The sequence below is a fragment of the Eurosta solidaginis genome, chromosome 1 (assembly GCF_040869045.1).
Source record: "Eurosta solidaginis isolate ZX-2024a chromosome 1, ASM4086904v1, whole genome shotgun sequence".
Classification (NCBI taxonomy): Eukaryota; Metazoa; Arthropoda; class Insecta; order Diptera; family Tephritidae; genus Eurosta; species Eurosta solidaginis.
Genome location: NC_090319.1, coordinates 268695605 through 268767693, shown reverse-complemented (window position 1 = coordinate 268767693; position 72089 = coordinate 268695605). Strand labels below are relative to the sequence as shown.

The 72089-nt window shown below is 38.5% G+C and overlaps 1 pseudogene; it reads right to left on the bottom strand.

Annotated features, from left to right (window-relative positions):
* Positions 1-33454: 33454 nt before the first annotated feature.
* LOC137240478 (uncharacterized) lies at positions 33455-56330 on the bottom strand (annotated as a pseudogene).
* Positions 56331-72089: the final 15759 nt, after the last annotated feature.

Sequence of the window (72089 nt, the reverse complement as noted above, 5' to 3'; positions counted from 1 at the left end):
GATAACAAACTTATGACTCTTTTCTCAGATAGTACAGATATAATAAGAAGGTTCTTAAAATATTGCAAAATATTAGAAATGGACAAAACAAAACAAAAAATTATAATAAATGAATTCCGAAATGGTTACAAAATCAATAGCTAAAAATTTCTAAAGTAGTACCGAAATGGGTTAGAAATAATAACCACCAATGATCTCCAAATAACTACGAAAAAATACCAAAAGTTTTCTTAAGAGCAAAAGCTATTTTGGAGATTTGACAGAAATAACAACCACCAATGATGTCTAAATAACTCCGAAATAATACCAAAAGAGTTCTTAACACCAAAAGCTACTTTGGAGATTTGACAACTTTTGCTAATGCAATAAGGCTATGTAGATTATGCAATTTGGAACGGGGCTGTCGTCTTGTTCCGAAGGTTTTGGGTGGTGTTATCGATGTTAATAGTACTTTGCTGGATATATATATGGTACGTTCTAGTTACAATCTCGGGAATAATTTATATAGATAGCATTGAACTTTCTAAACGATCCCACCCACCACCACCTAGTTTCAAGAGGAACTTGTGTTAGACACAGCCTCGCCTGCTTAATATGTGTATGAAGAATGCATATTTGTAAGAGATTCCCCCTGGGGTAGGTGAGATATACAATTGGGTTGCGGAAGCTGCGAAGCTATAAAGCTTTGTATTCTGCTTATCAACTCCTGGAATCCCAATATGCGCTGTGAAAAGTTGATGTTTTTTCCTGAGTATCTCCATACGCAAGTGTTGCCAAATAAAATGCTGGTACTTCCAAAACATAGCTCGCGTTCGAGCACTTGTTTGTTTTCCATACTCTCACTAATTTCGCATTCCTTTTCAATGCATTGTCTTCCGCATCCCCCATTTAAGCCTCACTGCATAACTGTTAACATAAAACAGTTGAATGAAGAAATTAATGGAATTGTTTTTGTTTTTTGATTTCAGAGCTCACAGAGTATATTAAGTTTGATTGGATAACGGTTGGTTGTACATATATAAAGGAATCGAGATAGATATAGACTTCCATATATCAAAATAATCAGGATCGAAAAAAAATTTGATTGAGCCATGTCCGTCCGCCCGTTCGTCCGTTAAAAAGATAACTTGAGTAAATTTTGAGGTATCTTGATGAAATTTGGTATGTAGGTTCCTGAGCACTCATCTCAGATCGCTATTTAAAATGAACGATATCGGACTATAACCACGCCCACTTTTTCGATATCGAAAATTTCGAAAAACGGAAAAATTGCGATAATTCATTACAAAAGAGAGATAAAGCGACGAAACTTGGTAGATGAGTTGAATTTATGGCGTAGAATAGAAAATTAGTAAAATTGTGGACATTGGGCGTGGCACCGCCCACTTTTAAAAGAAGGTAATTTAAAACTTTTGCAAGCTGTAATTTGGCAGTCGTTGAAGATATCATGATGAAATTTCGCAGGAACGTTACTCCTATTACTATATGTACGCTTAATAAAAATTAGCAAAATCGGAGAAGGACCACGCCCACTTAAAAAAAAAAATTTTTTTTAAAGTAAAATTTTAACAAAAAATTTAATATCTTTACAGTATATAAGTAAATTATGTCAACATTAAACTCCAGTAATGATATAGTGCAACAAAATACAAAAATAAAAGAAAATTTCAAAACGGGCGTGGCTCCGCCCTTTTTCATTTAATTTGTCTAGGATACTTTTAACGCCATAAGTCGAACAAAAATTAACCAATCCTTTTGAAATTTGGTAGGGGCATAGATTTTATGACGTTACCTCTTTTCTGTGAAAATGGGCGAAATCGGTTGATGCCACGCCCAGTTTTTATACACAGTCGTCCGTCTGTCCTTCCGCATGGCAGTTAACACGATAAATTGAGCAAAAATCGACATATCTTTAATGAGCTTAGTTCACGTGCTTACTTGAACTCACTTTATCTTGGTATGAAAAATGAACGAAATCCGACTAAGACCACGCCCACTTTTTCGTTATCGAAAATTACGAAAAATGAAAAAAATGTCATAATTCTATACCAAATACGAAAAAAGGGATGAAACATGGTAAGGTGATTGGATTGTTTTATTGAAGCGAAATATAACTTTAGAAAAAACTTTATAAAATGGTTGTGACACCTACCATATTAAGTAGAAGAAAATAAAAAAGTTCTGCAGGGCGAAATAAAAAACCCTTAAAATCTTGGCAGGTATTACATATATAAATAAATTAGCGGTATCCAACAGATGATGTTCTGGGTCACCCTGGTCCACCTTTATGGCGATATTTCGAAAATGCGACCACCTAAACAACAACCACCACTCCCTTTTTAAACCCTCATTAGTACCTTTAATTTGATACCCATATCGTACAAACACATTCTAGAGTCACCCCTGGTCCACCTTTATGGCGATATTTCGAGACGGCGTCCACCTATGGAACTAAGGCCCACTCCTTTTAAAATACTCATTATCACCTTTCATTTGATACCCATATCGTACAAACATATTCTAAAGTCACCCCTGGTCCACCTTTATGGCGATATTTCGAAAATGCGACCACCTATACAACAACCACCACTCCCTTTTAAAACCCTCATTAATACCTTTACTTTGATACCCATATCGTACAAACACATTCTAGAGTCACCGCTGGTCCACCTTTATGGCGATATTTCGAAACGGCGAACACCTATACAACAACCACCACTCCCTTTTAAAACCCTCATTAATACCTTTACTTTGATACCCATATCGTACAAACACATTCTAGAGTCACCCCTGGTCCACCTTTATGGCGATATTTCGAAACGGCGAACACCTATAGAACAAAGGCCCACTCCCTTTTAAAAATACTCATTAACACCTTTAAGTTGATACCCATATCCTACAAACACATTCTAGAGTCACCCCTGGTCCACCTTTATGGCGATATTTCGAAACGGCGTCCACCTATAGAACTAAGGCTCCCTTTTAAAATACTCATTAACACCTTTCATTTGATACCCATATCGTACAAACATATTCTAAAGTCACCCCTGGTCCACCTTTATGGCGATATTTCGAAAATGCGACCACCTATACAACAAACACCACTCCCTTTTAAAACCCTCATTAATACCTTTAATTTGATACCCATATCGTACAAACACATTCTAGAGTCACCCCTGGTCCACGTTTATGGCGATATTTCGAAACGGCGTCCACCTATAGAACTAAGGCCCACTCCCTTTTAAAATACTCATTAACACCTTTCATTTGATACCCATATCGTACAAACATATTCTAAAGCACCCCTGGTCCACCTTTATGGCGATATTTCGAAAATGCGACCACCTATACAACAACCACCACTCCCTTTTAAAACCCTCATTAATACCTTTACTTTGATACCCATATCGTACAAACACATTCTAGAGTCACCCCTGGTCCACCTTTATGGCGATATTTCGAAACGGCGAACACCTATAGAACAAAGGCCCACTCCCTTTTAAAAATACTCATTAACACCTTTCATTTGATACCCATATCGTACAAACACATTCTAGAGTCACCCCTGGTCCACCTTTATGGCGATATTTCGAAACGGCGTCCACCTATAGAACTAAGGCCCACTCCCTTTTAAAATACTCATTAACACCTTTCATTTGATACCCATATCGTACAAACATATTCTAAAGTCACCCCTGGCCCACTTTTATGGCGATATCTCGAAACGGCGTCCACCTATGGAACTAAGGATTACTCCATCTTGAAATACCCATTAACACCTTTCTTTTGATACCCATATCGTACAAACACATTCGAGAGTCACCCCTGGTCCTGGTCCACCCTTTTGGCGATATTTCGAAACGGCGTCCACCTATAGAACAAAGGCCCACTCCCTTTTAAAATATTCATTAACACCTTTCGTTTGATTCCCATATTGTACAAACAAATTCTAGGGTCACCCCTGGTCCACCTTTATGGCGATACCTCGAAACGGCGTCCACCTATGGACTAAAGATTACTCCCTTTTAAAATACTTATTAACACCTTTCTTTTGATACCCATATTGAACAAACAAATTCTAGGGTCACCCCTGGTCCACCTTTATGGCGATATCTCGAAACGGCGTCCACCTATGGAACTAAGGATTACTCCCTTTTAAAATACTCATTAACACCTTTCATTTGATACCCATATCGTACAAACGCATTCTAGAGTCACCCCTGGTCCACCTTTATGGCGATATTTCGAAAATGCGACCACCTATACAATTACCACCACTCCCTTTTAAAACCCTCCTTAATACCTTTAATTTGATACCCATATCGTACAAAGACATTCTAGAGTCAACCCTGATCCACCTTTATGGCTATGTCCCTAAATAGCGCCCACCTATAGAACTATGGCCCACTCCCTCATAAAATACTCTTTAATGCCTTTCATTTGATACACATGTCATACAAACACATTCTAGGGTTTCCCTCGGTTCATTTTCCTACATGGTTATTTTCCCTTATGTTGTCACCATAGCTCTCAACTGAGTATGTAATGTTCGGTTACACCCGAACTTAACCTTCCTTACTTGTTCTTTTTGCAACGAACTGATCTAGCTTTAATTTTTTGTACTTTTGCCTTGCTATTTTCAAATTTGTCTATGTACTTAGTTGATTGTTGATGAAGAATCTTTTTCAAATTATTATGTTGCATGAGACAGCAACATCTGCATATACTTAACGGCGTTGGGCGGTAATTAGAAAATCAAGGCCAATCGTTGAACGGTTAACATGATGTTCTGCCACTGTACAACGTTTTATATAACAAGCGTATGCAAAAACTTTGCTGTTGTTAATGTAACGTCGTCGTAGTAAGTGCAAAACCGCATATTAACTTTTAGTAAAATTGTTGATAACATTTTTTAAATGGAAATCAGAAACAATAATATTTCAATATAAGTGCTTAAGTAACGGGAAATATATTAATAAGTGCCAACAAATTCGAATTTCTATATTCCATGGAATAAGTTCAATAGCAGATTTTAGTTATAAAATTAGTGAGCAGCAATAAATGACGAACTTCCATTGCACTCACATTCTTTGCTTCACAAAGGCGTGTACATGCCCTGGGATGTCAGAGATATCATACTTCCATGATACCGCTTTTCTGCGCGCAATCACATCAATCTAGTTTCTATTTTTTAAACGGTTTCTATTTTTAAAAAATACCAAAAGTTTTCTTAAGAGCAAAAGCTATTTTGGAGATTTGACAGAAATAACAACCACCAATGATGTCTAAATAACTCCGAAATAATACCAAAAGAGTTCTTAACACCAAAAGCTACTTTGGAGATTTGACAACTTTTGCTAATGCAGATTATGCTATGTAGATTATGCAATTTGGAACGGGGCTGTCGTCTTGTTCCGAAGGTTTTGGGGGGTGTTATCGATGTTAATAGTACTTTGCTGGATATATATATGGTACGTTCTAGTTACAATCTCGGGAATAATTTATATAGATAGCATTGAACTTTCTAAACGATCCCACCCACCACCACCTAGTTTCAAGAGGAACTTGTGTTAGACACAGCCTCGCCTGCTTAATATGTGTATGAAGAATGCATATTTGTAAGAGATTCCCCCTGGGGTAGGTGAGATATACAATTGGGTTGCGGAAGCTGCGAAGCTATAAAGCTTTGTATTCTGCTTATCAACTCCTGGAATCCCAATATGCGCTGTGAAAAGTTGATGTTTTTTCCTGAGTATCTCCATACGCAAGTGTTGCCAAATAAAATGCTGGTACTTCCAAAACATAGCTCGCGTTCGAGCACTTGCTTGTTTTCCATACTCTCACTAATTTCGCATTCCTTTTCAATGCATTGTCTTCCGCATCCCCCATTTAAGCCTCACTGCATAACTGTTAACATAAAACAGTTGAATGAAGAAATTAATGGAATTGTTTTTGTTTGTTGATTTCTTTTTATACTCAGTTGAGCAGAGCTCACAGAGTATATTAAGTTTGATTGGATAACGGTTGGTTGTACATATATAAAGGAATCGAGATAGATATAGACTTCCATATATCAAAATAATCAGGATCGAAAAAAAATTTGATTGAGCCATGTCCGTCCGCCCGTCCGTCCGTTAACAAGATAACTTGAGTAAATTTTGAGGTATCTTGATGAAATTTGGTATGTAGGTTCCTGAGCACTCATCTCAGATCGCTATTTAAAATGAACGATATCGGACTATAACCACGCCCACTTTTTCGATATCGAAAATTTCGAAAAACGGAAAAATTGCGATAATTCATTACAAAAGAGAGATAAAGCGACGAAACTTGGTAGATGAGTTGAATTTATGGCGTAGAATAGAAAATTAGTAAAATTGTGGACATTGGGCGTGGCACCGCCCACTTTTAAAAGAAGGTAATTTAAAACTTTTGCAAGCTGTAATTTGGCAGTCGTTGAAGATATCATGATGAAATTTCGCAGGAACGTTACTCCTATTACTATATGTACGCTTAATAAAAATTAGCAAAATCGGAGAAGGACCACGCCCACTTAAAAAAAAAAATTTTTTTTAAAGTAAAATTTTAACAAAAAATTTAATATCTTTACAGTATATAAGTAAATTATGTCAACATTAAACTCCAGTAATGATATAGTGCAACAAAATATAAAAATAAAAGAAAATTTCAAAACGGGCGTGGCTCCGCCCTTTTTCATTTAATTTGTCTAGGATACTTTTAACGCCATAAGTCGAACAAAAATTAACCAATCCTTTTGAAATTTGGTAGGGGCATAGATTTTATGACGTTACCTCTTTTCTGTGAAAATGGGCGAAATCGGTTGATGCCACGCCCAGTTTTTATACACAGTCGTCCGTCTGTCCTTCCGCATGGCAGTTAACACGATAAATTGAGCAAAAATCGACATATCTTTAATGAACTTAGTTCACGTGCTTACTTGAACTCACTTTATCTTGGTATGAAAAATGAACGAAATCCGACTAAGACCACGCCCACTTTTTCGTTATCGAAAATTACGAAAAATGAAAAAAATGTCATAATTCTATACCAAATACGAAAAAAGGGATGAAACATGGTAAGGTGATTGGATTGTTTTATTGAAGCGAAATATAACTTTAGAAAAAACTTTATAAAATGGTTGTGACACCTACCATATTAAGTAGAAGAAAATGAAAAAGTTCTGCAGGGCGAAATAAAAAACCCTTAAAATCTTGGCAGGTATTACATATATAAATAAATTAGCGGTATCCAACAGATGATGTTCTGGGTCACCCTGGTCCACCTTTATGGCGATATTTCGAAAATGCGACCACCTAAACAACAACCACCACTCCCTTTTTAAACCCTCATTAGTACCTTTAATTTGATACCCATATCGTACAAACACATTCTAGAGTCACCCCTGGTCCACCTTTATGGCGATATTTCGAGACGGCGTCCACCTATGGAACTAAGGCCCACTCCTTTTAAAATACTCATTATCACCTTTCATTTGATACCCATATCGTACAAACATATTCTAAAGTCACCCCTGGTCCACCTTTATGGCGATATTTCGAAAATGCGACCACCTATACAACAACCACCACTCCCTTTTAAAACCCTCATTAATACCTTTACTTTGATACCCATATCGTACAAACACATTCTAGAGTCACCCCTGGTCCACCTTTATGGCGATATTTCGAAACGGCGAACACCTATACAACAACCACCACTCCCTTTTAAAACCCTCATTAATACCTTTACTTTGATACCCATATCGTACAAACACATTCTAGAGTCACCCCTGGTCCACCTTTATGGCGATATTTCGAAACGGCGAACACCTATAGAACAAAGGCCCACTCCCTTTTAAAAATACTCATTAACACCTTTAATTTGATACCCATATCCTACAAACACATTCTAGAGTCACCCCTGGTCCACCTTTATGGCGATATTTCGAAACGGCGTCCACCTATAGAACTAAGGCCCACTCCCTTTTAAAATACTCATTAACACCTTTCATTTGATACCCATATCGTACAAACATATTCTAAAGTCACCCCTGGTCCACCTTTATGGCGATATTTCGAAAATGCGACCACCTATACAACAACCACCACTCCCTTTTAAAACCCTCATTAATACCTTTAATTTGATACCCATATCGTACAAACACATTCTAGAGTCACCCCTGGTCCACGTTTATGGCGATATTTCGAAACGGCGTCCACCTATAGAACTAAGGCCCACTCCCTTTTAAAATACTCATTAACACCTTTCATTTGATACCCATATCGTACAAACATATTCTAAAGTCACCCCTGGTCCACCTTTATGGCGATATTTCGAAAATGCGACCACCTATACAACAACCACCCCTCCCTTTTAAAACCCTCATTAATACCTTTACTTTGATACCCATATCGTACAAACACATTCTAGAGTCACCCCTGGTCCACCTTTATGGCGATATTTCGAAACGGCGAACACCTATAGAACAAAGGCCCACTCCCTTTTAAAAATACTCATTAACACCTTTCATTTGATACCCATATCGTACAAACACATTCTAGAGTCACCCCTGGTCCACCTTTATGGCGATATTTCGAAACGGCGTCCACCTATAGAACTAAGGCCCACTCCCTTTTAAAATACTCATTAACACCTTTCATTTGATACCCATATCGTACAAACATATTCTAAAGTCACCCCTGGCCCACCTTTATGGCGATATCTCGAAACGGCGTCCACCTATGGAACTAAGGATTACTCCCTCTTGAAATACCCATTAACACCTTTCTTTTGATACCCATATCGTACAAACACATTCGAGAGTCACCCCTGGTCCTGGTCCACCTTTTTGGCGATATTTCGAAACGGCGTCCACCTATAGAACTAAGGCCCACTCCCTTTTAAAATATTCATTAACACCTTTCGTTTGATTCCCATATTGTACAAACAAATTCTAGGGTCACCCCTGGTCCACCTTTATGGCGATACCTCGAAACGGCGTCCACCTATGGGACTAAAGATTACTCCCTTTTAAAATACTTATTAACACCTTTCTTTTGATACCCATATTGAACAAACAAATTCTAGGGTCACCCCTGATCCACCTTTATGGCGATATCTCGAAACGGCGTCCACCTATGGAACTAAGGATTACTCCCTTTTAAAATACTCATTAACACCTTTCATTTGATACCCATATCGTACAAACGCATTCTAGAGTCACCCCTGGTCCACCTTTATGGCGATATTTCGAAAATGCGACCACCTATACAATTACCACCACTCCCTTTTAAAACCCTCCTTAATACCTTTAATTTGATACCCATATCGTACAAAGACATTCTAGAGTCAACCCTGATCCACCTTTATGGCTATGTCCCTAAATAGCGTCCACCTATAGAACTATGGCCCACTCCCTCATAAAATACTCTTTAATGCCTTTCATTTGATACACATGTCATACAAACACATTCTAGGGTTTCCCTCGGTTCATTTTCCTACATGGTTATTTTCCCTTATGTTGTCACCATAGCTCTCAACTGAGTATGTAATGTTCGGTTACACCCGAACTTAACCTTCCTTACTTGTTCTTTTTGCAACGAACTGATCTAGCTTTAATTTTTTGTACTTTTGCCTTGCTATTTTCAAATTTGTCTATGTACTTAGTTGATTGTTGATGAAGAATCTTTTTCAAATTATTATGTTGCATGAGACAGCAACATCTGCATATACTTAACGGCGTTGGGCGGTAATTAGAAAATCAAGGCCAATCGTTGAACGGTTAACATGATGTTCTGCCACTGTACAACGTTTTATATAACAAGCGTATGCAAAAACTTTGCTGTTGTTAATGTAACGTCGTCGTAGTAAGTGCAAAACCGCATATTAACTTTTAGTAAAATTGTTGATAACATTTTTTAAATGGAAATCAGAAACAATAATATTTCAATATAAGTGCTTAAGTAACGGGAAATATATTAATAAGTGCCAACAAATTCGAATTTCTATATTCCATGGAATAAGTTCAATAGCAGATTTTAGTTATAAAATTAGTGAGCAGCAATAAATGACGAACTTCCATTGCACTCACATTCTTTGCTTCACAAAGGCGTGTACATGCCCTGGGATGTCAGAGATATCATACTTCCATGATACCGCTTTTCTGCGCGCAATCACATCAATCTAGTTTCTATTTTTTAAACGGTTTTATTTAGCTTGACTTGACAGGCTGGTTGGTTGGATGGCTGGTTGGCTGGCTGGCACGAACTTTGTAATTGAAATTTAAGTAACTATCCAATAAGCTACAAGGTTGAAACTTGGCATATGTTACGCTAGCTTTAAGATACATAGATACATATGTCGCCGGCAACCGTACTTGTTCTTGCGTTACACCATTATCGATAAAATATATCTCAACCAGGTATCTGCGCGTGTTGCGCAACATTAGTGGAAGAAGGCCTACATGTGCAGATATTAATGTGTGCATGCGCAAAAACGAAATGCAACTGCACATGCGTGGATGTGAATTGAGTGAAAGTGGTAGGAAATTCCGTTTAGATACGAATTGGGGTATGCGCACGATCGAGCTGAAGGTCAGAAAATCATTGCAAAAGTTGGATTTAAAGTGCGTGGGCGTGCCGCGGAAAAGCTAAAGTAAAGTATACCCTGCAAAAATCGCGAGTACTCCATGCATGCATGTATGGTGTACTCGCTATGGACAAAGCGAGTGCTCCAAAATTAACCACAATTCATACAAAACAAGTAAGGAAGGTTAAGTTCGGGTGTCACCGAACATTACATACTCAGTTGAGAGCTATGGTGACAACATAAGGGAAAATAACCATGTAGGTAAATGAACCGAGGGAAACCCTGGAATGTGTTTGTATGACATGTGTATCAAATGAAAGGCATTAAAGAGTATTTTATGAGGGAGTGCGCCATAGTTCTATAGGTGGACGCCATTTAGGGATATAGCCATAAAGGTGGATCAGGGTTGACTCTAGAATGCGTTTGTACGATATGGGTATCAAATGAAAGGTATTAATGAGTATTTTAAAAGGGCGTGGACCTAAGTTCTATAGATGGACGCCTTTTCGAGATATCGCCGTAAAGATGGACCAGGGGTGACTCTAGAATGCGTTTGCACAATATGGGCATCAAACGAAAGGTGTTAATGAGTATTTTAATAGGGGGTGGGCCTTAGTTCTATAGGTGGACGCCGTTTCGAGATATCGTCATAAAGGTGGACCAGGGGTGACTCTAGAATGCGTTTGTACGATATGGGTATCAAATGAAAGGTGTTAATGAGTATTTTAAAAGGGAGTAATCCTTAGTTCCATAGGTGGACGCCGTTTCAAGATATCGCCATAAAGGTGGACCAGGGGTGACCCTAGAATTTGTTTGTACAATATGGGCATCAAACGAATGGTGTTAATGAGTATTTTAAAAGGGAGTGGGCCTTAGTTCTATAGGTGGATGCCGTTTCGAAATATCGCCATAAAAGTGGACCAGGGGTGACCCTAGAATGTGTTTGTACGATATGGATATCAAATTAAAAGGTATTAATGAGGATTTTAAAAGGGAGTGGTGGTTGTTGTATAGGTGGTCGCCTTTTCGAAATATCGCCATAAAGGTGGACCAGGGGTGACTCTAGAATGCGTTTGTACGATATGGATATCAAATTAAAGGTATTAATGAGTATTTTAAAAGGGAGTAATCCTTAGTTCCATAGGTGGACGCCGTTTCGAGATATCGCCATAAAGGTGGACCAGGGGTGACCCTAGAATTTGTTTGTACAATATGGGTATCAAAAGAAAGCTGTTAATGAATATTTTAAAAGGGAGTAATCCTTAGTTCCATAGGTGGACGCCGTTTCGAGATATCGCCATAAAGGTGGACCAGGGGTGACCCTAGAATTTGTTTGTACAATATGCGTATCAAAAGAAAGGTGTTAATGAGTATTTTAAAAGGGTGTGGGGCTTAGTTCTATAGGTGGACACCTTTTCGGAATATCGCCACAAAGGTGGCCCAGGGGTGACTCTAGAATGTGTTTGTACGATATGGGTATCAAATTAAAGGTATTAATGAGGGTTTTAAAAGGGAGTGGTGGTTGTTGTATAGGTGGTCGCATTTTCGAGATATCGCCATAAAGGTGGACCAGGGGTGGCCCTAGAATTTGTTTGTACAATATGAGCATCAAAAGAAAGGTGATAATGAGTATTTTAAAAGGGAGTATTCCTTAGTTCCATAGGTGGACGCCGTTTCGAGATATCGCCATAAAGGTGAAGCAGGGGTGACCCTAGAATTTGTTTGTACAATATGGGTATCAAAAGAAAGGTGTTAATGAGTATTTTAAAAGGGTGTGGGGCTTAGTTCTATAGGTGGACGCCTTTTCGAGATATCGCCATAAAGGTGAACCGGGGGTGACTCTAGAATGAGTTTGTACGATATGGGTATCAAATTAAAGGTATTAATGAGAGTTTTAAAAGGGAGTGGTGGTAGTTGTATATGTGAAGGCGTTTTCCAGATATCGACCAAAATGTGGACTAGGGTGACCCAGAACATTATCGGTTGGATACCGCTAATTTATTTATATATGTAATACCTGGCAAGATTTTTAGGGTGTTTTATTTCGCCCTGCAGAACTTTTTCATTTTCCTCTACTTAATATGGTAGGTGTCACAACCATTTTATAAAGTTTTTTCTAAAGTTATGTTTCGCGTCAATAAACAATCAAATTACCTTACCATGTTTCATTCCTTTTTTCGTATTTGGTATAGAATTATGGCATTTTTTTCATTTTTCGCAATTTGCGATATCGAAAAAGTGGGCGTGGTCATAGTCGGATTTCGTTCATTTTTCATACCAAGGTAAAGTGGGTTCAGATAAGTACGTGAACTGAGTTTAGTAAAGATATAAAGATTTTTGCTCAAGTTATCGTGTTAACGGCCATGCGGAAGGACAGACGGACGACTGTGTATAAAAACTGGGCGTGGCATCAACCGATTTCGCCCATTTTGCTAATTTTTATTAAGCGTACATACAGTAATAAGAGTAACGTTCCTGCCAAATTTCATCATGATATCTTCAACGACTGCCAAATTACAGCTTGCAAAATTTTTAAATTACCTTCTTTAAAAAGTGGGCGGTGCCACGCCCATTGCCCAAAATTTTACTAATTTTATATTTTGCGTCATCAGTTCAACTCATCTACAAAGTTTCGTCGCTTTATCGGACTTTTGTAATGAATTATCGCACTTTTTCGGTTTTTCGAAATTTTCGATATCGAAAAAGTGGGCGTGGTTATAGTCCGATATCGTTCATTTTAAATAGCGATCTGAGATGAGTGCTCAGTAACCTACATACCAAATTTCATCAAGATACCTCAAAATTTACTCAAGTTATCGTGTTAACGGACGGACGGACGGACGGACGGACGGACATGGCTTAATCAAATTTTTTTTCGATCCTGATTATTTTGATATATGGAAGTCTATATCTATCTCGATTCCTTTATATATGTACAACCAACCGTTATCCAATCAAACTTAATATACTCTGTGAGCTCTGCTCAACTGAGTATAAAAATATGGTCCAATTAACATTGCGATGTCCTAGGACTGGACCATATACTCCAGCTCCGCATTACATCAGAGTAATCCATGGAGTACCCACAGTCCAATAAACATCGTGTAGTGATTACAATCGTTAAAAACAAGCAATGATCGGCTTACAATATGTTCGTGTAGAAACATGAGTTGGTCCATTGCTGCATTACAGTGGAGTATAATGATAAGTACTCCAGTGGACCACATGATCCCACGATTTTTGCAGGGTAGCGCCGGTCAAGTGAAAAAAAAAAATTTTTCATTAAAAAAAAAAAAAATCCCGTAGTTTTCTGAAAACGGTTTCAATTCCGTTCAAGCTGCACAATTGTAAAGTACAAGCTAACCAACAACGAAAAGGAAATTTTTATGTAAAATTTAAATGAACAGCATTTTTCCCATTTTTATTTACCTCTTTTTGTACTCGTAAGTTGAGCGAAGTTTCCCTTTTGCAATAAATGTAAAAATCATTAAAATATACCTTGATCTCAAATGACGCAAAATAATTTTTTTGCAGACCGTTGAACTTCAGCAATATTATTTTTCGCCACGGTAAAATTATATAAATTATTCCCTCAGTTGACATAAATTAAAATTTAGCAAATTTTTCTTCAACTTAAACCTAATCTAAAGATTTTTTTTGTATTAAACATAAGTGGAAAATAAAATAATCTCTTTAAAATGTAGGCTAAAATTGAATAAAAAATTAAATGAATAGAAAAATAAATAGGTAGAAAAAAATTGAAATTTTTGGAAATTATTTAAAATAAAATGGGTGTAAAAAAAAAAAATAAATAAACCCAAAAAAAAATTAAAACAGAAAACAATTTTATTAATCAGAATTTGTTTTGAGTTTGAATTTTTGAGTAGCAGAAGTTAATTTAAATTAAAGTAAAAATCCGAATTAAATTAATGGAGTTTTCTTTTCTGAAAATAGTGTCACCCTGTTGGCTTTTCCCAGCCCTCTTGCGAGTTTGTTTGTTCTTTTCACAAAATATTTTTCCTCGAATAAGAAAAGGGGTCCATTAGCTACGAAGAAGAGCTATTTTGCATCGCGGCAGGTGGCTATATCCAAAGTTAAAATTTAAGAGGGCAACATGAGGGCAACATTTTTTAAAGAAAAGAAAACGCTATAAAATTAAGTAGAAATTAGTTAAAAGGACAAAACGTAATTGATTTGGAAAAAATTTGAAGTTGAAATGAGATTAGAAGGTGAAAACAGAAAGAAAGACCTTTTTCTTTGGTTTGCTTTATTGCATGCATATATGTATGTGTGTCCATACTTACTGCATTATGTGCCAATTGGGATTGGAAAGATAGGATATGGCTGGGTATACATACATAGGTGCAGGAAGCAATAAAGGAAACAACGAGACATGATATTCAGCTTGTAGACAATTTTTCGTTTTTTTTTTGTTTCTTGTTTCTTTTATAGATTTTGTGGCACGACCAAGAAGGGGCTAAGGTACGTACTTAGCCGCATTTTAAACCATCTTTTAACCCTGCTTTCGTAACGTACGTCTGCGAGGCGTATCACATTTTTTGTTTTTGGTCTCCCTCTTACAATTGCTGTCTCAGGAAACTCATACTTACATTTATCTCTGTCGTTACTCACAGCTTTGCAGTGGTGGTTGATTTTGCAGAGGGAGTTTCGTATTTCATGAAATATGGATGTTACATACGCTTGAGAGACGTATCGTTATGATTTGTGTTACTTTTACGCTTTAAATTTATTTTAAAATTAAGGTACCTAGGCCATCGTCGTAGAAATTTTAACTCAAAAGTAGTAAGAAGTCAAGGACTAGACGACATGCAAATCGCTAAGTACCTGGAAAACCTTTCCAGGGACTATAGTTCCTCGGAAGAGGATAGTGAAGTAGAAGACGAGTTATTAGAAGATGTTGTTTGGAGTGACACAGAAGATGAAAATGTTGATGAAGAAGATAGTATCGAGAATACACAACCAGACGTGGATGAGCCACATGAAGCCTTAAATGACACACGGACCTGCGATAAGTGCATAATTGTAGTACCTAAGCCCACAATACGAAGTAGAAGCCAATATTGCTGGACTACTTCAAAGGGAGGAAATGCTGGAAGAGAGATGTCTTTTGAACATCGTTCGAACAGCCAGAGGTCCTCCTACCTGAGAATGGAAGTCTTTCTGCGAATCTATCTCGTGTTTTGATGCCTTTTTCACGGATTAAATAATATCCGAAATTACGCAGTGGACAAATGTTGAAATATCTCTAAAACGTGGAACTAACATGACAAATAAAACGTTTGGAGATACAAGTTCAATGGAAATTCGTTCCTTTTTTGGAATACCTACTCTATCTGCCTTACTAAAAGACAACCACCTGTCATCTACTGAGTATGTACATTCTGCCCATCAAAAATTCGACGTATGTCTAAAATGACTTGTACGAAATGTTCAAAGCCCGTATGCAACGAACATAAAAGTATTATTTGCAACTCATGTATAGAGAATGTTAAAATTGTACTTTTATGAATTAATATTGTATAAATGAATTATTGGTAACTTACTGAGTTATTTAAAAAATTGTTATTTTAGTTTTTAAAGAAACTTTTAGTTCCCCGCAAAGAATACTGGCTTTTTTGTTGATTTTTGGATGACAATAAAACTAAAAAAAAAAAGTATTAAAATAAGCAATTGCTTTTTATAAAAATTACTTTTATTAAAAAAATAACATTGAAATATCTGAAGCATGATGATTTTTTTTATATGTACTCATTAACCATCAGGTGATGTCCTTAAACAGTATACGCCTGGCGGACGTATCGTTATGAATTAAGGGATACAAAATAACGTTATGAAGGCAGGGTTAAGGGAGTGATTGGAAATTTTGGAACACATATATTCCAGCGACATATGTAGCGCACTGGATTGCCGTGGAATGTCATAGAGAGCAGGGAAAGAGAGAGAACGAGAGAAAGAGAGAGAAACTTCCAGGCTAGAGAGTGATCGTGGCCGGCAGGCAGAAGTATTAACTGAACGAAAGCCAGCGCCCACACCAACGCCAACTTTCAACAGAGGAAGCCAGCCAACGTCAGCAGCAGCGACAGCATCGCCACCAGCAGCAACGCCGACAGCAACACCAGCAACGTCACCACCACCAAAGGCCAAGGAGGGCCGAGGGAACACATAATTTTTTTAATTTTTGCCGCATATAACCATTTGTTAATTTCAAAATTTTTTTGAAGCACGTAAGCACATTCTTGTTGGCTTCTAAGCTAGCTTTCGGGTTTTAGTTTTTTGATATATTTCTTTGTCATTTTTTTTCCTTCTTTTCAAACAATTTTATCTCCACCCATTTTTAGATTCGAGCTCCTAATAATAATTTTTTTCGTAAGCAATTTTTTATGACACATACTTTTTTTGTGTGATTTTTTTTCGTTCCCTTGGTATTTTTTTTTGGGCCACGCAGTTTCGTAACCCACTCGACGCCAGCTGCCGCGAGTGAGTGAGCGTGGAGTCGGTTGCAAAATTCCATTGAGCCTTACTTAGGCAATGAACGTATGGTATTTGTAAGAGTAGGAAGAGACATATGTATGTAAAATTTTCCTCCCTCACAGGTCTCCCCCAGCTTGAAGGTACCTACAATGCTGAAGTGCTGAGATCAGGTGAGTGAGAAAACGAAGAAAAAAAACACAAAAAAAAAAAAAAAACAAAAAAAAAAAACTATCATATTCTTCTCTTTACATATATACGTATGCAAGCTTTGACCTATATATATGCATATGTACATAATACCTTAGCCTAGGTCAGGAATTTGCATTAACTTTAGCTGCTTTGGTTTCTTTATTTTCTATACATATCATTGCGGGACTCTTTCGGAATCATTTGGGATCCCTTCCGGCATCGTTACTGGATGGTTTTCGGGATTTGTCTGGGATCCCGTCAAGGTAATTTCTGGACTTTTCCGAGACGTTTTCGGGATCATTTTGGGGCCCTCCCAATATCATTTCTGGATGGATTTCGGGATCTGTCCGGGATGCCGTCAGGGTCATTTTGGGACTATTAGGTGATCACTTGAGGACCTTTCCGGCATCACTTCTGCATGGTTTTCGGTATCCGTTCAGGATCCCGTCCGAATAATTGCGGGACTTTTTGGGGATCATTTGGGGTCCCTTCCGGCATCATTTCTGGATGGTTTTTGGGATTCGTCCGGCATCCCGTCTTGGTCATTTCGGGACTTTTTCTCGACTAATACGGGATAATTTGCGGGCCCTTTCGGTATCATTTCTGGATAGTTGTCGGGATCCGTTCGGGATCCCGTCAGGGTTTTTTCGGAACTATTAGGAGATCATTTGAGGACCTTTCCGGCATCATTTCTGGATAGTTTTCGGGATCCTTTCGCGGTCCCATCAGGGTCATTCCGAGACTTTTTCGGCAACATTTAAGATTGGTTTTCAGGATTCGTCCGGGATCCCGTCAAGTTAATTTCTGGACTTTTCCGAGACTTTTTCGGGATCATTTTGGGACCCTCCCAAGATCAGTTCAGGATGGATTTCGGGATCTGTCCGGGATGCCGTCAGGGTCATTTGGGGACTATTAGGTGATCATTTGAGGACCTTTCCGGCATCACTTCTGCATGGTTTTCGGTATCCGTTCAGGATCCCGTCGGAATAATTGCGGGGCTTTTTCGGGATCATTTGAGGTCCCTTCCGGCATCATTTCTGGATGGTTTTTGGGATTCGTCCGGCGTCCCGTCGGGGTCATTTCGGGACCTTTTCGGGGCTAATACTGGATCATTTGGGGATCCTCTAGGGGTCGATTCTTGACTTTTTCTGTTTTATATCGGGATCATTTAGGGACCCTTCCGGCATAATTTCTTGATGGTTTGCCGGATCCATCAGGGTCATTTCGGGACCATTTTGGGATTATTTGGGGACCCTTCCGAGATCATTTCTGGACCAGTCCGGGATGCCGTAGGAGCCATTTCGGGATTTTTTGTTACTTTTCCGGGATATTTTTTGGACCCTTCCGGGATCATTTCTGGATCTGTGCGGGATCCCATCTGGGTCATTTCCGGACTATTTCGGGATCATTTTGGGACCCTTCCGGAATCATTTCTGTATGGTTTTCGTGATCCGTCGTGGATCCCCTCGGAGCCATTTCGGAACTTTTTCTGGGAGTATGTCGGGATAATTTAGGGACCCTTCCTGGATATTTTCTGGATGGGTTTTGAGATCCGCCAGGGAGCCCGTCAGGGTCATTTCGGAACCTTTTCGGGATCATTTTGGAACACCTTCAGGGATCATTTCTGTGTGGTTCTCTGGATACGTCTAGAATCGTGTCGTTGTCATTTCGGGTTTTTTGGGACTATTCCGGGAATTTTTGGAGACCCTTTCGGGGCATTTCTGGATGGTTTTCGGGATCCGTCCGCGATAGCGTGGGGGTCATTTCGTAGCTTTTTCTGGATAATTTCGGGATCATTTGGGAACCTATCAGGTTATCAGCTCATTTAGTTCTTTTTTTTTACTCAATAACAAAAATAAAATGAATTAGACAGTCGATGAGTGCTTACAGGGGTCCCTGTCTTAGAAGACCTACCTCCGGTGTAAAACACAGATCAATGTCCGTTGATCTTCGGCCCAACAAGTTGGTACCAATCGGTGAGCTGGGGTGTTCAAGTCAACCAGCCTTGGTTTGGCCGAGGAGGACTATCCATCCTCCCCTTCCATTTTCGGGTAATGGCACCCGGTTGCACGGCAACTCCACCGCGAGTACCGTGCTTGCCTCAGTTCCCTCTTTCATTGATTTGGATATCTCGATATCTGATTAACAAGTTAATCAGATTGAGATATTGTGTTTTGTCGCAATTTAGAAATGTGACCAACCTTTTCTGTCCTGAAGTGTTACAACAACGTATAATACATTGTTAACGACGGAGCCGATTTTGCTCAGACATTGCTTGAGGGCGGCACCTCCCCCCAACGCTATGCACCACATGTTATGATCAAAAACGCCGTTCGCCGTGAACCAATTACCGATGTAATCTGTCAGCGCAAGTGTCTTTCCTTACTGAATAGCTACTTAAATGTTCCATAGAGAGAGAGTGTCATATAATTCCTTGTGAATAAAACTATCTGTTGTTAAGGCAACAGACAGTGATGCTCACAAGTAATTACGACACAAACACTCACAAGATACATCTTCACTAATCATGGTACTAAACCACTTGCGCAACAAGACACATCTCGCTAGTCACAAGTACTTGTGCGTTTAAGATCATGTTGCAACTGAACCCAGCTAAACGTTCTATTCAGTTTTATGCAACTTTGTTCTGCATTATTTGCTACTTTATATATGCCCACATATTCATCGTTATTTGCTACTGTGGTATACAACTTCTAATAACTCGCTTCGTTGTATAATCTTCCTCATTATCTTCTATTACGCTTCCATTTTATTCCACAATTTAGGGCTGTGGCCAACCTTTTCTACCATAGACCTGTGTTGGGGGGCTTTCCCGCCCCAGCAATATCTTTGCATCAGCAGCTCGCCACACTGCAGTGATTTAACAAAGTTAAATCTGCCACATTTTTGGATGTGGCCATCCATTCCGCGAACGCCTCCTATTCGCTTACGCAGTCTAAAGCAGCCTCAAACATCTCAAAAGACGAGATGAGCACCGGCCCACTCGTACAATTATCGATTGTTTTTCGGCTGACGATAGACATGCGTTTCTTCACCATCTTTCGTCACCATTTTTCTTCGGTTGCCACAATTATGGGATGTGACCAACTCTTTCATCTGCCCCTCAGGGTCAGTTTCTCAATGAAATTTGGGATTGCTGTGGCAAGCATGAGGCCGAATTCCCTTGGGCTTCTGTCCCCAAGGCCCAAGGGAAAACAAGTCTACTTAGAGCGTGTGTCATAAGTGAACTCTATTTGAAACCACAACCCCCGCGATACTCCCACAAGGGGCCATCCCAGGACAGGAGGTGAGACCTGAGTAAAAAGCATCGTTCGATGCCGTGCATCAGATCACACTGGCTTCTCCTGTCCCGCGGTATCAGTTTTTATAAGGACCATGCGTAGGGTCCCACAGGGTGATACCCGCGTCCACCCTGCTACCTTTCGAGTAAAACACCTTACTCATGGATTGGGTACCCATGGTATTATGGTCGCCTTTTACTACAGGTATACCTACCGTGGGTATATTCTTTCCCCTAGCCCACAGGGGTAATGCATTAGACAGAAAACAAAATTTTAAACAGATAACTTGATAAGCAGGCTAACGCGTATAGCCCATATATTTAAATTTCTCCTTGCGGACGGGGCCGCGGGTAAAAGCTAGTCTAATATCTAATCTAATATATATTATAAATGGCAAAGTTTGGATGTTTGGATGTTTGTCCTGACGTTTGTCTTTGTGACTCAATCACGCAAGAACGGCTAGACCGATTTGGATGAAATTTTGCACACATATAGCCAATAGTCTAGAAGGATCTACTAGCTATATATTTTTCAAAAGTGGCGTGGTCTCCGCCCCCTAGGAACAGTTATAATTTAATTATCATATTTTTTCGTCTTTGCGACTGAATCACGTCAGAATGGCTACACGGATTTTGATGAAATTTGGGACACAGACAGTAGTCTACTAGCGAAATTTTTTTCGAACATGGAAAGAGGGGTGGGGGTCCCAGGACCCCTTCGAGTAATTATTTTTTAATAATTTTTACACATTATAACTTTACGTATACTGGCCTTCACCAATATCACAGACTCAAGGGGTCAAATAAGTCGAGGGCTTACAAAGTACGCAGTGACACCCTCCGTCCGCCCCCCTTTATTTCCCCCTCTGTTGTAAAATCTATAAATTGTTATAACTCAATATAAATTTTCTCCTAACTCAATAGTTTTTGGTATCTGGTACATACAGAACGAGATCTAGACAATTTTGGAGGAACGATCAGTGGTCCTCTCCTCTACTCCCGCCATCCGCCCTCCATCAATTGTTTTTATTAGCACACTTTTATTAGCTTTACCTGTATGTTTCTATGTAACTTTTTATTCGCTCCAATGCGCCTGCTGCCTTATTAACATGGTTGTATAATTAGCTTCACCTTATTTGTAATCCCGTAAGGGTCATGTCGAGACCCTTCCGGAATCATTTCTGGATGGTTTTCGGGATCGGTCCGGGATTACGCCGGGGTAATTTCGGGACTTTTTCGCGACTATTCCGGAATCATTTCGGGACTATTTCGCGATCATTTGGGGACCCTTCCGGCATCATTTCTGGATGGTTTTTGGGATCCGTCCGGGATCCCGTCGGGGTACTTTCGGTCATTTGCGTACCTTCGAGAGATAAATTCTTGATGGTTTCCGGGATCATTACGGGACTTTTTCGGGGTTATTTTGGGTTCCTTTAGGCATCATTTCTGGATGGTTCTCGGGATTCGTCCGGCATCCCGTCGGGGTCATTTCGGGACTTTTTCGCGTCTAATACGGGATCATTCGGCATAATTTCTGGATGGTTTTCGGGATCCGTCCGGGATCTCGTCGGGTTCATTTGGGGACTTTTTCGGGATCATTTGGGGCTCTTCCGGCATCATTTATGGATGGTTTCGGGATCCGTCCGGGATGCCGTCGGGGTCATTTCGGGACTTTTTCGCGACTAATACGGGATCATTTGGGAACCCTTTCGGCATCATTTCTGGATGGTTTTCGGATCCGTCCGGGATCCCATCAGGGTAATTTCGGGACTATTAGGGGATCATTTGTGAACCTTTCCGGCATCATTCTGGATAATTTTCGGTATCCGTCCGGGATGCCGACGAGGTCATTTCGGGATTATTTCGGGATAATTTGGGATACCTACCGGCATCATTTCTGGATGGTTTTTGGGATTCGTCCGGGATCCCGTCGGGGTCATTTCGGGACTTTTTCTCGACTAATACGGGATCATTTGCGGACCCTTTCGGCATCATTTCTGGATAGTTGTCGGGATCCGTTCGGGATCCCGTCACGGTCATTTCGGGACTATTAGGGGATCATTTGGGGACCTTTCCGCCATCATTTCTGGATAGTTTACGGAATCCTTTCGGGATCCCGTCAGGGTCATTTCGGGGCTTTCTCGGGATCATTTAAGGATGGCTTTCAGGATTTGTCCGGGAACTCGTCAGGGTAATTTCTGGACTTTTCCGAGACTATTTCGAGATCATTTTGGGACCTTCCCAAGCTCATTTCTGGATGGATTTCGGGATTTGTCCGGGATGCCGTCAGGGTCATTTTGGGACTATTAGGTGATCATTTGAGGACCTTTCCGGCATCACTTCTGGATGGTTTTCGGTATCCGTTCAGGATCCCGTCGGAATAATTGCGGGACTTTTTCGGGATCACTGGGGTCCCTTCCGACATAATTTCTGGATGGTTTTTGGGATTCGTCCGGCATCCCGTTGGGGTCATTTCGAGACTTTTTCTCGACTAATACGGGATCATTTGCGGGCCCTTTCGGTATCATCTCTGGATAGTTGTCGGGATCCGTTCGGGATCCCGCCAGGGTCTTTTCGGAACTATTGGGAGATCATTTGAGGACCTTTCCGGCATCATTTCTGGATAGTTTTCGGGATCCTTTCCGAGTCCCATCAGGGTCATTTCGGGACTTTTTCGGCATCATTTAAGATTGGTTTTCAGGATTCGTCCGGGATCCCGTCAGGGTAATTTCTGGACTTTTCCGAGACTATTTCGGGATAATTTTGGGACCCTCCCAAGATCATTTCTGGGTGGATTTCGGGATCTATCCGGGATGCCGTCAGGGTCATTTTGGGACTATTAGGTGATCATTTGAGGACCTTTCCGGCATCACTTCTGGATGGTTTTCGGTATCCGTTCAGGATCCCGTCGGAATAATTGCGGAACTGTTTGGGCATCATTTCTGGATGGTTTTTGGGATTCGTCCTCATCCCGTCGGGGTCATTACGGGACTTTTTCTCGACTAATACGGGATCATTTCCGGGCCCTTTCGGCATCATTTCTATATAGATGTCGGGATCCGTTCGGGATCCCGTCAGGGTCTTTTCGGAACTATTAGGAGATCATTTGAGGACCGGCATCATTTCTGGATAGTTTTCGGGATCCTTTCGGGGTCCCGTCAGGGTCATTTCGGGACTTTTTCGGGATCATTTAGAGATGGCTTTCAGGATTCGTTCGGGAACCCGTCAGGGTAATTTCTGAACTTTTCCGAGACTATTTCGGGATCATTTTGGGACCTTCCCAAGATCATTTCTGGATGGATTTCGGGATCTATCCGGGATGCCGTCAGGGTCATTTTGGTATTAGGTGATCATTTGAGGACCTTTCCGGAATCACTTCTGGATGGTTTTCGGTATCCGATCAGAATCCCGTCGGAATCATTGCGGGACTTTTTCGGGATCATTTGGGGTCCCTCCCAAGATCCGTCAGGGTCATTTAGGGATGCGTTCGAGATACCGTCAGGGTCATTTCGGGACTTCTTCGGCACTATATCGGGATCATTTCTGGATGGTTTATGGGATCCGTCCATGACCCCTTAAGTGTCATTTCGGGACTATTAGGTGATCATTTGAGGACCTTTCCGGCATCACTTCTGGATGATTTTCGGTATCCGTTCGGGATCCCGTCGGAATCAATGCGGGACTTTTTCGGAACCATTTGGGATCCCTTCCGGCATCATTTCTGGATGGTTTTCGGGATTTGTCCGGGATCCCGTCGGGGTTATTTTGGGACCTTTTTGGGGCTAATACGGGATCATTTGGGGATCCTCTAGGGGTCGTTTCGTGACTTTTTCTGTATTATTTTGGGATCATTTTGAGACCCTTTCGGCATAATTTCTTGATGGTTTGCCGGATCCATCAGGGTAATTTCGGGTCCATTTGGGATCATTTTCCGAGATCATTTCTGGATCCGTCCGGGATGCCGTAGGAACCATTTCGGAATTTTTTGTTACTTTTCCGGGATAGTGTTTGCACCCTTCCGGGATCATTTCTGGATCTGTGCGGGATCCCATCTGGGTCATTTCCGGACTATTTCGGGATCATTTTGGGATCCTTACGGAATCATTTCTGTATGGTTTTCGCGATCCGTCGTGGATCCCCTCGGAGCCATTTCGGAACTTTTTCTGGAATATGTCGGGATAATTTAGGGACCCTTCCTGGATATTTTCTGGATGATTTTTGAGATCCGCCCGGGAGTCCGTCAGGGTCATTTCGGAACCTTTTCGGGATCATTTTGGAACACCTTCAGGGATAATTTCTGTGTGGTTCTCTGGATACGTCTAGAATCTTGTCGCTGTCATTTCGGGTTTTTTGGGACTATTCGGGGAACTTTTGGAGACCCTTTCGGGCCATTTCTAGCTGGTTTTCGGGATCCGTCCGCGATAGCGTGGGGGTCATTTCGTAGCTTTTTCTGGATAATTTTGGGGTCATTTGGGATCCTATCAGGTTATCAGCTCATTTAGTTCTTTATTTTACTCAATTACAAAAATAAAATGCATTAGACAGAAAACAAAATTTTAAACAGATAATAAGCAGGCTAACGCGAATAGCCCATATATTTAAATTTCTCCTTGCGGACGGGGCCGCGGGTAAAGGCTAGTATATTATAAATGGCAAAGTTTGGACATTTGGATGTTTGTCCAGACGTTTGTTTTTGTGACTCAATCACGCAAGAACGGCTGGACCGATTTGGATGAAATTTTGCACACATATAGCAAATAGTCTAGAAGGATCTACTAGCTATATATTTTTCAAAAGGGGCGTGGTCCCCGCCCCCTAGAAACAGTTATAATTTAATTATTACATTTTTTCGTCTTTGCGACTGAATCACGCCAGAATGGCTACGCGGATTTTGATGAAATTTGGGACACAGACAGTAGTCTACTAGCGAAATTTTTTTCGAACATGGAAAGAGGGGTGGGCGTCCCACGATCCCTTCGAATAATTACTTTTTAATAATTTTTACACATTATAACTTTACGTACACTGACTGGCCTTCACCAATATCACAGACTCAACGGGTCAAATAAGTTGAGGGCTTACAAAGTGAGCTGTGACACCCTCCGTCCCCTCCCCCCCCCCTTCTCTCCTCCCCTGGTGTAAAAATCTATAAATTGTTATAACTCAATATAAATTTTCTCCTAAATCAATATTTTTTGGTATCTGGCACATACAGATCGAGATCTAAATAATTTTGGAAAAACGAGCAGCGGTACTTCTCCTCCCTCCATCCGCCCTCCTTCAATTGTTTTTATTAGCTTTACCTGTATGTTTCTTTGTAACTCTTCATTCGCTCCAACGCGCCTGGTGCCTTATTAAAATGGTTCTGCAATTAGCTTCGCCTTATTTGTATTCCCGTTGGGGTCATATCGAGAGCCTTCCGGGATCATTTTTGGATGATTTTCGGCATCCCGCCGGGGTAATTTCGGGACTTTTTCCGTACTATTTCGGGATTATTTTGGGACCCTTCCGGGATTATTTCTGTATAGTTTTCGGGATCCGTCCGGGATGCAGTCGGGGTTATTTTGGGATATTTTCGGGACTATTCCGGAATCATTTTGGGACAATTTCGCAATCATTTAGGGACCTTTCGGGCATCATTTCTGGATGGGTTTCGGGATCCGTTCGGCATCCCGTCGGGGTATTTTCGGGATCATTTGCGTACCTTTGAGAGATAAATACTTGATGGTTTCCGGGATCATTACGGGACTTTTTCGGGGTCATTTTGGGTCCCTTCCGCCATCATTTCTGGATGGTTTTCGGGATCCGTCGGGAATCCCGTCGGGGTCATTTCTGGGCTATTTCGGATCATTAGGGGTATCTTGCGACATCATTTCTGGATGGTTTTCGAGATCCGTCCGGGATCCCGTCGGGGTCATTTTGGGACTTTTTCTCGACGAATACGGGACCATTTGCGGACCCTTTCGGCATTATGTCTGGATGGTTTGCGGCATCCGTCCGCGATCCCGTCAGGGACTATTTCGGGATAATTTGGGGTACCTACTGGCACTATTTCTGGATGGTTTTCGGTATAAGTCCGGGATCCCGTCGGAGTCATTTCGGGATCTTTTCGGTACCATTTGGGGTCCCTTCCGGCATCATTTCTGGATGGTATTTGGGATCCGTCCGGGATCCTGTCGGGGTCATTTTGGAACTTTTGCGGGATCATTTGGGGTCTCTCCCGGCATCATTTCTGGATGGTTTTCGGGATCCATCCGGGATCCCGTCGATGTCATTTCGGGACTATTTCGGCAAAATTTGGGGTACCTTCCGGCATCATTTCTAGATGGTTTTCGGGATCCGTCCGGGATCCCGTCGGGGTCATTTCGGAACTTTTTCTCGACTAATACAGGATCATTTGGGGACCCTTTCGCCATCATTTCTGGATGGTTTACGGGATCCGTCCAGGATCCCGTCGGAGTCATTTCGAGACTATTAGGTGATTCTTTGAGGACCTTTCCGGCATAATTTCTGGATGGTTTTCGGGGTCCGTTCGGGATCCCGTCGGGGTCATTTCGGGCCTATTTCGGAATAAATTGGGGTAGGTACCGGCATCATTTCTGCATGGTTTTCGGGATCCGTACGGGATACCTTAAGGTTCATTTCGGGACTTTTTCGGGATCATTTAAGCATGGTTTTCAGGATCGGTCCGAGATCCCGTCAGGGTAATTTCTGGACTTTGCCTATACTGTTTCAGGATCATTTTGGGACCCTTCCAAGATCATTCCTGGATGGATTTCGGGATCTGTCCGTAATCCCGTTAGGGTCAGTTAGGGATCCGTTCGAGATCCCGTCAGGGTAATTTCGGAACTTTTTCAGGGCTAATACGGGATCATTTGGGGGCCCTTCCGGCTTCACTTCTGGATGGATTTCGGGATCTGTACGGAAACCCATCAGGGAAATTTCCGGACTTTTTCATGTCAAATTTCCTGTCATTTCGTGGCTTTTTCAGGGTAATTTCGGGATCACTTGGGGATCCTATCAGGTTATCAGCTCATTTAGTTCTTTTTTTTTACTCGATTACAAAAATAAAATGCATTAGACAGAAACAAATTTTTAAGCAGATAACGTGAATAGCCCATATATCTCATTTTCTCCTTGCGGACGTCGCCGCGGGTAAAGGCTAGTATATTATAAATGGCAAAGTTTGGATGTTTGTCCAGACGTTTGTCTTTGTGACTTAATCACGCAAGAACGGCTGGACCGATTTGGATGAAATTTTGCACACATATAGCAAATAGTCTAGAAGGATCTACTAGCTATATATTTTTCAAAAGTGGCGTGGTCTCCGCCCCCTAGAAACAGTTATAATTTAATTATTACATTTTTTCGTCTTTGCGACTGAATCACGCCAGAATGGCTACGCGGATTTTGATGAAATTTGGGACACAGACAGTAGTCTACTAGCGAAATTTTTTTCGAACATGGAAAGAGGGGTGGGCGTCCCACGACCCCTTCGAATAATTACTTTTTAATAATTTGTACACATTATAACTTTACGTACACTGACTGGCCTTCACCAATATCACAGACTCAACGGGTCAAATAAGTCGAGGGCTTACAAAGTGAGCTGTGACACCCTTCATCCCCTCTCCCCCCTTCTCTCCTCCTCTGGTGTAAAAATCTATAAATTGTTATAACTCAATATAAATTTTCTTCTAAATCAATATTTTTTGGTATCTGGCACATACAGATCGAGATCTAAACAATTTTGGAAAAACGAGCAGCGGTAGTTCTCCTCCCGCCATCCGCCCTCCTTCAATTGTTTTTATTAGCTTTACCTGTATGTTTCTTTGTAACTCTTCATTCGCTCCAACGCGCCTGGTGCCTTATTAAAATGGTTCTACAATTAGCTTCGCCTTAATTGTATTCCCGTTGGGGTCATATCGAGACCCTTCCGGGATCATTTTTGGATGATTTTCGGGATACCGCCGGGGTAATTTCGGGACTTTTTCGGTACTATTTCGGGATTATTTTGGGACCCTTCCGGGATCATTTCTGTATAGTTTTCGGGATCCGTCCGGGATGCAGTTGGGGTTATTTTGGGATATTTTCGGGACTATTCCGGAATCATTTTGGCACTATTTCGCAATCATTTAGGGACCTTTCGGGCATCATTTCGGGATGGGTTTCGGGATCCGTTCGGCATCCCTTCGGGTATTTTCGGGATCATTTGCGTACCTTTGAGAGATAAATACTTGATGGTTTCCGGGATCATTACGGGACTTTTTCGGGGTCATTTTGGGTCCCTTCCGCCATCATTTCTGGATGGTTTTCGGGATCCGTCGGAAATCCCGTCGGGGTCATTTCTGGGCTATTTCGGATCATTAGGGGTATCTTGCGACATCATTTCTGGATGGTTTTCGAGATCCGTCCGGGATCCCGTCGGGGTCATTTTGGGACTTTTTCTCGACGAATACGGGACCATTTGCGGACCCTTTCGGCATTATTTCTGGATGGTTTTCGGCATCCGTCCGCGATCCCGTCAGGGACTATTTCGGGATAATTTGCGGTACCTACTGGCACTATTTCTGGATGGTTTTCGGTATAAGTCCGGGATATAAGTCGGAGTCATTTCGGGATCTTTTCGGTACCATTTGGGGTCCCTTCCGGCATCATTTCTGGATGGTATTTGGGATCCGTCCGGGATCCTGTCGGGGTCATTTTGGAACTTTTGCGGGATCATTTGGGGTCTCTTCCGGCATCATTTCTGGATGGTTTTCGGGATCCGTCCGGGATCCCGCCGATGTCATTTCGGGACTATTTCGGCAAAATTTGGGGTACCTTCCGGCATCATTTCTAGATGGTTTTCGGGATCCGTCCGGGATCCCGTCGGGGTCATTTCGGAACTTTTTCTCGACTAATACAGGATCATTTGGGGACCCATTCGGCATCATTTCTGGATGGTTTACGGGATCAGTCCAGGATCCCGTCGGAGTCATTTCGAGACAATTAGGTGATTCTTTGATGACCTTTCCGGCATCATTTCTGGACGGTTTTCGGTATCCGTTCGGGATCCCATTGGGGTCATTTCGGGACATTTTCGGGATCATTTGGGGCCCCTTTTGGCATCATTTCTGGATGGTTTTCGGGATTCGTCCGGGATCCCGTCGGGGTCATTTCTGGACTTTTTCGATATCATTTGGGGTACCTTCCGGCATCATTTCCAGATGGTTTTCGGGACCCGTCCGGGATCCCGTCGGGGTCATTTCGGGACTTTTTCGCGACTAATACGGGACCATTTGGGAACCCTTTCGCCATCATTTCTGGATGGTTTTCGGGATCCTTCCGGGATCCCTTCAGGGTCATTTCGGGACTATTTCGGGATCATTTTGGGGTATCCACTGGTATCATTTCTGGATGGTTTCGTCTGGGATCGCGTAGGGGTCATTTCAGGACTTTTTCGGGTCCGTCCGTGATCCCGACAGGGTCATTTCGGGACTATTTGGGGATCATTTAGGAACCCTTTCGCCATCATTTCTGAATGGTTTTCGGGATCCTGCCGGGATCCCTTCAGGGTCATTTCAGGATTATTTCGGTATCATATTGGGTATCCACCGGAATCATTTCTGGATGGGTTTCGCAATTCGTCTGGGATCCCGTCGGGGTCATTTCAGGACTTTTTCGGGATCCGTCCGTGATACCAACGGGGTCATTTCGGGACTATTTCGGGATCATTTGGGGTACCTACCGGCATCATTTCTGGCTGGTTTTCGGGATCCGTCTGGGATCTGATCGGGGTCATTTCGGAACTTTTCCGGGTCATTTGGGGTCCCTTCCGGCATAATTTCTGCATGGTTTTCTGGATCCGTCCGGGATCCCGTCGTTGTCATTTCAGGGCTTTTTCGGAATCATTTGGGGTACCTTCCGGCATCATTTCTAGATGGTTTTGGGTATCCGTCCGGAATCCCGTCAAGGTCATATCGGGAATTTTTCGCGACTAATACGGGATCATTTGGGGACCTTTTCGGCATCATTTCTGGATGGTTTTCGGGTTCCTTCCGGGATTCCGTCAGCGTCAGTTCGGGAATATTAGGAGTTTATTTGGGGACCTTTCTGGCATCATTTCTGGATAGTTTTAGGGATCCGTTCGGGATCCCGACGCGGTTATTTCGGGATCATTTGGGGTACCCACCGGCATCATTTCTGGTTGGTTTTCGAGGTCCGTCCGGGATCCCGTCGGGGTCATTTCGGGCCTATTTCCGAATAAATTGGGGTAGGTACCGGCATCATTTCTGCATGGTTTTCGGGATCCGTACGGAATACCGTCAGGTTCATTTCGGGACTTTTTCGGGATCATTTAAGCATGGTTTTCAGGATCCGTCCGAGATCCCGTTAGGGTAATTTCTGGACTTTGCCTAGACTGTTTCAGGATCATTTTGGGACCCTTCCAAGATCATTCCTGGATGGATTTCGGGATCTGTCCGTGATCCCGTTAGGGTCAGTTAGGGATCCGTTCGAGATCCCGTCAGGGTCATTTCGGAACTTTTTCAGGGCTAATACGGGATCATTTGGGGGCCCTTCCGGCATCACTTCTGGATGGATTTCGGGATCTGTACGGAAACCCATCAGGGAAATTTCCGGACTTTTTCGGGATCATTTGGAGACCTTTAGGGGTCATTTCATAACTTTTTCTGTATTATTTCGGGATCATTTGGGGACCCTTCCGGCATAAATTCTTGATGGTTTGCCGGATCCATCAGGGTAATTTGGGGACCTTTCCGAGGTCATTTCTGGATCCTTCCGGGATGCCGTAGGAGCAATTTCGAAATATGTTTTTACTTTTTCGGGATAGTTTTGGGACCCTTCCGCAATCATTTCTGGATCCGTGCGGGATCCCATCGGGGTCATTTCCGGACTATTTTGGAATTATTTTGGGACCCTTCCGGAATCATTTCTGTATGGTTTTCGCGATACGTCGTGGATCCCTTCGGGGTCATTTCGGAACTTTTTCTGGAATATGTCGGGATAATTTAGGAACCCTTCCTGGGTATTTTCTGGATGGTTTTTGAGATCCGTCGGGGAGCCCGTCAGGGTCATTTCGGAACTTTTTTGGGACTATTACGGGATCATTTTGGTACCCTTCAGGTATTATTTCTGTGTTGTTCTCTGGATAACTCTAGAATCGTGTCGTTGTCATTTCGGGTTTTTTGGGTCTATTCCGGGAACTTTTGAAGACCCTTCGAGGGCATTTCTGGATGGTTTTAGGGATCCGTCCGTGATAGTGTCGGGGTCATTTCGTGGCTTTTTATGGATAATTTCGGTATCTTTTGGGGATCCTATCAGGTTATCAGCTCATTTAGTTCTTTTTTTACTCAATTACAAATATAAAATGCATTACCCAGAAACAAAATTTTAAACAGATAACTTGATAAGCAGGCTAACATGAATAGCCCATATATTTCAATTTCTCCTTGCGGACGGGGCTGCGGGTAAAGGCTAGTATACTATATATACCACCATATATATACTATATATACCACCGATCTTTATGATTTTTTCAGACAACAATATATGCTATATACGTAAATACTCGTTGAAATTTGAAGCCTCTAGCTCTTAAAATAGTGCAGTAATTACGAAAAGTTTCTTATCTGAACAATAGGTTGTGGGGGTTGGGGGGATATCATAAATTTTTAAGACAACAATATGTGCAATATACGAAAGTATATGGTGAAGTTTGAGCTGTTAAATTGAGGAAGATATGACAAAAATCCTCTTTTTCTGAAAAATCGGCTGTATGGAGGATATATGCTATAGTGGTCCGTTCCGGTCGGTTCCGACAAATGTCTAATCGGACACACAAATACACCCGCTCACCAAATTTTATCATGATATCTCAAAAATTGAGGGACTAGTTTGCATACAAACAGACAGACGGACATGGCTAAATCAACTCAGCTCTTGATCCTGATTATTTCGGTATACCTAATCGTGGGTCTATCTATTTTCCTTTAAGGACTTACAATTTTGGGTTTCGTGACGAAATTAATATACCGTTTCATTTTCATGAGAGGCATAAAAATAAAAATGTAAGGCGCGATAACTTCCGAAGAGATTTTAGGCCGAGCTTTTCTTTCAATTTGCTTCGTGCTACTTTTAATTTTTCCTACAAATTGGCGGGACAGGACCTACTTGTTTTATGCCGACCCCTAACGATATCTGCAAGGTAGATGCGTTCTCACTGGGAGCCTTCCATGGCAGAAATACACTCGGAGTGCTTCCCAAACACTGCCGAGGGGCGACCCCGCTTACAAAAATGTTCTAATAATTGAAAAACCTTGTTTCTAAAATTTTGATGTTGCTTTGCCCGGGGCGTCAATCCAGGATCTGCGGTGTGGTAAGCGGAGCACGCTACCATCACACCACGACGGCCGCCGGTTGCTGAAGATATTGCACTTGTCTTGTCCACAAGGGAAATTTCTAGACTCACAACCGTAAGTTTACTCTTTACTTTTGATTTGAAATTATGTTGAGGCCATAGGCTTCTTGTTCTATTCAGTATGAAATCGTTTAAGCGATGAGTTATTTCAAATTTAGGCTTTTTCAAACTTTAAAAGTAGAACTTTTCCTATGAGGTTTGCGTTTGTCCGTGGAGCCCCTCTCATTGGAAATATAACCAAGTTTTTATAAAGTTTCGCAAACATAAATATTTATTTATACCTTTTCGTATATTCAAAGGTAACATATGATAAATAAGACTCATATCATAGCTCATTATAAGTCATTTATTTTTTATCCTTATTAGTACAGTTAACAGTTACAGTCTTGTAATTTGTAATTTTACACAATTAAATTTTCAAAATAACGTAATACCTCTTTAACTCTTGCTTACATATCGATCTTTCGTTCTAGCGGCACGAGTGTATTGGTTTTTTTATTTTTTGTCTTATTGCTATAATAACACCGATCGTTTGTCGTCATTTATTAAAATGTTTCTAAGTTAGATTTTTCCTAAATACAAATAATCTCATTTCAAAAATTCCGTCCATGGCAAGCCTCGAAAGTTCTCTCATAAATTTTTGTTCGCGATGTTGTCGCTACTTTAGTTACTAATGATGATTCTGTTTTTGTGCTGGGATTCTGTAAAGAATATGCGGATTCACTGGCTAAATTTTCGCTAAAATAAGAACTTTGCTGTCGTCGCTGATACAAGTACGACCAAACTGCCATAACAGCTAACTGAGCCAACAAAAAGCTGGTGATTGCTAATATTAGACCTAGAAGAAGCAATAAAAATGTATAAGATTAACAGGACATGACAAAAATTGTTAAAAATTAGAAGTTTTTCTCACTGCAGAAAATGAGAGGAATCATATGGCCTATTAGAATTTATATGGGGTAAATTAGAGAATTAGAGGGTGAAGGAATGCCAGTCAAAGCCTCATGGTGTTTTACACCACTAGGCCATCCTGCTGGTATTTGTTTTCTTGCTTAATTCAGTTTTTCTAATTTCTACACTAACAACACAATTGAGACATTTTGTCTCTATATTAATTTGTGTGCCATGTAGATTTGTTTTTGTAAAGTTCTTCTTCGTTGCGAATGAGAAGCTTTGTAAACTCAGGCTCAGTTGTACATATTTATGTATGTTTGTTTAATGGTGTCAGCAGGATGGCCTAGTGGTTAAAGGCTACTGCAGTGTCACCATGTGATTCACGGTTTCGAATCCCGGTGAAACCTTTGATAACATTACAAAACTGCCTGATGATGATTACGTTGGCGGTTTTCGAAATGGTTCCATAGCAATATGCCAGTAAATGTTTCATTCTTTTCAGTTTCTCTTAGAAAAACATAATAATTGAAATTCAATTATTATAAGCCGGTGTTAAGCTCATGAATTCTTAAATATAAGTATAAACTGAACACACCATTAAATAAACATACGAAAAACTTTAATGAATTTTGTAATTGAAACTACGCAACCGTGTTCGAAATTATTGTAACATTTTTTTCGCATTTTTTTTTAATTTTTCGGAAAGGTTTCTGAAATTATTTTGCATAGTTTCTGTTACAAAATTCATTGATTTTTTTGTTTTTTAAATATCGACAATAAAAAAAAATAAAAATAATTAGCAATTTTTTTTATAAATTGCTGTTACTATTTTTCTGTTCGCTGCTGTAATTATCCCTAGATGACAAATCGCCTTGTTCATACTTATAAGTCAACATGCATGTTCTAAGCACTACATACCTATTGCATTAACGCAATGTCCTTGCTCCACTCCATCTTTGCTAATTAGCGCCTTTTTCTTGCTCGCTTCATTTATGATTGATTTAACTTGTTGTTTTGTTGTTGTTGCTTATTGAAACTAAATTTGTCAGTGATCTTAATTGATTGCATCAAGAGCATATCTTCTTGACTTGGTTGAGTTGTTGTTGTTGCACGCCTGCTGCGTAAAAGTAGATGCCGTTTTTGGTTCAAGCTTAACTTATGCTGGTGATTGATGTTTTCAACTGTTCCTTGTATTGTTTCTATAAGAAAGAAAAGTAGAGAGATATTACAAAGTTAACAAACTTAAAATTTCCCTTAAAACAGTTGTTCTTAAACTTCGTTGCATCGCCGACCTAAGAACGATGTGATAGAATCAACTTTAAGACCAAGAACGCCGATACAGATTCGACCTTAGGCAAGTGTACTGCGATTTCATTCCTAGGAGACTCCAAGCTGCTTCTTTTACCTAGAATAGAACAGAAGACTTAGTCGTCATAGGCGCTGCGGACGTTTAAGGACCTGCCCAACCATTACATTGTTGATGGTCTTGAGAACTGCGAACACCTAAGCCGGGGAGGCTAAAGCACACCTAAAAAAAGGAAGTCCTAAAGGCAGTTAAATCTTGGACCTCATCATACTCTGCTCAAATTATTATCCATTCTGTTTAAATTTTGCTCCAAGAGCTGTTACGTTGTTGTTGTTGTAGCGATTACGACACTCCTCAAAGGTTTTGGGGGGTGTTACCGATGTTGGTTGTCCTTAAACGTAACAGATGCGGTTCGTTTCGGTTCCCACCACCATCAAGGTACAATCCCGACCATCCCGCTACACAATCACTTGAGTCCTTTGGGTATTTTAGTCACCTCGTACAACAGGTATTCCTCGCGTGCGTATATTTTTTAAGCACTATAACCCACTGGGGCACCATTTAAGTCACTAACTTTGGTAGAGAAGACTCTTGTGCGGAACACAGTGAAAACTTATTAACGGATCGAAATGATAATCGGAACATAATAGATACTATACGATGAAGTCTTACATCGGACGAAGCTAAGGATAAGAGGAGAATGAAAGAAAAATAATTTTGAAGAACAAAAACTAAACCTAAACGAAATGGAAATCAAAAATAGATTTTAAATGCCTTAACTAGAACTGGAATGAAACCGAGATTAAACAGAAACCGAAACTAAATATACATTTTGAAGAACAGTAGTAAAATTGAAATATAACTTGCCAAGAACAAAATGAAACATACATTTTGAAGACGGGAACATAGATAGGAAAGAAACTGAAACCAAATGGTAATTTTTAAAAACGAAACTAGAACTTGAGTTAGAATACAATGAAACATATATAAAATATACTCTTTGAAAAACGAAACCAAAACCTAAACGCAGCAAATATTTTAATGAATGAAATTAGATGTAAAAGGAGTATGAAATCAAATTTCCTTTTGAGGAAGTAACTTTAACTGAAATAAATCGAAACTAGATATTCATTTGAAGAAGTAGGTAAAGCTGAGAGCTTTAGAGACAAAATATGGGAAAATCACCATGTGAGAAAATGAACCTAGGGTAACAATGGAATGTGTTTGTATGACATGGGTATCAAATAGAAGGTATTAAAGAGTATTTTAAAAGGGAGTGAGCCATAGTTCTATAGGTGGACGCCATTTATGGATATCGCCATAAAGGTGGACCAGGGGTGACTCTTGAATGTGCTTGTACGATATGGGAATCAAATGAAAGGTGTTAATGTAATGAGTATTTTAAAAGGGAGTGGGCCTTAGTTCTATAGGTGGGTGATTCTATAATGTGTTTGTCGATATGGGTATATGGCCCTTAGTTGTACATGTGAAGGCGTTTTCGAGATATCGACCAAAGGGTTACCCAGAACATCATCTGTCGGATACAGCTAATTTACTTTTATATGTAGTACCACGAAGAGTATTCCTGCCATGATTCCAAGGGCTTTTGATTTCGCCCTGCAGAACTTTTTCATTTTCTTCTGCTTAATATGGTAGGTGTCACACTCATATTACTAAGTTGTTTCTACGGTTATATTTTGCGTCAAAAAACCAATCCAATCACCATGCTTCATTCCATTTTTAGTATTTGGTATAGAATTATGAAATCTTTTCCATTTTTCGAAATTTTCGATATCGAAAAAGTGGGCGTGGTCATAGTCGGATTTCGCCCATTTTTATTACCAAGATAAAGGGAGTTCAGATAAGTACGTGACCTAAGTTTAGTAAAGACATATCGAATGTTTTTCAAGCTATCGTGTTAACGGCCGAGCGGGAGGACAGACGGTCAACTGTGTCACAGAAACAGTTATCGTCATTGGAGCTATGCCCTTACCAAATTCACAAGAATTGGTAAATTTTTATTAGACTTATGGCATTAAAAGTATCCTAGACAAATTAAATGAAAATGGGCTGAGCCACGCCCATTTTGCCATTTTCTTTTATTTTTGTATTTTGTTGCACATATCATTACTGGAGTTGAATGTTGACATAATTTACTTATATACTGTAAAGATATTAAATTTTTTGTTAAAATTTGAATTTAAAAGTTTTTTTTAAAGGGGTCGTTATCCGATTTTGCTAAGTTTTATTCAGAACACATATAGAAATAGGAATAACGCTCCTGCCAAATGTCATCATGATATCTTCGAGGACTGCCAAATTACAACTTGCAAAACTTTTAAATTACCTCCTTTTAAAAGTGGGCGGTGCCACGCCCATTTTCCAAAATTTTACCAATTTTCTATTCTGCGTCATATGGTGAGCCCACCTACCAAGTTTCATCGATTTAGCCGTCTTTGGTAATTTTCGTATTTTTTCGGTTTTTCGAAATTTTCGATACCGAAAAAGTTGGCGTGGTTGTAGTCCGATTTCGTTCATTTTAAACAGCGATCTCGGATAAGTGCCCAGGATCTTACATACCAAATTTCATTAATATACCTCAAAATTTACTCAAGTTATCGTGTTTACGGACAGAACGACGGACGGACATGGCTAAATTAATTTCTTTTTTCGCCCAGATGATATATAGAAGTCTATATCTATCTCGATTAGTTTATGCCGTTACGGGGTACCGTTATGCGAACAAAATTTATACAGTCTGTGAGCTCTACTCAGCTGAGTATAACGAAGTGATATATTCATTTCAAGGAACGAAATCGGAACCAGAACAAAACAGAAGCCAAATGAATATTTTTAATAACAATACTAAAACTAGGACGAAGTTGAAACAAAATGTACGATTTAAGAGACGAAATAAAATTTCCCAAGAAACTGAAACAAAGGATAATGTATCTTGAAGAATAAAGGTAAAAGCGGAACGAAACCAAGGCAAAAATGAAACTGTAACGACATCGAAGTAAAATAACGTTTGGTTTATTCTTAATACAACAAAACATAAAATATTCTAAAATAAAAACGATTTATAAATTTCTTTTATACTTACCCGTTCCATTTAAAGAACGCCTCCTTCTACCATACGAAATCACGGACTTCCCATCACCACCAATATCCGCTTGCTCACATTGCACCAGCACGCATGTCGGCATACAGGGTGTTACAAGTGCACGAAATTGTACCAACTCAGATGTGAGAAATTTAAAAGCATCAAAATGAGCTAATAAAATTTTACCAGATAGAGAACTTTTCACAATGGTCCCATAATAATTTCATCGGTTGGACAACCTCTCGAATCGATTAGTGTAATCTCCGCATTATCTGCACCATCCATAGCTACAAGTTCACGAATAAATATCTCGTAAGGGCTTTGTGCATCAAGAATTTCGAATTTTAGCGCTAAAGGATCACCAACTTCAGCGGTACGCTTTACATCGATGCCATCACGTATTGTGATTTTCATTAGAACATTTGGTGAATCAACAATTACTTCTTCACTTAATGCGGGTTCCTCGAAATCATCTTTATCATCTAGTAGCACTTGATTGCTAAGTGATTTATTAGCCAAATCATAATGACATGTTACAGCTAAACCTAAGTTGGATGAGGTGACTATTGTGTCATGATGTTGTATTATGACATCATTTGTATAACGTCCTGTAATGCTTTGATTGATTGGTATATTGCATTCGAGATTTTGATAACCCATACGTAACTCAAAATCGAGTCAGTTTTTCACATCATAAGCACAAGATTTTGGTGAACCTTTAGCATAAACTTTGCCATCGAAAAGTTTTGATGTGCGTATACGTGCAATCATATCGTGGGCACTACATTCTATGGTCACATTGTAACAAGATAACAATTCATAGGTTGTTGCTTCGGATACTTCCAAGTAGGGATCTTGTACGTCGGTGAGTGTGATGCGACTGTGATGTGATAGACGGCAAACCATATCGCCAGTGTCACCATAATCGTAAGAGTGGCATCTGTTTAAGACAAAAAAAAATATCTATATATATAAAAAGAAGTGTACATTTTGATTGTCACTCCATAACTCGAGAACGGATAGAAAGATTGTCATGAAATTTTTAGGAAAGATACAGCAAGGAGAGGTGATGGTTAGTTGATTTTGAAATCCCAAATCGGTTTAGCCATTCTTGAGTTTTTTTTTTTTTAGAAAAAATTCAAAATTTGAAAAAAATAAGTCGGGTTTTCCTTGCTGACGCTATAACTCCAGAACGCACCAACCGATTACCACGGTTTTGCATTTGTTGGAAAGGTCTCAGCCTTCGTGAGGTTTGGACTGACGCACAGGGGCTCGAGATATAGGCCAAAACGTAGATCCTGGTACCCCTAGAATTTGTTGATAAAATATGGATATTAAATGTAAGCTGTTGATGAGTGCTTTAGTAGAGGGTAATTTCCATACCCCTGGGTGACTAGGGTCTCGAGATATAGGCCAAAATTTTAAATATTCCTTTGATACACCAAAGCCTTTAAACTTTGGGTCCCTGTCTGTATCTGAAATGGACATTATTAAGGGTATCTCCTCCTTACAGTCCTCATTGAAAAATGATATAGATGGTTTGTCCTATTCTTTATTTAAAAAGTGTAGTAATTCCGTTTGTGTTCCAGTGCCCCATATTTTCAATACTTCTCCTTCGACCGGAGTTTTTATTGATCGCTGGAAGGGAGTGTCCATCACCCCAATCTTTAAGTCAGGAAATAAAAATGGTGTAAAGAATTATAGGCCAATATCTAAATTGTCGACCTGTTCCAAACTTTTTGAAAAGGTAGTTAAGGACAAGTTATCATTCGCTATCAATAAAATAATCGATCCATGTCAGCATGGTTTTATTGCCGGGCGTTCGGCTGTCACAAATCTATCGGTTTTTTCCAGTTTTGTGCTCAGCGTTCAAGGATGGATGTCAAGTTGACACATACACAGATTTTTCCAAGGCCTTTGACACAGTTTCGCATAAACTACTTTTGTGGAAGCTTGAAAACATAGGCTATCTTTCAAGTTTTCTGTTGTTGCTGAAGTCTTACCTAGAAAATAGGATATATTTTGTTGAAATCGAGGAAACTAAGTCCTACAAATTCTTAGCAACTTCCGGTGTACCACAAGGTAGCATCCTTGGTCCTATTTTATTCATAACTTTTATTAATGATGTTGGCTCTTGCCTAAAATATTCTAATTATTTACTTTATGCAGACGATTTAAAACTCTTCCGTAAGATCACCAGTATTTCTGATGCTTTACGTCTGCAGGAAGATCTGAATGCTATCAACGATTGGGCTTCACAAAACAACCTTAGTAAATGCTGTCACATAACGTTTACTAAGTCAATGAATTTCCTTTCGTCCGTGTATTCGATCTCAAACCTAATGCTTGTCTCAGTTGATGAGTTTCGTGATCTTGGCGTAATTTTTGATTCGTCTTTTACCTTTGCTAATCATGTTAACTTTCTTTCACCAAAAGCTTATGTCAACTTAGCTTTCTTACGACGATATGCGAAGGATTTCAAAAACCCGTATACCAGAAAGATTTTGTATAATTCCTTAGTACGTTCAAAGTTAGAATATGCCTCAGTCATTGGGAATCCGATATACTCTTCACACTCTTTAAGAATTGAACGAGTTCAGCGGAAATTCATGCGGTTTGCTCTTCAACCTCTTCACTTTGATAATCCCATGCCACCCTACAATGCGAAATGCATGCTTATAAATGTCTTGCCACTTGAAGTCAGGCGTTCTGTTCAAGGCTTAATGTTTATTTTTGATATAATATGTGATGCTATGGATTGCTCCTAACTTCTGGGTCAGGTAATTTTCAATGTCCCTAACAGAGCCCTCCGCTTTCACAATACATTCCGTATTGAAATGTAGCGTTCTAATTACTTCAGCTTTGCTCCTCTTCTAAGAGGATTTTTAGAATTCAATCACCTATCTAGGAGTCTAGATCTTGACTTTGCCATGTCTAGGTCTCTCTTCAAGGCATGCATTGAGTCTTACTATCTATCACATTAAGTCATATTTAAATTAATAATTTAGTTCTAAGTACACTGTAATCTAGTCAGTAAGGTATGTTACCATTGACTCAATAAAGAAATGAAATGAAATGAAAATGTGGACCCGGGTACGACTAGAATGTGTTTATAGGATATGGATATCAAATGAAAGCTGTTGATGAGTCCTTTAGTATAGGGTAATGTTCATACCCCTGGGTGACTAGGGTCTCGAGATATAGGCCAAAACGTAGACTCGGGTACCCCTAGAATGTGTTTATAGAATATGGATAACAAATGAAAGCTGTTGATGAGTGCTTTAGTAGAGGGTAATTTTTATACCCCTGGGTGATTAGGGTCTCGAGATATAGACCAAAAAGGGAGCCCGCGAACGCCTAGATAGTGTTTTTACAGTATGGGTATCAAATTGAAGCTTTGAGTGCTTTAGTACAGGGTAAGTTTTATGCCGCTGGGTGAATAGGGTCTCGAGATATAGGCCAAAACATGGACCCGGATACACCTAGAATGTGTCTTTACATTATGGGTATCAAATTGAAGCTGTTGATGTGTGCTTTAGTACAGAGTAAGTTTTATGCCGATGGGTGAATAGGGCCTCGAGATATAGGCCAAAAGATGGACCCGGATACACCTAGAATGTGGTTTTACATTATGGGTATCAAATTGAAGATGTTGATGTATGCTTTAGTACAGAGTAAGTTTTACACCGCTGGGCGACTAGTGTCGCGAGATATAGGCCAAAATATGGACCCGGATACCCCTAGAATGTGTTTTTACATTATGGGTATCAAATTGAAGATGTTGATGTATGCTTTAGTACAGAGTAAGTTTTAACCCGCTGGGTGACTAGGGTCGTGAGATATAGGCCAAAACATGGACCCGGATATCCCTAGAATATGTGTGTATTATGGATATCAAATGAAAGCTGTTGCTGAGAGCTTTAAAGTAATTTTCATTGTGATAATCGATTTATTCGCATCAACCTGGCAAAACTGATAAATGTGCATGCGAAGCCGATATAAAGACATGAATTAATAATACCCACATACCTATTTACATACGTCCTATTAGATTTGCCTTAAATTTGGTATATAAATTTGCCTATATTAGTATTTACGATGCTTTTTTCCGGAAAGTAGACCAGAGACGGACTGGGACTTTGATTAGGACTAGGACTGGGACTGAGACTGCGACTCGGAGTGGGACTGGGACTGAGACTCAGAATAGGACTGGAACAAAATAAATACCACCCTCTGGGACTGGCAATAAGATATGAAGAAGAATGAGAAAAACTTGAGAGAAGAGAAATGAGAGAAGGAGAAGAAGACTGAGAAAGAGATGAATGAGACGAAGATGGAGATAGATGAAGCGAAAAATACGGAGGGAGGAGTGAATACAAAGATTAGGAAAAAGTGTAGAGTGTCGAGGGAAGAGTTAGACGTAAAAAGCATATTGAAATGTATGCAGATAGACCAAATTTAGGGCAGAACAACGTCTGCGGGTCTGCTAGTATATATATATATATATATATATATATTGGAAAAATATTAAATATTTTTTTAATTCCTGGCACTTAAAACGGCACTCTTGCGATGATCGTACTCTTCAAAAACACATCGGGCTTTGGAGATATTTCAAGTTATAATCGAAACAGCTGTCATCCTGTCCGTCCTGATGTCGCGTTGTTTAAATTTATTCCCAAAGGTTAATCAAAATTCGAAGATGTTTATCTACGATACCTTTTTTCAAGGCCGGTTTACCGAAAGAAAAGGGGGGGGGGGTCTGTTCTGGGCTGTGCCTAGGCAAATGATCCGCAAACGATTTGCAGTTTTTTTTCAACTATTTGAAACACATTTTTTTCATGGGTGTGCTAACAAAAAATTGGCTGGGCTATCCTGGGCTAGTCATGGAAAATGAATCACAGTGAGAGAGTCACTATTTCGCATTTTTTTGATTTTGGAGTTTTTGAACTTGAAACATTCTTTTTACAATAACTTTTTTTCCAAGGGTGGACTAGCAAAAAAAAAGAGCGGGCTATCATGGACTTACCTTGGGCAATCGAACCACTGCGCAAACGAATAGCATATTTTTCTATCAAAAACTTGCATTTCATGGTGTTACGAGTCACAACTTATACCTATAACCGATTTTTATTTCGAAATATTAATACCCGGAGGGTGTTTGAGAATTTCTTCCTTATAAAAAATTAGGCTATTCGCCCTTGCTATGGAGAAAAAGTGGGACACCCTTTGGGAAAAATTGATAAAAACCAATGCGAATTTAAAAATGAGCTTGGTTTTAAAAAAATACCCGGTCTCAAAAACTATCTGGCTCCAATAATGTTCCGGGCCCAAAAAAAAGTACCCGGCTGTAAAAAGTATTCCGCTCTTTAAAAATATCCGGCTCAAGGCTTTTAAACATCTTTTCGGCTTTTAAAAAGTATCCGGCTAAAAAGTAGCCGGTTCTGAAAAAATTAGCCGTTTCAAAAAAAATACCCGATTCTTACAGTACACGGTTCTGAAAAAGTACCTACCCGAATCTGAAAAAGTGACAGGTTCAAATAAGTATACGGTTTTAACTAGTACCGGGTTCTGGAAAAGTACCCAGATCCGAAAAAGTACTATGTTCTAAATAAGTAGTAGGTGCTTATTTTTCGAAAACATTTTTGAGTTTGATTTGCTTGGTCTCAGTTACAAAATTCACGGACGTTTTCACAAATTAACGAAAATAAAGAAAGAGTTAAATTAACGAAAATTTCCTAAAAATACCACTGCTCCTTTCTTGCTCGCTGCTTTACATACTTACATTTTTATTTTATCTCAAAATCCCTGTGGCTTGGTTTTATCTTATTCCATATAACGTACTTAATCCAAAAGGGTCAAGTTGGTATATAAGTTTTTAAAAATATACAGCACTATTGCAAAAGCTTTTCTTATAAGCAGACCCTACGATATCAACACTAATTATGCCCATATTTAGTTTACGTATACATATTTTTCTTCCTTATTCATCATTAATTGCATTACTTAACTTTTTTTCTTTCTTTTTATGACATAGTCCCAACATTACACCTCCACTACGTTGCTTACCTATAAGGTGAATTCAAACATAAATCACGACACTCAACAATGCTGCCAACATCTTGATACACTGCATCCACCGTTTTCAATATGCGTCCAGGCAAACGTTTAAACTCGCACATTTTATTTGGCTCATCAATACAGTTATTCTCTAAATAATCAACAGCATCATTTTGTTGCTGGAATGCGCTAGTGCCGGTTAAAGTAATGCGATCCGTTTCGGAAAGCTCACAAGTTCTTGTTTGACGATAATAGTTTGCCGATCTGTGGAGAGAAAAAAAGTACAAAATGGGTATAAGATCAAGGAATGTTTAAAAATAAACAAGGAAACGAAAAAAAGAATAGCTATAATAATAAAAGTATGTAAAGTGAGTAAAAAAATGGTCAATATGAACCAATTCATGCAACATTTGCTCCAGTTAATGCAAAATCATTGCAATTTTGTGCAGAAGTTAATGCTCATAAATCTGTGTACACGTTTGCTTATTGATTACTATGCTTTTGTTTGTAAGCCATTATTCAAAGCTTATTTTGCTATTGAAAATTTAAACAACAATCATTTAGTCAGCTGAAGTGTGTAAAAACGAGCGCTTAAATTAAATCGATTGGTAATGATTTGTTATAAAAGATAGGATACAGGAGCGCCGATCGTATATTGCAATTATTCATTAACGGTTTAATAGCTCATTGAGTTTGACAGGTGTTTAATCAGCTTAACTAATAGGTAATTGTTAATTAAAGCTAAGCAGTTTATTATCGACATGAAGTGATAGGTTTCACTGTACAACTCGGTAGCAACTTTTTAAAAATGTACTCGGCTTTAGATAAGTACCCGGTTAAAAAATGTATCCTTATTTAAAAAAGGTACCCTGTTCTAAAATAGGACCCGGTTCTTACAAATTATCCGATTCTGAAAAAGTACATGTTTCTCATAAACTAATCGGTTCAACAAAGTAGCCGATTCCAAATAGTACTCAGCTCTAAAAAGCTCACGGCTTTAAAGCTTACCTGTTTCAAAAACTTACTCGGCTCTCAAAAGCACTAGGTTAAAAAGGGGACTCAGTTTAAAAAATACCCGGTTCTAAGAAAGTATCTGGTTCAAAAAACTAAACGGTTGAAAAAAGTAGCCGATTCTAAAAAATCCGTTGCTGAAAAAGTGCCTGATTTTTAAAACGAACCCCGCTCTTGAAAACTACCCGGCTTTAAAAAAGTATCTGATAAGGAAGCGCGCGTTCAAAAAAATTACATGCTTCCAAAAAAGTAGCAGGTTCTAAAAAATAACCGGTTTTAAAAAAGTATCCAATTCTAAATATGTAACCGGTCCAAAAAAGTACCCTAAAGAGAATCCGTTTCTGGAAAATTCAAAAAAAAAGCACTCTGTTCCAAAATGTACCCGCCTGTAAAAAAATATGAGAGGTTCAAAAATCCGCCAGGTCCTTAAAAAGTACCTGCTTAAAATTACCTGATTCTTACAACGTACCACGGTCTAAGGATGTACCCGATTCTAAAAGGTACCCTGGTTCAAAAAACTAGACGGTTCTAAAAAAGTAGCCGGATCTAAAAAAGGACCCGGTTCTTAAAAAGTACCCTGTTTTTGAAAAGTACACGACACTTAAAATCTACGTGGCTCCAAGTTATTAAAAGAACCCGGTTGTAAAAAAGTACCCGGTACTAAAAAAGCACCCGAATCGAGAGAATTTAAACGGCATCCATCACTTGGAGTCTCTTCCGACCGCTAGAAATAAGCCAACTATGGTACGCAAATATTTGAGGGGGCCAAAACTAAGCAAATATCTTATACGAACTATATTACATATAAAATTAAAGAAAAAAAAACTTTTTTAAAAATAAGCTTTTATTATTGGTTAATAAAATTAACTAAAAAATAAAAAATATTAAAGAAACATTTTTTCTTATATAAGCTTTTATTATTGGTTAATAAAATTAACTAAAAAGTAAAAAATAATTTGACTGTAAAGAAATATAACACTTTATAAGTTCATTATAACGTTTGACGATAATTAGGCTTCTTCTTCTGCGACAAAAAAAATTCATATTGTAAATTTTGATGGTATAATTAAGAACATTTAGGACCTCCTTTTCTTGCTATCACAATGTAACTTGCTTTTATTAGAACAATTAGGACTGTGATATAAGCTGTAAGATTTAATAATTTAGGTGTAAAGTTTTAATGTTAAAACTATATTATTATGTACAATATGGAATTTTTTTGTTGCAGAAGAAGCCTAATTTTCGCTAAAGGTTATAATAAACTTACAAAGTGTTATATTTCTTTACAGTCAAATTATTTTTTACTTTTTAGTTAATTTTATTAACCAATAATAGAAGCTTATTTTTAAAAAGTTTTTTTTTCTTTAATTTTATTTAATTTTTAGTTAATTTTATTAACCATTAATAAAAGCTTTTTTTAAAAGTATTTTTTTTCTTTAATTTTAATTTTGTTTATTTTGTTCCCACGAGTATAGGACAAAAACGGTCCATCCCCACAGAGGTCTATTGTAGAGGGATAAGGTCTTCAATATAACAGGGTTCACCCTGATACCTTGAGGCGCAACGTTATAGATATGAAATTTTTATACACCTTCATATTATTCAGCCCTCGGCACCTGCTCACCTTGGCATTGGGTCATAAATACTAATAATAAATCTGAAAAAATCCACATTAATAACCAACAAATTTTCTCTGTGGCAGCCGATCTCTCAGGTAACTTTTTTGATACTCTAATATATCCGCAGCAATTTGAGTATGAGTACGTATAAAGCAACCAAGCGCAGCTAGCCTGATCTATTCTTTTACATACAAAAATTGATGTGTAAGTATAAGCTATGATGCATATGGATACAAGCGACAACGGGCTCTCAAGAACAATTCTCGTGTTTGGTCTGCTTTGGTATGCAATTTTAATTGAAATACGAGGCAAAAGTTTGCTTCGATGGGTGAAGTTCAAAGCGCATCTTCTAGCGTAACTAATCAGTTATCAGCTGAGTGAATGGAATTGTTCTTTTCAAACGATAAGTTGAGACAACTGTCAACAACCAATCGATAAAAAAGTTGAGTGAATGGAGTGGAAAATTTTTATGCTCACTAATGTGTCGTAAAATTGCAACTGTGCGTTCCAAGAAGTTATTACTAATCAACTTCACCAGCAGTTGTGCTTTTGGAATGCGCCCCATGCTTTGTTCAACTCATGCGAATGAATTTGTATATATGTGCATACACATGTTCACGTGTTCTTGCAACAATAAAACGTTAAAACATACATAGATATGAATATATAGATTTTCGAGAAAACATATCGTATGTGTTTGCGAAAAGTGGTTTCACTTCGGATATCAGCATATTCGGTAGTCAGATCATTCGCGTTCAACGCTAACGCGGTGTTAGGATGAAAACGACTCTCAACCAAATTACTGTATTACTGTTACGAATAGATACGTTTAAATAACCCTGACTGAGTATGAGTACACGATTTTTTATATCATGATCCGAATATATTGGGGCATATTCATAATCGAAATAAAATGTGACTAAGTTAGTTGAAGCATTTTTGACAGAGAGCACATATAAAATTGTGTCAAACAGTGTTAACTAACTTAAAATCATATTTTATTGTGACTTTGCCTATGTCGCGTTCAGTTTACAACTAATCATTGCAGATCTCTGCTCTGTGGTTTAAATCCATTTTAAAATAAAATTCAAACTTTTGCTTAATAAAATTCCATCGCCAAAAATCTGTAAAACAAACTCAAGTGTACAGAAAAGTATACAATATTTAGCGATAACAGCCTAATTTCTACGTTCGTTGTATACACAAACAAAGCGAAGTTACCTTCGTTCTTGAGCCGCTGTAGGTTATTCACCTTCCCTCTAAACAAAGAAAATGGAAGTAAGCGTGGGATTCACCACGGGGTAAAGAAATTTTCTCATATAAAATGGCAGGGTGAATCCCATACCCGCGGAGTAATGGCATGGAATTGCTACAGCGGTTCGTGTTCGTGGTTCCCGCAGTTCGTTAATAAAAAAAAAAAAAAAAAATGTAAGGCGCGATAACCTCCGAAGAGATCTAAGGCCGAGCTTCTCTTCCAATTTGCGTCGTGCTCCTCTTGATTTTCCCTACATGATTTTATGCCGACTCCTAACGGCATCTGTAAGGCAGACGAGTTTTCACTGAGAGCTTTTCATGGCAGAAATACACCCGAAGCGCTTGCCAAACACTGCCGAGGGGCGACCCCGCTTAGAAAAATTTTCTTCTAATTGAAAAACCTTATTTCTAAAAATTTTGATGTTGTTTTGCCCGGAGTTCGTTAATATGCAATATAAATATCTATAGTTACAAGCAACAATCGCCTAAGTCTCAGACTCCACGGATAGGTACCGCTGTAGCTAGGCCGGGTTTGTCTGGGACTTAGGCTTTTATTACTTGTGAGCACAAATCTTTACCGATAACTCTGTTATCGATTTATTTATCGAATTCTCGCAAAGTAATATTTCATTGTCATCAGAGTTATACATGCGTGCAAAATTTCAGCTCAATCGGACACCAGGAAGTGTATCAAATTTAACTTGCCAGAAGTGAAAATAAATAAAAGCTTATAATAAAAAATAGCATTGGGAGAGTATTAGGTGCATAACAGGCTCTAGAGAATTGACTTTGACTTTCCTAAAAGTAGTTAGTTAAATGACACTTGAGGCTTTCGACTTGACTACAACAGGACGCTACAGTCTCGAAGACAATGAAGCGATCTTTTGCTGATAGACGGGTTTCCTTAAAGGCATTAAAATTCAAGTTCGCGTAGGAGTTGAGCACCGCTGGCATTCATAAGGCATCTCAAAGTCTCCCGTTTCTGGATCTCCGAGCATAGCAGTTTTTAATGAGGCAGCTAATAAAGGTCATGAAATTGAACAAACGAGGCGAATAAGTTCGAACTACTATCTTATGAGAAAACTCGAGAAACATACTGCTGTTGACCCAGAGAGATGATTGTAGCATCTCAAGGTTTTTGTGAATATATGTGGATGACTAAGAACTGCAGAAAAGAGGATTCAACTTTCTGTCTTTCTTTCCGACATTATGGGTAAGGTTATGATGGTGTATAAGTTACTTCTACTTAAGTTAGAGGTTAGTGAAGAATAATTAGGAAGTTTCTGATGGGATAAGTTAGTCCACCTTCTTTCCAAACGTAAGTATCCAATTTCATGCCATTTAATTCAGGAAGACATAAGAGCGTCGAAACGCGCAGGAGAGAAAGGGAAATTTAACTTTTCCTGCTAATTTCTTCGCCGTAAAGCTGCCTAATAGCAAACAGGAAAAAGTTGGAAGTTAGTAAGTTGCCTCGACCAAAAACTTAAGCCTGAGTTTTTTTTTCGGAAAAGGTTGTATATAATATGACATATATACACATTTGTTAATGCAAATATCTTTTTAAGTTGAAAGAGAATTTGATAGCTGTAACCTCTGCATCAACGCCCCAGCAAGTAATAGTGCTTAGAGGCAAATAAGATTCACAGACTCAAAAGTTCGAGATGAAAAAAAATGTCGCCGAGGCAGTCGGGCTAGTACCGCAGCACAGCGGAATCTTATGCGGCAAAGAACTGCCCGCTTCCGCAATACTCCACCAACTTTAGGGTAGTGTTTCTTCGGCTACAATAACAACAACAATTTTTTTTTATTTAACTGCGATAATTCATCTTTTATTCCATGAAAAAATAACTTTAAACAAGCAAAAAAGGCGAAAAAATGCATGAAAATTTCGACAAAAATACGCAGCATTTCAAATATAATAAGTTTTTGTTTTAAAGAGTTTACAGTGAAATACTTATATCACCTTGTAAAATATTTTAAATTTATAGTGCGTTCTAAGGAAACCCGGTCCATCAAATTGATACTTAGTCAGTGTGCGATCGTTATATAACCCTAACTTTAAACCGGTAAAATACTACGCCACGTATATTTTAATTGGTATTTAGCACGTTTATAAACTCTGCAAAAAATTTATTGCCATTGCAACCATTACACACTTCCGTTCATTAAGATTACCTCCAAAGTGTATGTTTTGTTGTTTAATATCGATGGCATAGGAGCTACTGTACAAAAGACTTAAGCAACAAACTTGTCTTTATCGGCAATGCTAAAAGTTTACAGAAAATAAATAGTTTTTTGTTTTTTCAAATACTGTTTATTGTGATAATGTACGTAATAATTAGCACATAGACATTTTTATATATCAAAAATGCATACTTTTTTAGATTGGCTAATTTTTCAATATTTTTAACGCAATCGCTGGAGACCATTGCTCAGCCTCTAAACGAACGTCTAAGAAAGCAACAGTCTGGTTCTCGTCCTAATCGCTCCTGTACTGACAACATTAACGCTATGCGAGCTATCATAGAACAATGCACTGAGTAAAACAGCACGTTGTATGCAATTTTCGTAGACTATGAGAAGGCTTTTGATTCTATTAGAAGGGACTGCATCTGGCTGGCCTTGCAGAGAATTGGAGTTCCTCAAAAAATTATTAACAATATAATATTATATTATGCTGACGATGTAAAGCTTTTTAAACCTATACTCACCCCGGAAGACAGATTGCTCCTTCAAGAAGATCTCGATAGTTTAGTCAAGTGGTGCATTATTAATGATATGAGCCTCAACTTAAATAAATGTTAATTCATGATTTTTGGTAGAAAATGATTTCAAGTGCACAATTACACGGTTGGTGACTACCGGCTAGATTTATTGACCTGGGTGTTACATTTGACCAAAAACTTGTCTTTAAATTTCATATTGAAACTTGCGTGACCCGATCTAAAGGAATTCTTTTTTTTGTTAAAAGATAGTCTAAGAAATTTAAGATACAAAATCTCTCTTTGCTGCTTTAGTGAGACCTATACTGGAGTACGCATCAAATCTCTCGTGACAAGCTTAAATCGGTTCAAAAATAATTCCTACTTTTTGTTTTGAGTCATTTGGCGTGGGATCCAACAAGAAATCTTCCCTCTTACAACAGTCGGTTAAAGCTTGTAAACCTCCCTTCTCTCGAGAGTCGCAGGGAAATGATTGGTGTATTGTTTATGGTGAAATTATTAAGTGGAGCTGTGAATAGCCCATTTTTACTTAGCGAGATCAAATATAATGATCCCATGAGGCTATCAAGGCATTTCCATCCGCTTTTTTTGAGCACATGCAGGTCGAATTTCGAAATGCACGAAGCTCTTCGTTGTTTGTGCCTGTATTTTAACAAGCATTATAGTAATTTTGAACCGTCGGACTCGCTTTTCAAAATAAAGAGGTGTATTCTATTTGAGTTAAATTAGTATATATGTATATATGTTTCAAATAACTAACTATAACTTACCGTTACTCCATTTTATGTATATATAATATATCAGCTCTTTCTGTGCGGTTCGCGTCAGCTCCCTTCTGAGCACCTTTCGTTAGCCCCCTACTGGGCAATAAGTTCCTTTCTGACCAATTCGCGTCAGCTCCCATCTGAGCACCTTCGTCTGCCCCTTACTGGGCATATGTATACATAACTCATACCCTCTTGTAAAGTTAAGTTATTTATTTAAATTATCGCGCATATAATTATACATGTCACCTCTTAATATCAAATATGTAACTATAACTCTTAAGATCGTTTACTTAATGTTTTACACTGCACATTCCTTTTGCATAGGACATACTATTTGTAAATGTACTGCTATTTGCTATTTAGTATGTTTAAATTGCTCAATTTGTAGACTATTAAATAAATAAATAAATAAAAAAAATAAGGAAAAGCTATGAAAGCTCAAAATGCAGAGTATTGCATAATGGGAAACTAAGCAGTGTGTTTGAATCGACTACAGGTGTCAAGCAGCAGGGGTGTATATTATCCCCACTGTTGTTTATTGTGGTCTTGTACTGGGTGCTTGAAATATTTGACTAGCAAAATAGGGGCATAAACTGGAGACTTAACTCCAGTCTTGAGGATTTGGATTACGCAGACGACATTGTCCTGTGTCACACACACACCAGCACATGCAGGCAAAACTCGACGACCTGCATCACCAGTCGCCAAAGTTTGGGTTTAAATAAAATATAAGGAAAACCGAATCTATGCGCATTAAAGGTAACAACTCTGCAAATTTCCCAATTTATGGCCAAAATGTTGTAGATACCGAAAGCTTTACATACTTGAGAAGTATTGTCGCCGTAGGTGCTGGTGAAAAAAGAGATATAAACGCTCGAATCCAAAAAGCCCGGGGAGCTTTTGCCAGACTTCGTGGTGTATGGCGCGCTAACAACCTTCGAAATGAAACAAAAATAAAAATTTTTAACGCATGTGTGAAATCTGTTTTGTTGTACGGCTCGGAAACCTGGCTTGTAACTGCTGAAACTAAAGCCAAGCTACAGTCCTTCATTAACCGCTGCTTGAGAAATATAATGCAGATATGGTGGCCTAGAACGATATCGAGCGAAGAGATATGGAGGCTGACCAACCAAACCAGTGTACATATTGAAATACGGAAGCGTAAATATGGCTGGATAGGCTACACATTACGAAAGCAATACGATGACATTGCAGATGCTGCCTTTACCTGGAATCCTCAATGGACACGATGCAGGGGCCGACCAAAGATGACTTGAAGGAGAACGGTTCTTCAGGAAACTGTCAAATCGTTTAACGAGTTAAGACAACTAGCACGAAATAGAGATAATTGGAAAACTTTTGTTGAATCCTTAAGCTCCTAATGGAGTATGGAATAAATAATAATTATAATGAATGACTAAAATCGCCACCATAATTCTGGTTTCTTTATAAGCATATTTAAAGGGAACCCTGTATTTTATAAAAAATAACTCTTCCTGTGTTCTACGTATTTCATATAAATCTTAGAAACATAATTCACATTTTTCGAACTCACCTGCATGCGAATTCCGTCTCGTTCAAGCACGACTCAAATCAATACTGCCGTGATTCAACTAAGAAGTTTCGTTTAATATAGCCATTCAATTTGTAGCCCTGAACACGATCAATATACCATGCACGCTTTGGTACAAGGACATTTCCGTAAGCAAGATTTTTGAGTAAAAATCAAATTTTTAAATAGAAATCAAAATTTCTGTAAGTAGTTTTTTTCCTAAACATGAAGGGAATTGTTTTCGGGCTTCAGGCGGCTTTCTGGAGCATAGGGGTATCACTACGCGATAAATTAGGTGTTGTTTTCGTAATGCATTTGAGACTTACTTCGAAATTATGTTCGAAACATTTCGGCACCCCATGGGGACCACTTCGGATGACTTTGATCCATTTCGGGACAATCTCTCCATAATTTAAGATTTGTGTCCGGGACCAAAACAGGGCTATATTTTATAATTACAAGATAATTTGGGGTCCTTTTTAGGTTTATTTCGAAATTGTTTACGCTAACAATTTGGGACATTTAGAAATTATTTCGTTACTATAAACGGGTCTGTTAGTGATCAATTCCGAACCATTTAGAAACTGCTTTACGACCATAATCGAGCTACTAATGCATATTTTCGAAATTTTGATGAGACTTTGGAGTAACATTAAGTACGTTAAGATCTCGGTCGATTTGCAGCCATTCCAGGATCGTTTCAAGACAATCTCTGGAAAATTTCGGTACTATCTCCGGAACATTTGGGGGCTCTTCTTGGATTATTTAGCGAAACTTCATTCCAGTGATTCGGGATCAATTCATCGAATAGTTATAGATTTATTTCGCGACTGCCTTTGGGTCATTTCGGAAATTTGTTGGCATAATTTTTTAATTATTTCGATGCTAAGATCAATTATCGAATATTTTGTGATATTTTGGGACTACTTCGAAATCAATTCTTTGGATAGTTTTAGGATTATTTCTGGATTGCTTGCGGACTATTTTGGTGTAGTTTCTGACACATTTCTATTTCATATGGAACTCAGTTATGAAATATTGCAGAGCCATTAGACTGGGTTGGTCCCATATAAAAAAAAAAAAAATTTTTTTATCCTTCGAAATACAGTCAAAAAGGTGTTTTCGTTATACCTTGGTTATTTGACGTCCGATTTTTAAAATTAATATGTCATTATTTTGGCATTGAGAAGCTTCACATTTCCGTTTAATGTCCTTTTAAGCTATGAGCTCAGACTTCTTACTACAGTCAGGCTCTGACTTCTGACTTTTCACCTCGTATAACAGCTGTTATACTAAATTTCTCAAAAAAAGAATTCAGCCCATCAAATAAGGGAAAAAAGCAGACCAGGCCCACATTTTTACTTTTTCAATTTGTTGAGCGCGTTAAAAAAAAAAACATAAAATTTCGAAATGTAGAATTTCGAACTTCGAAAGCCGATATCTATTTTTTGAAGGCTAACTTCGAAAAACGGAGGTAGCACTTTGTTTACTTAAGCGTCCATCTCTACAAAAAAGTGGGATGTGTCAATACCCAGAAAAAAAGTTGATTTTTCGCATAGTGTTATTATTATAAATACGAAACAACAGGCTTGACTCACTTATTTACTTTGACTTCGCCTATTTATGATATTTGGCATATCTTTATTAACGTTTCAATGCAAACCCTAATAATAATTTTCCCTCCAAAAATATCATGAGTTTCAGGTCTAAGTATAATAAGAATCAGGTAAAAAACAGTTGCAATAAATATTGAAAGTGCTATAACTTCTTTGTTTATTATTTTAGTAATATGGTTTGAAAGCAACATTTTCTTGACTTTTTAAGTCCTTTCGTTTGGTAAGGAAAAAATGATACTTTGGGGGGGGGGGGGGGGGGGGTACAATTTTCTTAGCTGACCTAATCATGTGAAAACGACTTCATAGCTTAAAAGGACATTAAACGGAAATGTGAAGCTTCTCAAGGCCAAAATAATTACATATTAATTTAAAAAAGCGAACGTCAAATAATCAAGTTACAACCTTTTCGGCTGTATTTCAAACGATAAAAAAAAAAATTAAAAATTTTTTTCCGAAACCCTCTCAATATAATTTTTAAATCTAGGGGCGGATATTAGCAGCTTTTTTTTTGTATGGAAACCATCCCAGTCCAGTGTATATTAGTATTTTGTGAATTTAAATTTCAAAATATATTCAGAAATATGGAATTTTTTTATTTCGTCGGTAAAATTGTTCTTTTTCGATGTTTCAATAAAAAATCTCACAAATTATGTAACTGAAACTATGCGAAATAGTTACAATAACGTTCAAGAAAAAATTCGAATTGAAGAAAATTAAGAAAATTTCAAACCTTTTCGAAATTATTTTAGACACTGGAGTCTATAGTTTCAGTTTTCAATTCTATTAAGAATAAAAAATCCCTTTCTCCCTCACTTACCGGGCACATTCAAGGAACGCCTTATACGTCCATGCGATATCAGTGACTTGAATTCACCACCCATATCCTCTTGATCGCAATGCACCGGTTCGCATGTGGGCATGCAAGGTGTAACCAAAGCACGGAATTGTACAACTTCCGATGAAGGAAATTTGAATGCATCAAAACGCGACAATAGAATATAACCAGTCAACGAGCTTTTGTAAATTGGTCCCAAAATAAAATGATCCGTAGGGCAACCATTTGAATCGGTCAACGTTATTTCGGCATTATCACCACCATCCATAGCAAGCAATTCACGTACAAATATCTCATAGGGACTATGTTCATCGAGTATTTCAAATCCAGCGCCAATGGATCACCGACCTCAGCTGAGCGCATCACATCAGAACCATCACGTGATGTAATCTTCAAAATAACATTTGGTGAATCAACAATCACCTCCTCACTCAGTGCTGGCTCATTATCACCTTTTACACCTAAATCAACATCATTTGTTACCGATTTATATGTTAAATCATATTGACATGTAACAGCGAGTCCCAAATCGGATGATGTGACAATTGTATCATGATGTTGTATCACCACGTCGTTCATATAACGTCCTTAACCGCTTTGACGTACATTACATTCTAAATCTTGATAACCCATACGCAGTTCAAAGTCTAGCGCAGTTTTAACATGAATAGCACATGATTTTGTTGAGCCTTTGGGGTAGGCTTTGCCATCGAAGAGTTTTGAGGTGCGTATACGTGCAAGCATATCACCCGCACCACATTCGATAGTCACATTGTAATAGGATGATAGCTCATAGGTTGCTGCCTCGGGTACTTCCAAATAGGGATCTTGCACATCAGAGAGTGTGGCGAGACTGTGATGCGATAGGCGGCAAACCATATCGCCAGTGTCACCATAATCGTAAGAGTGGAATCTACGGAGAGAGGAAATAAATGAAACATTTGTAATTTTCTGTGCCAGGGAAGTATAAAGTGCAATTCTCACACAATTTGTAAGTCTTTGTTAAGCGATTAAAAATTTTGTCAGTAAGAATATTCAAAACCACCACGATATAAATCTCTAACTCGTGCTATCTCCTGTTTTCTTTGAAACAACCACAAAAAACATTACACTGCCAAAGGCGCACGAGAAATGTGTTTGGACATCTTCAAACCTAGATTAGAAAACTTCGATAACTTTCTAATCATATCCCAGACCTACTGTGATCTATCCTTGCCAGTGTTGTCACAGAAACGCTGTGCAGAATTAACAGAATCACAACACTCAGAGCATTTCTGTGGTAAGTGCTCTGGAGGCACACTACGGCAATGACACTTATCCTAGTTCATGTTCCACTGGCAGACCACAAAATAGAAAGGAAAAAAATATAATTCCACGACTATGTTGCTGGTTCAAAGGTGTTCAAGAGAATTAATTTTAAAAAAGATTTCGGGTCATCGACTAAAGTGCAGACTCTCTTCAACCTAGTTTTTTAAACCTCAACCTACGCAAATCATTTTGTATCGAATATCTATACTATATTCTAAATATCCGTATCACTCCTCCATACCTTCGGGAAAGAAGTTCTGAGCACATATTGAGGTTTTCACATGGCTAGGAAAGAAGGTAACATTATTCGGAACCACAACCGCAAGTGCTACTATAACCATTGCCGTAACTAAATTTTTACAAGAAAATAATAACCATAAACCTTAACTAAGCGAAGACCGTATCCATAACATAATCGTAGCCGTACTATATTTGTAACCGTAACCGTAACCATAACGCGGCAAAATCACTAAAATGAACTGAAAATGTAAACATAATCATAATATAACTGTTAGTGTGATCGTAGCCGAACTTATAACTGTAGTTGCACATAAAAATAAATAAATGTAAGGCGCGATAACCTCCGAAGAGATCTAAGGCCGAGCTTCTCTTCCAATTTGCGTCGTCTCCTCTTGATTTTCCCTACAAATTGGCCGGACGGGACCTACATGTTTTTATGCCGACTCCGAACGGCATCTGCAAGGCAGATGAGTTTTCACTGAGAGCTTTTCATGGCAGAAATACACCCGGAGCGCTTGCCAAACACTGCCGAGGGGCGACCCCGCTTAGAAAAATTGTCTTATAATTGAAAAACCTTATTTCTAAAATTTTGATGTTGCTTTGCCCGGAAGTTGAACCCAGGGCATACGGTGTGATAGGCGGAGCACGCTACCATCACACCACGGTGGCCGCCGTAGTTGCACATAGTTAAAAATATAAACGTCACCGTAACTGTAACAGTAAACTTAGCCGTAAAGATTATTGAACTACACAACTGGAATAGTGAAGGCAACGTGATAGAAAAATTAACTGTAATTGTAAACGTAAGCACAAACGTGACGTAACCAAAAACGTTATCGAACATAACTGTAATATTGACGAAAACGTTGTTGAAAAATTAACCGTAACTCTAACCGTAACTGTAAAACATAACGTAATGAAAATCTTAATCGAGAACGTTATGTCACCGCGGTCAAAAGCTCAACTGGTGACATAACCGTAACTGAAGCAGTAATCGCAACCGCCCCTACAGCCTCAAGCAGTACTTCATACGTATCTATATTCATAAACGTAATGAAGGTGCTCACACATCTGGAACTTTCTTTCTAATAATAGTCAGTTTTTTCTTTCTTTTCTGAAAAGAAAGAAAAAGCGATTGAAATTATTTAAAACCTTTTAAGGAAATATTGCAACCAAATTACACATAAACTTTATCTGTGAATAGCTGTCATCTGTTACTGTATTTACATAAGAAAATTCTGAGTGACAGCAACGTTTGCTCTCATTGATTTAATCGCCTGTCGGCATTGTGCTGCCAATAGTTTTCTAGCAACAAGTGACAACCACACATTGCCTATTAAATCTACTAGTTTTTAGGTGCAAAATATAACAACAAATATTCGCAAAAGAATTATATACGATCAGGCTACATTTCTATATGAGATTTGCTTTTCATCTAAATTTGTTTTCTTGTTTTAGGATTTTATCATATTTCAGCACATCATTATGACTTCTCATCAAATTAAATATTTTCTTGTTAGCTTAAAAAATCACATACAAGTTTGTTGTTGTATGCACATTTGCACCCACTGCGCTTCACAATTTAACGTACACAAATATGATCAGCCACTTGTTATTGGAATTGCGTTGGCATTAATTTGCACACAATCGCATTTCCATTACAGAATTCTGAGCAAGTGGCAGTTGATTTGCTGCGCTACTTCCGTTTACTAAAGTCATGTCATCGTAATACAGCACGGCATCGCCATCATCATCATCAACTGATTAAGCAACACTTGTAGCAGCATGTTGCGGAAACAAGCATGTGTCATGTTGGCATCAAATGTTGACATGCTAATGTATTGGCATTTGTTTGGATGCAGCGGCGTGCAAGCGTTAGATTTTATTGACCATGTTTGTAGTTTGGAGCGCATCATCTGCTTGTGCTTTTTTATGAAATGTCCCATTGTTGTATTCTGTATATAAAACTATGACTAGTGTTCGACTGTAATTTGTTGGCACTGTATCTTCGCCGACGGAATAATAATGAGGCAGAACCAACTTGACCGCATTTAATGTCGAGCAAACGGAGCAGAGATGTATTTGCTTATATTTTAATGTTGTGCTACAAGGTGCTGCGAAAAATTGTGCAGGACAGCATGCAATTACGGTAGATATTGGGAGATAGGAATGAAGTTCACAGTCTTCAAAACTAGTTACTGTCAGAAAAATTAGTCGCTTCTGCAGGATAAAAATAAAAGATAGCAGGTAAAAAAGATTGAAGAATGCTGCCATAACTGACGGTAGTATCGCTGAAGAAAACCGGTGGCAGATGTCAAAAAGAACCGGTGAAATGTAAGAATATCTTCAAGCGGAGGTAGCAACGGAGAGTGGATAGTTGACTTGTGTCCCAAAACTACCTTCCAGTTAGGCTGTTGAACACTTCGGTTGGGGGTTTTGAATGGTGAAACCTTGATTTATGGCTGGTAATAGTGGTTATATATAGGTGCATGGTGGAACGATGGGTGGTTGATCGGTGGGCAAGGTTACTAATAGGTATAGAACTGTGACACCCGCTGTCGATGTGCATTACTGGCTTCTTTTTTAAATACAATCTAGATTCCCTGAAGAAGACGAGGAAGGGTCGAAACGCGTAGTAGGAAATAAAAATATATTTGCCTACCATTAAGTTCAAATTTGGTATACAAAAACCTGATTTTGGTTCATGATAAAAAGTGGATGGTTTAAGGTCAAAGGAGAGGTTCGAACGGTGCATAGTAAAACGGGCAACGGCTAATCGGTGTCAACGTTACGGTAGATCGGCGAATGATGAGCTCACGTCTCAATAGCAGGGGTGCATTGCTAAATGATTACTCGACATCATCGTGGTAAACTCTCGATGTTTTTCGGCGCTCTCTGTCAAATACAACGCAAATGCTTCTTCCTTTTCCTTTTACCTTGTTCTCAAATTTCTACCTCTTTCACTTTCTTATTATCTTTCTCTATCTTCCTAACTCACTCTAATAACCCTTACATTAATCCCTCTCTACATAAAATCCTCAACCCTGTCTCTAAATGCATTTAGTTCACCATTGATTTGTACTCCCTTTATCTTGAGCTCTAAGCATCTTTTTTTCTCAGTTTTCATTTGTTTCACCACCAATCTGTCATTACTCCTCTCTCTGGCTCTATGCATATTTTTTCTTCTATTCTTCATATTGCTTTTCTTTATTATACAGTTTTCTGACGCCCTATAGCGCTCTTTTTCGCGTCCTCCGTCCCTCTTTCATAGTGTTTATGTCTTTGCCTTGCCTTGAACTCTTCTCCGTCCTACCCTTTCTTTCATCTATTTTTTCCTATCTTTTCGTTTTTATTGATATTTTTTCACAATGCCACTGAGAAAGTCGTTAACGTTGCCACCTATCCGATATACTTTAGAGTGCACTTTTGAAGTAAGTTTTCTCTCTAGAGTTGCAACCCAAAACGACTATGTATATATTTCTTTGTATATTCACTTAAGTCTCGGAATATATTTACATAGTTGCCACCTATTTTTTTAAATTGAATGGAATGCGGTAAAGTGGGTATCAAATGAATGATATTTACATAGTATTTCAAAGCAGGGATGTTATCCACCTATTTGAAACTAAAAAAATATTTGGATATCCCAATATGAGAATGAAACTTAATTTATTTTGAATCGTATTGCAAGAGAGATAATTTTGAGCAGAGTTGCCACCTAGGCCCTGCACCTAACTTATTATTAACATTAACCTAGTAGTGTTTAGTATTTTGTAAGAAATGTTTTCAAATAGGGTTGCCATCTACGAATATATCGTTAGTTTAATTCACAAAGGCCCTAGCCAACACATTTAAAATTTTACGGGAGAAGCAAAAAATATTTTATTTTGACATTCACTATATGCAAATATGAATTTTTAAAAGTAGCATATTTCCGTCGTTATTGGATCTAACAAATTAAAATTTTTACAGAGGGTGTATTTTAATATGACATACTAGAATCTGTAAAAAATGCAATTTCGAAAAACTTGTTGATTAGGGCCTTTGTGAATTAAGCCAACTCCCTTCTATATTTCATCGGAAACTGCTTATAGATTATATATATATGTAGATAATACGCTATATGCCATGCTTTCTTCTAAGCTCTGACTAGTTAGGATTTTTTTATAAAAGGTTGCCATCTGCTTGAAATTAAAATTTAAATTGTATTGAATTTGATCGATAGTTTAAGTAAAATATTTCTATAGAAAGTCCGAAAAATTTAAGCTGAAAGGTTTTCACTAGAAAGCATTCGTGCAATAGATTTTTTACAAATTACAAAGTTTTACAAAAACTTCGATTAAATTTATCGATAGTTTAAGTAACAGATTTCTATAAAAGGTTATCGGAACTTCAAAGTGATAAGATTTCTTGAAACGTGTGGCTTTTATGTGTTAAATACTATTTTCATGAAGCTGCTGAGTCTTACTATTGAATAATATCGAATTAATCAATAGCTTTTGTGAAAAAATAAGAAAAATTACCGTTTTTAAGAAAGGAGAGTTTTTCCTTTAATCTGTATCGAGTTTCAAATATAGTTTAGATTTATACAGACAATTTTCGATACATTGGGCAAGCGTTTATTACGAAAAGGATTGATTTTATATGTTATCGACTTTTTCGAAATTTAATTCGAACAACAATCCTTTCCGCGCAGTATTCGATAATTTAAATAAATATGTTCATAGAAAGTCGTAAAAACTTCAAAGAGGGCTTCGGCAAAAACATTGCTGTTATCGATTTTTAGGAGCCTGTAGTCTTTTAGAAAAATATCCTATTTATTTCCAATCAAAACGAAGGGTAAACCACCAAAACCTGGCGTGTACACTACGTGTTGTGTACCGGGTGTGAGTATGATCTAATCAACAGCTCTACTGGCAAACAAGTGAGCCAAAGCTGCTGTTAATGCAAATAACAAAAGCAAATCAAAGAAAAGAAAAAAATATCACCAGACCACACGCAGCGTTAACCTTGCCACTAGCCAAATCAGTAAAGCCACACAGCAAAGTGCCATCTCAGTAGCCATGCAGCGAGCGTTTGTAATGATACACATTGCACGAAAGCGCAACCATACAACCAATTAAAGAAAAAAAACTAACATTATTTGGCTATTGCAATATTTGGCACAATCTAACAATCCAATTGAAGTAGCAAACTATTTCTATTATTTTTATTTTTGAACTTTTTATTTTATTCCTATTTCATGATTTTTTGGAATTCAGAAATGCTTAAGATACGATTTGGCTAAAAGTTCAGCTTTAATTGACATAAATAAATGTTACTGCCAGGTTTGCCTATTTAAGGCAATCGTACCACGAGCGAACACTTGTACTCAAGAAGGTGAAAGTCCTTGTCATCACACACATACCCATATGTTTATTTACATATATATAGAGCAATAGCCTTACATGGGATTTTGCGATTTTTGCATGTGGCGCATATTTTGCATGCACATGTGCAATGTGTATATGTATTTGTGATTTCTGTGCAATTTCCTGGAAGCATGATAAGCTCATATGACCATGAGTAACTAGGTATATATTCTGGCTTATTAGTTTCTATGCACATGCTTACATATTAGTATGTGGGTATATGATGCTTATTGCCTAACAGGTAGAGTGGACCAAACAAGGACTGCTTAGAGATTTTCGATAGCACTCACTCAGCATTCATAGTAGTAGACATTCATTAAAGTATTCTTGCGCAACATGAAATTGAATTGGTTTTGAACGATGACGCTTCCATTAGATCTCCAATTTGTAGATGGAATGTGTTTGCTAATTCTTGGACGGTTACCTTCTCCGGTACTGAGATGTACATATGTACGTATGTACCTGCTGCACCCGTACTGGTTTTGAAGCCAAGCACTTCTAGAGTAGTAGTAGTGCTCACGCGGCATTGGACAATTTGGGTACATGCGGCACGGATGAAACTGGAACACAATACCTCCGTTCGCAGCTGCAATCGTCCGGAGGCGGAGGAAATGGTTGAGCATCTGCTGTGCGATTGCCCAGCACACTGTCTAAGCAGAATAGAGTTTCTTGGAAAGCCCTTTTTCGAAAGACTCCCAGAACTCAAGGATGTTAGGCCGGGAACACTTCTCAAATTTATAAACTCCACGGGATGGATATAGGGGGCGGGTTTCCCTGAAGCGCTTGAAAATACTTATCAGTCTTCTGACAACGCCCTCTCATTGATTAACTCCCGAGTTGTGGTATCAAAACGGCGCATAGGCGCTAATTGGAGTCAATTGGGACTCACCACTCCAACCAACCAACCAACCAGCTCTGTAATTCCCCCAATAACCATTTTTCGCTATTCCTTTTTAGAATTTCGTATAGTTTTTATAAGATAACAAAAAAAAAAATATTCTTTCAGGCACGATCATTACTGACGTGTTGAAGCCACTGGGTTGTTTGTCCTACCTCCGATGCGTAGGTGGATATCTCTTAAATTTTTTTTATCCGTGTATTGCGGTGATTTCTTAAAGGCAACCATGTTCACTTCCAGGCACATAAATTGTTTTCTAAGCGGAGGATCAATGCTATAGAAGCAGCGACTAGACGACTGCATAATAGAAAATTTCCAGATACCATATTTTGCTGACAGCTGGGTCGTTGGCTAGGCATTATAATAAAAGTTGATAAAATCTGAAATTGTGTATATTTGCCGAGCCCTGTTGGCATCCACAGACCATTTTCATACTTCATTATTGCTGACTGTACTTTTGGCAACGAAATATGTATCGCGTAGAGTGATATCGTTGATGAGACAAATACAACTGATTTTCTGCGGTTAATCGAAGACCACACCGCTAAGGTAACCAATTTGTTATAAATCTACCGCAATGAGTGTGAAGTTTCTGGATCTTTATATTCAACATTGAATAGGAACGAACCACATATAACGAGATTCCTTTACACACAGTTGTTGAAATTGATTTAATTGTCCCTATTCGAATAAATATACGCTCTGCAACTGACATCTTACATTATCGGTACATTCATTCCCTTTTCGATTTAATATGCATTTCGAGGTCAACCTTATAATGTTTCGTATGGATTCATCTCCTGATCTTGACAGGTGGCTTGCAGTAGCTAAGTACCTATACAACTTTTATCATCAAGATTACCTTGAATTCTTTGAATCCAAGTGTTCAAGGTTCAAGGCTTTTCTCGGGCACCAATCCTGCTGATTGACTCGGTGTAGCCTTGGGCCTTTTTACTTTATACTAAACGCAAGTTTTAAATTCAGTAACAAAGTAAGAACAGCCAACGCGTCTTTGAAAGTTAAAAAAAAGTGCTCAAAAGCCACATACCGTGCATATCAAAGACCAGGAAATAATTTCGTTCAACACAAATAGCTATGAATAATTGCAAATCGTAGTGGCAACTGCAAAAATTGCGTGAGTAAAACTTATTTTGTGCGGCAGCAAGTGTGCAGTCTTGGTCGCGTTTCACGCTTCGTCTTGGCAGTCTGTTCATCTGGGTGGGTTGTGCTGATTGAACCGAGCCATTGAGTATCAGTTCACACACGTAAACGCAAACAATAAATAAATAACAGCAATAAGCAACAATATTGCCAGCGCAACTAATTTTTGTTGAGCTAATTATAAGTCAGATTTGAGTAAAAAACGATTGCTTTTTGTTCAAAGTACAAACGCAATGCTTGCACAAACAGCAGCTTAGAGGTAAAATGGATCAATGATGTTTTTTCGGTTAGACTTTTTGCAAACTTGTATAATAATAAATCGTCTTAAACGTTGCCCCTGAATACCTAAATTATAAAGAATTGTAAACTGAATTCTAAATTGCATCGACCGAAACAATGGCCGACTTCAGTGTCGTTTTAGACTGATAGTCGCAATGTTGTGCGGAATCACGTCCATCTCGATAACAATAATAACCATGTAAGTATTATGGGTATTTTATTTCATATAGGGTTCTAAATACGTCTTTTCCAGCATACTGAAATTAGTGGCTCCTCCCTTTTGACTTTATGTCAATATCTTCTTTATTAACTAATGAAGTATTAGCACAATTGGAAAATCTAGAAACTTGTTATTTTAGTGGCTCAAGTCCGACTCCTATTCACATCTTAAAAGTTGTCCTTAATTCCTATATCAATGCAAATTTATATACCGGTAAAACCTTCTAGCTGCCGCTCGATTAATATGAAATCTGAAATATATCAATGAAGTTAAAAATGAGAGCTTTTCAATATTCTATATTGGCTGATTCTGAAATATTTCTATCAAAGGTGTATCTTTTGTGTCTGTCACTACGATCATTCCGACAACAATATAGAAATAATCAAAGTGATATTATGACTAATTTTGTCCCTGTGGGATCGGTAGTACGTCGCTTCCAACGTCGCAAAGCGCCAGTTATCATGTTGATCGAAATCTTGCTTTCCTATGGCATAAATAACAAAATTGTATAAACATAATTATTAAAAAATAAATAAATGTAAGGCGCGATAACCTCCGGAGAAATTTTAGGCCGAGGTTCTCTTCCAATTTGCGTCGTGCTCCTTTAAGTTTTTCTTAAAAATTGGCGGGACGGGACGTACTTGTTTCATGCCGTCCCCGAACGGCATCTGCAAGGCAGATGAGTTTTTACTGAGAGCTTTTTATGGCAAATCTTCGATGTGATAGGCGGAGCACGCTACCATCACACCACGGTGGCCGCCATAACATAACTATTGGAGTCTGGGAAAATTGGAAACAAGTCCTTTCCAAGTCCCAACAAGTTTGCTCCGGAATTCGTCCCCTAAAACTGGCGATTATTGTGTCATACCAAGACTTTGTGTAACTTTCCTTACAACTATACTGCAACCCCCAAGGCAGAGAGATGCACTCATAACTTTTAATACTTTTGAATCTATCGTCTTGAATGAAAACACGTGCTTACTAAGTAATATAGTTAAAAATAATAATTATGCACAATGCACAAACTATTCCAACCTAATCTCCAAGCCAGATACGCGTACGATCTCACGGCTTTATACTTCAATCTTCAAAAAAGGCGGATAATTACCTTCTAATCCTAAGTGGATTTGTCTTACCTTTTGATCAAAATTGCTCGGAATCCCGTCACCTCCGGCAACAACTTCATTACATGCAAGCCAGAACATAATAAAGGGTTAACAAGAAGTTATTTATATGTGCTATAGCTTTCATGTACGAAGATTATTCATTTTCAATCACAAGGAAGTAGGGTTGGATTATAAACTACTCTTACTCCTCTTAAACCCGTCCATACCGACATCAATAATGTAAATTAAAATATATGCTAAGCTTTAGCATTTAATCTGTAAATTTTTAGAGCTCAAATTCCTTCTCGGAATGTGGGTCCTATGTCCTACGGAAAGTATACAAATATTCAATTGGTTTTTATAAAATTTACATGTCTCATCTTACTTTTGACTCACTGTATGTAAGAACGTTTTTGCAAATTGCACAATTGCAAGACTGCGACCACCCTCCCATTAAATGTGGTAGTAAACAATTTTTTTTTTTTTTTTTTTTTTTTGAAATTGTATCACAACCCGTAAATTACAATTAATCCTGATGACCATCACTGCTGCTTGGCTGCTGCGGTTGAACAGCAGGAGCAATGGCATTAAATATGGGTATGTGCAACACAAAAGTAACGGATATAGACGAATGCACTAAAGATGCATCACCATCTATTAGATGTACATGTTTATGCTTATAACGACAACAACAACAAACAAATAACAACAACAATAAAAAAAAACAATATAACAACATAAAAGTAGCAAATTGAGTGGTGCGCATGCGCACCAAATCAAATAGACACCTCGCACGCAAACACCACAATTCAATGTTTAAGCCATTGCTAACAAAACCAAAACAACAACAATAACATTATTATTTGCAACGCATGCTAAAATAATTTGCTGTACCAGTTGCAGCGACGATTGTTATAGATTTTCGTAGACGCTTTATCTACATATTGGGAGGAGTGCAACTCATACGCATGCGCATTGCATACAAACAATTGTAGTGATGTAAATTTTATGCAATGAATACGTAATGTTGGTCTATTGGTAGTAGTCATCACTTATATCAACTTCAGAAACAAACATGAATTTATTACAAACGTTACGCTATTAAGCTACATGCGCTTTTGCCATTATAAGCGGCTTATATTTGTACAAAAACATACACCAATTTGTGTCAAGCTTAGTTTGTAATCCATGCGTTGAAATGTTGTTGGCGTTTGCCGGTTGCTATCATTCGGCGGAGCATTAACCAGATTTTAAAAATTGCTTATACGGTTCCTCGTAAACCTCACGTGAATATAAAAACTGCTATTGCATCCCACCTCTTCTGTTATCAAAAAAGAAAAAAAAAAACAATGCGGAAGGCTAAGTTCGGGTGTAACCGAATATTACATACTCAGTTGAGAGCTATGGAGACAAAATAAGGGAAAATCGTCATGTAGGCAAATGAACCTAGGGTAACCCTGGAATGTGGTTGTATGACATGTGTATCAAATGGAAGGTATTAAAGAGTATTTTAAGAGAGAGTGGGCATTAGGTCTATGGGTGGACGCCTTTTCGAGATATCGCCATAAAGGTGGGCCAGGGGTGACTCTAAAATGTGCTTGTACGATATGGGCATCAAATGAAAGGTGTTAATGAGTAGTTTAAAAGGGAATGGGCTTTAGTTCTATAGGTAAACGCCTTTTCGAGATATCGCCATTAAGGTGGGCCAGGGGTGACTCTAGAATGGGTTTGTACGATATTGGTATCAAATGAAAGGTTTTAATGAGTATTTTAAAAGGGAATGTGCCTTAGTTCTATAGGTAAACGCCTTTTCGAGATATCGCCATAAAGGTGAACCAGGGGTGACTTTAGAATATGTTTGTACGAAATGGGTATCAAATGAAAGATGGTAATGAGTATTTTAAAAGGGACTGATCCTTAGTTCTATAGGTGGACGCTTTTTCGAGATATCGCCATAAAGGTGGGCCAGGGGTGACTCTAAAATGTGCTTGTACGATACGGGCATCAAATGAAAGGTGTTAATGAGTATTTTAAAAGGGAATGGGCTTTAGTTCTATAGGTAAACGCCTTTTCGAGATATCGCCATAAAGGTGAACCAGGGGTGACTTTAGAATATGTTTGTACGAAATGTGTATCAAATGAAAGATGGTAATGAGTATTTTAAAAGGGAGTGATCCTTCGATCTATAGGTGGACGCCTTTTCGAGATATCGCCATAAAGGTGGGCCAGGGGTGACTCTAAAATGTGCTTGTACGATATGGGCATCAAATGAAAGGTGTTAATGAGTAGTTTAAAAGGGAATGGGCTTTAGTTCTATAGGTAAACGCCTTTTCGAGATATCGCCATTAAGGTGGGCCAGGGGTGACTCTAGAATGGGTTTGTACGATATTGGTATCAAATGAAAGGTTTTAATGAGTATTTTAAAAGGGAATGTGCCTAAGTTCTATAGGTAAACGCCTTTTCGAGATATCGCCATAAAGGTGAACCAGGGGTGACTTTAGAATATGTTTGTATGAAATGGGTATCAAATGAAAGATGGTAATGAGTATTTTAAAAGGGACTGATCCTTAGTTCTATAGGTGGACGCTTTTTCGAGATATCGCCATAAAGGTGGGCCAGGGGTGACTCTAAATTGTGCTTGTACGATACGGGCATCAAATGAAAGGTGTTAATGAGTATTTTAAAAGGGAATGGGCTTTAGTTCTATAGGTAAACGCCTTTTCGAGATATCGCCATAAAGGTGAACCAGGGGTGACTTTAGAATATGTTTGTACGAAATGGGTATCAAATGAAAGATGGTAATGAGTATTTCAAAAGGGAGTGATCCTTAGTTCTATAGGTAAACGCCTTTTCGAGATATCGCCATAAAGGTGGACCAGGGGTGACCTTAGAATATGTTTGTACGATATGGGTATCAAATGAAAGGTATTAATGAGTATTTTAAAAGGGAGTGACCCTTGTTTCCATAGGTGGAAGCCGTTTCGAGATATCGCCATAAAGGTGGACCAGGGGTGACTCTAGAATGGGTTTGTACGATATGGGTATCAAATGAAAGGTGCTAATGAGTATTTTAAAAGGGAATTGGCTTGAGTTCTATAGGTAAACGCCTTTTCGAGATATCGTCATAAAGGTGGACCAGGGTGACTCTAGAATGTGTTTGTACGATATGGGTATCAAATTAAAGGTATTAATGAGGGTTCTAAAAGCGAGTGGCCCTTAGATGTATATGTGAAGGCGTTTTCGCGATATTGACCAAAATGTGGACCAGGGTGATCCAGAAAATCATCTGTCGGGTACTGCTAATTTATTTATATAAGTAATACCACGAACAGTATTCCTGCCAAGATTCCAAGGGCTGTTGATTTCGCCCTGTAGAACTTTTTCATTTTCTTCTACTTAATATGGTGGGTGTCACACCCATTTTACAAAGTTTTTTCTAAAGTTATATTTTGCGTCAACAAGCCAATCAAATTACCATGTTTCATCCCTTTTTTCGTATTTGGTATAGAATTATGGCATTTTTTTCATTTTTCGCAATTTTCGATATCGAAAAAGTGGGCGTGGTTATAGTCGGATTTCGGCCATTTTTTATACCAAGATAAAGTGAGTTCAGATAAGTACGTGGACTAGGTTTAGTAAAGATATATCGCTTTTTGCTCAAGTTATCGTGTTAACGGCCGAGCGGAAGGACAGATGGTGGACTGTGTATAAAAACTGGGCGTGGCTTTAACCGATTTCGCCCGTTTTCAAGGAAAACAGTTACCGTCATAGAATCTATGCCCCTACCATATTTAAGAAGGATTGGTAAATTTTTGTTCGACTTATGGCATTAAAAGTATTCCATACAAACTAAATGAAAATGGGCGGAGCCATTGGGCGTGTTCTTCACCCGATTTTGCTAATTTGTTTAACACATATATAGTAATAGTAGTAACTATCCTGCCAAATTTCATTATGATATCTACAACGACTGCCAAATTACAACTTGCAAAACTTTTAAACTACCTTCTTTTAAAAGTGGGCGGTGCCACGCCCATTGTCCAAAATTTTACTAATTTTCCATTCTGCGTCACAAGGTCAATACACCTACCAAGTTTCATCGCTTTATCCGTCTTTGGCAATGTATTATCGCAATTTTTCGGTTTTTCGAAATTTTCGATATCGAAAAAGTGGGCGTGGTTATAGTCCGATATCGTTCATTTTAAATAGCGATCTGAGATGAGTGCGCAGGAACCTACATGCCAATTTTCATCAAGGTACCTCAAAATTTACTCAAGTTATCGTGTTAACGGACAGACGGACGGACGGACGGACGGACATGGCTCAATCAAATTTTTTTTCGATGCTAATGATTTTGATATATGGAAGTCGATATCTATCTCGATTCCTTAATACCTGTACAACCAACCGTTATCCAATCAAAATTAATATACTCTGTGATCTCTGCTCAACTGAGTATAAAAATTAAGAAAAAGATGAAAAAAATAGAAAGAAAGGAATCCCAAAAAAAATAAAAAAAAATAAAACTTGGGAAAAAAATAAAAATAATAATAAATTGAATAAAAAACAAATATTAAAATTTAAATAAAGAAAAAAAAATAACAAATGATATCCATAATAACAAACAATTTTAAATTAAATTTACAATTATCACTAACCGGTGTTCAAACATTATAGAAAAAGGTAGAAACAGATAGTAAATAAAGATATACAGTGGAAATGTAAAAAAGTATATGTAGAATAAAAAAAGTACAAAAAATAAAAACAGAAAATAATTAAATATAAAAAAAATAATAGAAAATAAATATTACAATAGAAAAATTTAATAGTAAAAAATATCCCAATACCAATTCATGATGTCACTACCAATACCAATATCATGAACCCTCACAAATGTATAAAGCACAAAAAAAAAAAAACAAAACAAAAAACAAGTAAGGAAGGCTAAGTTCGGGTGTAACCGAACATTACCTACTCAGCTCAGAGCTTTGGGGACAAAATAAGGAAAATCACCATGTAGGAAAATGAACCTAGGGAAACCCTGGAATATGTTTGTATGACATGGGTATCAAATGGAAGGTATTAAAGAGTATTTTAAAACTGAGTGGGCCATAGTTCTATAGGTGGACGCCATTTCGGGATATCGCCATAAAGGTGGATCAGGGGTGACTCTAGAATGTGTTTGTACGATATGGGTATCAAATTAAAGGTATTAATGAGGGGTTTAAAAGGGAGTGGCCCTTAGTTGTATATGTGAAGGCGTTTTCGAGATATCGATCAAAATGTGTACCAGGGTGACCCAGAACATCATCTGTGGGGTACCGCTAATTTATTTAAATATGTAAAACCACGAACAGTATTCCTGCCATGATTCCAAAGGCTTTTGATTTCACCCTGCAGAACTTTTTCATTTTATTCTACTTATTATGGAAGGTGTCAAACCCATTTTACAAAGTTTTTTCTAAAGTTATATTTGGCGTCAATAAACCAATCCAATTAGAATGTTTCATCCCTTTTTTCATATTTGGTATAGAAGTATGACATTTTTTCATTTTTCGTAATTTTCGATATCGAAAAATTGGGCCTGGTCATAGTCCGATTTCGTCCATTTTTATACCAAGATAAAGTGAGTTAAGATAAGTACGTGAACTAAGTTCAGTAAAGATATACGGAATTTTTCTCAAGTTATCGTGTTAACGGCCGAACGGAAGGACA